This window comes from Pinus tabuliformis, chromosome 1_2 (assembly GCF_031772625.1).
Source record: "Pinus tabuliformis cultivar Carrire ecotype Pingquan chromosome 1_2, CPIR1, whole genome shotgun sequence".
Lineage (NCBI taxonomy): Eukaryota > Viridiplantae > Streptophyta > Pinopsida > Pinales > Pinaceae > Pinus > Pinus tabuliformis.
Genome location: NC_142298.1, coordinates 886,428,103 through 886,500,191, shown reverse-complemented (window position 1 = coordinate 886,500,191; position 72,089 = coordinate 886,428,103).

The window sequence follows — 72,089 nt, the reverse complement described above, 5'->3', positions numbered from 1 at the left end:
ACAAAATTGATTTGACCAAGGAAAGATTGCATGGCTTTTTTATTATGAGGTAGAGATACTTCAATGATTTCTTTGATTCTGTCAGGATCAATGTCAATACTAGATTTTGACACTATGAATCCTAGAAGTTTTCCTTCACTTAATGTGAAAAAATATTTCTTTGGGTTAAGTGAAATCCCATACCTTAAACATCGTTGAAAAATTTGTTTTAAATCTTTGAGATGGTCGCTTCACTTCTTGGAGTACACTATTATATCATCCAAATAAATCACTACAGATTTATTGACTAAACCCTTAAATGTGATGCCCATGGCTCTTTGAAATGTAGCGTCGGCATTAATCAAACCAATTGGCATCTTTCGATATGCGTATGTGCCCCATTTAGTTCTGAATGTGGTTTTCAACTGATCATTGGGATGCACCAGCACTTGATTATATCCTGAAAATCCGTCCAAGAAACACATCAGTTCTGAGCCTGCTACTGCTTGTAATATCTGTTCCATAGGTGGAAGAGGAAAATTGTCTTTTTGACAGGGTTTGTTAAGATTCCAAAAATCGATACAGATTCTAATATCTCCATTTTTCTTTCTAACGGGTACCATATTGGAGACCCATTTGGAATGTCTGACGGGGAAAATTATTCTGGCTTTTAATAACTTATTTAGCTCAGTTTTTATCAGATTTTCTAAATTGGGGTGGGTCTTTCTCAGTTTCTATTGGATAGGTTTTTCGTTGTCAATCATACGAATAGTATGCTGAATGATAGAAGTGTCGTACGTCTTCAGCTCATCGTAATTCCAGGCAAAAACATTTTTATATTGTCTCAAAATACGAATATACGCTATTTTTTCTTCAGGGGCTAGGCCTATGCCTAGATTAACGTTTTATGGTTTATCATCGTTTCCTAGGTTTACCAATTCGTAGTTTAGAGTTGAACTGTAGAGCTTTGAATTGGTAGACCTTTTAAACCAGTTTTTCAAATCGTATAAGTCTTCTAACTTAACCACCAATTTAGGTATAGCATTATCAGTGCTATTTTTTTGTGTTTGTTGATCGTGATGGTCTTCGTCAATTATCTGATGAAGTAGGATCATTGAATACTCTCCAATTTGTAATGTTGTCAGGGATGAACGGTCTAAAGATTAATTCTGCTGAGAATCTATCTGGACTAAAATCTTCAGAGGGAATAAGCCTAGAGGCTACATTAGCCAAAAGGTCTGCGCTTGTGTTTTGGAGTCTCGAGATTGAAGAAATATTAAATGCTATGAAATGCTCAGTCAAATCTTGTACTAAAGATTGATAGTGTTTTAAATGACCTGATAGGCAATGTATATTGTTACGTACCTGTTTGACGATAATCTTAGAGTCTTCGAAGACTTGAAGATACTTGACGTTTAACCCGATTGCTTTGTATAGGCCTTGCACCAAGGCCTCATATTCTGTTGTATTGTTTGTGCAATTGAATTCAATTCTGCACGTAAGCATGGTCTTGTTTCCTTTTGGACTAATCACAACGCATCCTGCTCCTACTCCTTCGTTAGATTTAGAGCCATCGAAATATAATTTCCAAAACAAAGATGTATTTATAGGTTCATCTACAAAATTAACACACTTTGAACTATCAGTTTGGGAAAATTTTTTGACTTGGGACAAAACTGAATTTTCTAAGTAAGGTGATGTGTGAGCATTGAAATTACCGAGAAAAGAATCTACCGAGTAATTGCCTATGATACTGCTGTTATACGATACTGCTTGATTTTCTCCCTCTAATTCCATTACTATGTACTTCTGGTGTAACTCTCGTTCAACCTTTATTTGATTTGGTTTACCATTGTAGGGTAACCACATGTGCGACCAGTCGATTGCAAAGTATCCATGGAGTTTCTCAGACCAATCCCCGCTAAGAATTAAGCCATAGAATTTTGGGATATCAGCCACAAGAATGTCAATAACTTGACATACCTTCGGGTTGGATGACAATCTTATGGTTACTTGATTAATTTCACCAACCACTTCGACTTGAGATCGATCAAGCTGAACTATGCGTACTGCGGATTTTTGTGGTTGAACATTTAACTTAGCACATATTGATCTGGGTAAAATATTCGATGAAGCACCGGAATCTACCAAACAATTGTGCACATTTTTGTTGAAAATCTCGTAAGTGAGAAGAAACAGGGGAGTGTGAGATCTTGATCTTCCTCCAATCAAGGCGATATCATTTGGATCAATATTATTGATCACGTTAGTTGGAGGTCTTCCCATGTTATGGGAAGCTTGAGAGAGTACAGAGGTAGGCAAAGGTACAATAGGCACAACATGTAATTCTTTCATCATTATCTTTTGTTGATGCTTCAATTTGTGCAATTCATAAAGGGTGATATTAGCCCTAGTCTTTTTCATGCCATCAATAATATTGTACTCCATTTCATCCGACACTATCAGTGTTTTTGATGGGGCTGTTTAATCTGCTCGGACTAGGCTAGATTGAGTCGCTTTAGTAGTTGTTTTCTTTGTTGCGACTTTACCTTTTGTTGTAGGGATTTCGCTCTTCTGCTTAGGGGTAGTTTGGGGAGGATCAAGCTGATTTTTGCTTCGTGTGCTAACCGGAAATACTTCTTGATCTTCTTCTTGTGGGAGGATGAAATCCCACATTCCTTGTAATTCCACAACTTCTTCGTCATCGGTCTGCCCTTCAGTGGCACTTTCTTCTTCATCCTCTTCCTTAGTTTCAGCATTGGTGATGGCATTTGGTGGTTTTGCATCCGTTGAAGGACCTCTTTTAAAAGCTCTGTAGGACTTTTTTGAAAAAGTTTCTGCTACTTGTTTTTTTATGTCAACCATCTCATTAGACATGGTCTTTAATACTTTCTGCAATCCTTCCAAATTGAAAGGGTCTTTTATTTGCTTCTTCTTGGAGTCTTCCCTGAAGGTGACTTTTTTAGACTTTCGTTCCTCTATCGCGGATCTCTTTTCCAGGACTATTACGCGTTTCTCTACTACTATCGCCTCTGTCATGTTTTCAACTAAGGTTGTTTTATTTTCTCTATCCACAAAGATTTCTATGTTTGATGGTAAAGCAGTAATATACCATTCACATCGTACTTCTTCACTGGGTTGGGAAGCAGTGGGAATTTTGTTGAGAATTTTATTGAACCGTAAATCGAAATCTTTGATAGGTTCTTTAGCTTGGGCCTTAAGATTGCATAGGTCATTGATTAACGTCACCGTTGATCTGTCATCACCAAACTTGATAAGGAATTGATTCTGGAAGATATCCCAACTTGTGATAGACCCGGAGGGTAATGAAAAATACCATGACCCGGCTGTCCCTTGCAGTGTATAGGGAAAAAGTCGAACAACAGCATCTTCGTTAGTAATTCCGTTGAGATTGATAGAAAGCATGAAATTGTTTATGTGTTCTTCCGCTAGCATGCCTGCCTCTAGATTGAATTTGGGCAGCCATTTCTTAGGATGGGCCGGTATTTGACTCAAGGGCGTAGGCATTAAGACTGCCCCAGGGTTGTTCCATGGAGACTGGGCCATCGTTGAGCTGCTAGTAGAGAAAAGTGCAGGAGATGATCTCTGTGGCTGGGAAGATGAGGATACTACGATCGTGGATGATTGAAGAGGGGTTGTGGTAGACAGATGGATGATGGTTTGGAATGGAAGTGTGGGTGGTTGACTTCACAGTGAGGTAGTTGAAATGGGCGATGTAGATGAAAGAGTCTCACTGTCAGACTCTTGTGGTGATTTCCTCGCTCTCTTCCTAGTGAGAAGAGGCAACTCAGTTGACTGGATGCCAAATTTTTCACTTTTTAACCTGGTTAGGGGATGAGCAGGATTGTACTGCGAAGTCACACTACTTTGAGATTTATCAGACCTTTGAGGAGAAATGAAAAATCCCTGAATTTTGTGAATCAAAGATTCAACTCCAGGAGGTTTAATGGTAGATTGGTCTGAAATATCAGCACGTGTAGCAGTGATTGATAATCGAGCGACTTCCGACTCTAGATTTAAATATACTGGAGAAGTCGGGGGAGATGATGAGGGCGATTTACTCTCAGAATGGTATTTAGATTTTGATTTAAGTGCCATTCATAGTTTAGGCCCTCCTTCTAGCACCAAATATGTTGAAGCCCTGAAAATCGGGTCTACAACAAGGGGGATACCCACCCGATCCGGACCTTGGTTGGCAGCTCCTTATCCATTTGGTATAGCGGGTCCAATTAGGGATAATGGGACTAGTTTCCCAATCTAAGGGTGTGTGTGTGTGCAGAGTTGGATGATGCTGATCTAAGGGTTCTAATCTAAGCTACTTTAATCTAATTCTATGCTATTGTAATCTAATGAAAATAGCACATCTAATCTATGCTAACCCGGGATGTATTTCTTCTATTATGCGATCTAAAGAGATTTCAAATAATAATTGGTAATAAAAATCATTCAACTATCATAAGAATGGAAATCAATTAAGATGAACCACTTTGCATAAAAAGTTAGGCAAAACAGTTGTGAACAGCATATCGTATAATAAGTTTTTCATATATCAAACATAAATAAATGACTCCATCGTACAAAAGTGCCAAATGGTAACTCAAACATTCATGCAATAACATATAAACAACTAAAAACTATATATCACTTTTAAGAATATAAGTAGAAATGGCCAAGAGATAAAAGTACCATTTATGACTGGTCCTACTCATAAGCTTCAAGCAACAATGATTTATCTCCACTTGTTCTAATATCTACCAAGAGTACAGAAGTGCAACATCAGTAGCAGATATCAAATGCAAACATTAATAAACCTTGATCCATTCATTCATCAAAACCTCCTCTGAGGGTGCAGAAGTGCATGTTCTGAGGACAAGTTTTTGACAAATTTTTGGACCCTTCTCTAAATGCCTGAGAAGGGTTTAAATACTTCTAACTAAATAACTTAATTACATAAATTTAGGATACGGTTTAAATGACTGCCCTTTATCTAAGCAAACTTATTTCTAAAAATTGAATCTAATTCCTAACTATTTTTGTATTTGCTCCTTAGTGCTGCGAGCATGCAATATTTGCCTGGAAAGAGTCGGCTAGTTGTCTTCTGCTTTTGCTTGAACTACGAAAATAGAAATGGCAAGTGCTAGCACCACTTTTTAGTAAACTAGAAGATATTTTTGGGAATCATCTTCTGGTTGGGCGAATTTACTACGTGTATACTTGCTAACAACCCAAATTCCTCTTAAATTGCCTCTGCTTTTTCTATCTCGGTTTCCGGACTCATGGATGACTAAGCAAGCTAGGGACTTTGCTTTTTGGACAATTTTCTTAGCGATGCGCGATTAAAAAATTGCCTCCGTTCTTTGATCCGGGCCTTTCTAGTGCATTTTCCGCCTTTAGTGCTTTTTCCTTTACCGGGCATAAGCTTCAGAATTTTGTAAACATGCTGCTTTTGTGAGCTTTTGACCTTGAGTGTCGAATCGCCTATTGATATCAGCATCTGTTCAGTAACACTCTGAAATCTACGTTTCAGTTGTGTGCATTATCTGTTTATGAGGGCATCTCTTCTCTCTTCTCCGAGCATTGACGTTTTCCCTTTTTCCTTAGATGTTTCCTGCACATTGCTTCATTTTGTTTCCTATTTTTTTATTCCTGCAGTTCATGCAAAGGAAAAGAGTAATGATAATAAATTTTGAGATGAAAGCTCTAATCTCTACGAATGTGTAAAATCATGACACCTCATAGTGAACTGACTCTTTGAAAAACACAAAACTGTCCTTCATGAATACCTTGGCGCACATTCATTAATTTTCTTTAAGGCGCGCGCTCAATTTTTGGTTTAGGGACAGCTTTTGTTGAATGCTGAGCCGAGGAAAATTTGAGATGGGTGACTTCTGCGACTCGCATCGCATCATCGCAGATCGCATTATCAAGATGTGTCATCGCAGAGTTTCCTGATCAGTTTAGCTCAGAATTGCACAGATCGCAAGATCGCAGATCGCATTTATCGCAAGATCGCAGATCGCATATCGTTGCAATTTGTTCAGTTATTGGGTGCTGTTTATGCGATGTTGCGATATGCGATGTCGCATATCGGCCATCGGAGATTTCTTTCATTTATGGGCGCTTCTTAATGTATGCAATGCGATGAATTTCGCGTCGCTTCTTCGCAGTTTTTTATTGTGCTCATAAAGAAATGTTTCACTCTTCTCCATGCAATGTATTTCTTTTAGGAGTATAATACAAAAATTTTTATAAATTTTTTTGGATTTTTTACTAAGGGTCCCCACTTCTTTAATGTTATTGCTAATACTAAAGAAGGAGGGGGGTTTTTGGTGGTCACAACACCACCAAGCATGGATACAATTGGCCAAGCTTCAACAGGATTTTGAAAAGATGAAAATAGACTCTAAGTGATCTTCATAAATATGATCCAAAACTTGATCAATTTATCACCGAAGCACTTGCACTGAATTCCCACTTGACACATAAGAAAGAATTACTGTGCCAAAAGATTTCACACCGGAAATCTTATTGTGAAACAAGTGATAACTTAACAAGTCAAGTTGTAGAAATGTGACTTGAATACGATGAGATATTTAAAAAGGTCTCTGATCACATCGCCTGGCAAAATACAGAGGAGGGGAGAAAAGCCAACATGCCCAAACAAGAAGAATCACATAAGTAAATTCTGTTTGCAAGCTAAGATTCTCGGGTAAAAGAAACAGAAAAGGAAATAACAGACGAGGTGGGAGCATCAAACATTATCATATAAAATATAAATGAGAATTTGCATGGTGCCAATCTAATAGCATATTCCATTCAACAGTTTCTTCTAGGTGCAAAACAACTTGATCAACAATGGAAATAGGCAGCAGAAGACAAAGCGGAAGTGATAAGGCAGACGGCCAGGCTAGACTAGTGTTATAGACATTTTTGTGCCTTAGATGAAATGTCCATAAACCAAGGGCTCCTAAGTCCCTAAAAGTGTTGTTCTAACTCCTAAAGGAACAAGGTCAACAAATTACAACTTCTCATAGAAGTTCTCCACCAGAAACTGCTCAGAACTAGTCAAATCAGGATCATTTCAGCTACTCCACTAGCTAGCTGCATTGCAAAGCACCCAAATACACTAGCTAGGTGCGTTGCAACACACCTGAATGCATTACCAGGGTGCGTTGAGTGGGAAATGACAAGTGGCAGAGTCATTCCACGAGGTGGAGAGACAATGGAAGCTTCCGGAATCTTCTCCAATGACACTTGCCTCACTGAATTCGACCAGGGATGGGTAAGAGGCTCTCAGTCTCCAAGTGGAAGTAAGAACTGACAGAGAGAAGCCACTAATCAATTCATGAGCTGAATCATCCTCTTTGCATACATCTATATATGGATCCCTCATCCAAGAGGTCCAGAGGCTGGAATATTGTACATTGCAAAGAATTGCTGTTGGTTTTGAGATAGATATCAGAGTATTGGGTGATTTATTCTTTGTTGGAGGTGAAGAGGGGCTTCTCTGCTGGGAGGTTGATGCTGGATCAGGAATCATCGGTTGTAACTCCTCCTGGATCTTCTTGTTATATCAATAAAACTATTTGAGTTTCTCCTACATGCTTGTGTATCATTGATGTTTGTTACATTTGTATGTTTAGCTTAAATCTGATCCTAAGCTTTTTATGAGTATGAACCCATGTCTTTGTATAGTTTCCTTCTTCTGTGATCTTGCAGGTATTTGGTGAAGCTGGGCAAGTAAGGGAGCAGGTAGCTGGAAGCTGTCAAAGAGGAGAGAGATTGGATCAAAGGACTAGCGCAAGACACCGGTTGGTTCATCCTATTTCTCTTTGTTTATAGTTCATAAATAAGAATACAAAAGTAGTTTTCTCTATTTATTTCTAAGGTCACTGTCACACCTTAGTGGGATAGGGTCGTTCCGAATAGACACTTTTCCCGTTAACAAAATGGCAACTCCACTGGGGAAAAATTGGGAAGAAAACTCAAAGAATCTTTATTGGTAGCAAGTCGCTCTTGAACATGACACTTCCACTCCGTGCCCGAGTCGGGTTGGGTTGTTTCATTCACCGGTCACATCACCATGGTTACGCCATACCATCCACATTTGGGGTAAATTCTACCAATCCATCACATAAGTGTCGCCGACATGTTCAAGAGAAGTCATCCAGAGAAGTCACCTGTGTCCCATCCACTACCATACATTATACTTCATTCCTTCATGACCGCCATCCTGAACCATATATCATCAGATCGTTTTCACCTTCATCAAAATCATTTTCTCCGTTTCGTGTCATTGATGTGGGATTCATTAAGGCCCTCCTTTGACGGATTGCTTCTTGTCGACATCAGCTCATTATCCAAGAAGTTGATCTAGGAACACCCCATTCAGTACTTTGAAGCTTGCATGCCTCAATGGCAAGTTTCTCACTTCCGGCGACAGGTATACATCAATGACCTTCGACCGAAAGATTTTGCGTGGTGTTCGACGCCAAGTCCTTTATTCACACCACGTGAATTGTACTGAAGTACCTTGAGGGTCATTATCATTATCAGTGATTCCTCTCACGCTTGTTAACAATTTACATCATTGACTGGTAATCAAGCGATGTCTTTCCATGTTCGACTTCAAAACATTTCTCACATGGATCGACTTGTACTTCGAGTGAAGATCGGACGAGATTGAAGACCTCGGATCTAGTTTCATCCATCCGGGTTGCGATATATATTCAGAAAGATAAAGACATTGAAATGTACAGCATTGCAGCACAGATAATCATCCTACCAAAAGGATGATGACTCTATTAGAATCATCAGTCCACCATCAGACGATTGTCTGTCCTATGTACATGAAAATTAATTTATAAAGCTGAGCATGGGAATGCCCGCCTCAGCTAGATCATGAAAATCATATGAAGATAATGTATTGTATTGTATCTTATTACAGGTCTCCTCCCAGCATTGAAAGAACTTCAGATCCTCCTAATAAAGCATTTCACCCGATAAACGGCCTCATACTTTAGGGGGCAAGTGTTATAAACATTTTTGTGCCTTACATGAAATGTCCATGGACCAAGGGCTCCTAAGTCCCTAAAAGTGTTGTTCTAACTCCTAAAGGAACAAGGTCAACAAATTACAGCTTCTCCCAGAAGTTCTCCACCAGAAACTGCTCAGAACTAGTCAAATTAGGATCATTTCAGCTGCTCCACTAGCTAGCTGCGTTGCAAAGCACCCAAATACAGTAGCTAGGTGTGTTGCAACACACCTAAATGCACTACCAGGGTGCGTTGAGCGGGAAATGACAAGTGGCAGAGTCATTCCACGAGGTGGAGAGACAATGGAAGCTTCCAGAATCTTCTCCAATGACACTTGCCTCACTGAATTCGACCAGGGATGAGTAAGAGGCTCTCAATCTCCAAGTGGAAGCAAGAACTGACAGAGAGAAGCCACTAATCAATTCATGAGCTGACTCATCCTCTTTGCATACATCTATATATGGATCCCTCATCCAATAGATCCAGAGGCTGGAATATTGTACATTGCAAAGAATTGCTGTTGGTTTTGAGATAGATATCAGAGTATTGGGTGATTTATGCTTTGTTGGAGGTGAAGAGGGGCTTCTCTGCTGGGAGGTTGATGCTGGATCAGGAATCATCGGTTGTAACTCCTCCTGGATCTTCTTGTTATATCAATAAAACTATTTGAGTTTCTCCTACATGCTTGTGTATCATTGATGTTTGTTACATTTGTATGTTTAGCTTAAATCTGATCCTAAGCTTTTTATGAGTATGAACCCATGTTTTTGTATAGTTTCCTTCTTCTGTGATCTTGCAGGTATTTGGTGAAGCTGGGTAAGTAAGGGAGCAGATAGCTGGAAGCTGTCAAAGAGGAGAGAGATTGGATCAAAGGACTAGCGCAAGACACCGGTTGGTTCATCCTATTTCTCTTTGTTTATAGTTCATAAAGAAGAATACAAAAGTAGTTTTCTCTGTTTGTTTCTAAGGTCACTGTCACACCTTAGTGGGATAGGGTCGTTCTGAATAGACACTTTTCCCGTTAACAACTAGGAGGCATATTGGGAACATTTGGTCAAGCCTCACAGTGAATGGATGACACTACGATGCCTAACCACCTCTGCTGAGAAAATGGCACCAACTCTAATTGATGTCGTATTCTATGGAGAGTTGAAAGTTGAAGTCGGCCGACCTACACAGCTAAAGCATATGGTGGATATCTGTGACCTGAAGGATCGAATGGGGCATAGCTTGTCACCCTGTTTTCTTTAATTTTGCATAAATTGAGGTAGGTCGTTTAAATCTCCTCAACTATTTTTGTAATAATATATTTTTAGCATTATAGTTTTAGTATTTAGACCCCTCTCATGAATTTAGAGAGGGGTCTAGAAATTTTATCAGAAAGATTCTTCAGAACATACACTTATGCCCCTTTGAGGAATTTCTAGTGGAATTAATGGAATATGATTTATTTTCTACTTGATTTAATATCTTATACTGAAATTGCACTTCTGTACTCTTAGATGATGTTGGGTGACTTGAAAGTAGATCAATATTGATGGAGCATATGAGTAGGACGTATTATTAATGGTACCTTTATCTCTTAATTCCTTTTACTTATAGGTCAAGCAATAACTTATCTTCAAGTTGTTTATGTATGAAAATTTGAATTGTTGATTTCCATTATTTCACTTTTGTATGATGATGATCTATAGTTTATGCTGAGTACATGAATAATTTTTATGCGATATATCTCCCACAATCGTTTCAGCTAACTTTTTATATGAAACAATTATTATTAAACGGATTCACTTCCCATTGCAATTGAGTAATATTTATTATCAATTGCTTTCAAACATTATTGTAGATCGCATATGTCACTTTACTCTCGGGATAGTTATATTTTAGATAATGATTTAGATTAGAATAAAGTGCACATGATTGTTAATCTAAATTAGATTAGTTTTAGGATAAGAATTATTCCAAATCTCAAACATCACCCCATTTTCACAATCATACAAATAGATTGGGAAACTAGTTCCATCATCCCCAGTCAGAGCCACTACTCCAAATGAAAAAGAAACTTCCAACCAAGGTCCGGACCGGGTGGTTATCCCCCATTGTTGAGGCAATGATTTTCGGGCCTTCAACAAAATGTTATATAGAAGTTACATTTCATGTAGCTATAGAAGTTACATTTACATGTTTCTACCCTGATGTAACTATAATATTCCAACTCCATTTTCTATATATAAGTTACATTTGATATAACTATAGACGTTACATTTACATGTTTCTACCCTGGCGTAATTTTAATATTCCAACTGCAATTTTTTATATAGAAGCTCTGTTTCATGAGCTATAGAAGTTATATTTACGTGTTTTAGGTAGAAGTTATATTCTACATAGCTATATCTACCATGACATAACTATAATATTCCAGTTCCATTTTTTCACACTTTTCAATAGTTTAAAGATTTCTCTATTTTACTGTGATTATGCAATTAAATAGTTGATATTTTTTTAAAACATCTCCTATTTGGAACATTTTTAATTCTTAAGTGGGATCTTGGGTAGTTTTTTGTTACTACGATAAATCATGTTTTAAGTAGATGGTGTTTTATAATTCACCCAAGAGACTTTAGGAGAAACATTGAATTGCACGCTTATTTCCATTATACATCTAATATTTGCAACCTTTTCCACGTGAAGAACCCAATAGCCCATGTTGAACATAAAGCAAGTACCTCAAAGATTAGGGAATATCAGTTGTTCTATTTCCCGAGGGCGATAGATCTAGAGAAGGCAAGGAAGCCTGTCATAAATGGCTTTTGTGGGGTTGTATTTAATGAAATCCCGCTAGAATTTGCTACAAAAGTAAATCAATTGATAAATTTGAAGCTTGAAGATAGTGTTGAATAGGTGTTCCAAGGTATCTCTATCACACTATCTATCTACATGATTCTAATGCCATGCGACGATGTCTCAATAATACTATTGTCCAATGATGGGTTCTAGAGGTAGATAGCTTTCTCATCTCCTACAGATAAATCATGTCATTATATTTTTATGAAATCTTAGAATGTGTTCAAAGTTTATCTCAGATAAGGAAATATTTATGTACTCTTGAATTTATCTATGTTGTAATAAGATCAAGGATAAAGTTGTCATTGCAAATAATTGGGATCTACCATGTAAGTTTACTTTACTACAAGACATTCTCGATTTGTTAGATCCCAACTAGTTAGGGTTGAATTTATTTTTGTTGTAATGAGATTAAGAATAAAGTCGTAATTTTAATCACTGAAATCTATGATGTAAGATTTATTCACTACATGAAATTTTTTAACTGTTAGAGAAAAACTTATTAGGATTATGAATATTCCTCTTTCATGACAATATTTATGAATGTTATATTCTTTCCCAAAGAATTACATATTACAAAAAGGTGAAAAATAAATTAGATGTAGTTGAATGGTTTCTGTTTTAAAATGTGCTTATGGAGTATAAAATGGTTTTCAATTGCGTTCAAATATTTTGGATCACCCACTAAAGTGCTTCGTTTTCCTATTAGTTAATTCCATTTCTACTATCCAAATGGTTCTAGAAGTCCTTCTCCAAAGTGATCTCTTAACTATCTTGGAGGGAAATTTATTAATTGATTAGAAGCCACAGATTACAATTTTATTAGGAGCAAGGGATGAGAAAGCTTCATATTCTTCAATATATTCTGCAAATTAAAAGCATATTCGATGATTTATTTCCTGTTTAATTGATACGACAATCACTCAGGCATTTGTTAGGATTTTGAGACCTTTTTCAATTATTTTTTTCTTTTTTTTTGAAAGTTATGTTCTCAATTAAATAAATTAAAGAAAAGGTGAAAATGATGGAATGGAAGAATTTTCTATTTTACTACCAACGCCTTGCTTATGTGAAGGGATTCATATTTTTTTGACTCGAGATTAGTCACATTTCACTTGCTAACATTTATTTTAATTTCATTTTTGTCGTGTTTATATTGTTATCCTTGGAGTTGGTGATCTAATGTGTGTGTAATAGGAAGTATTAACTACTAAGCACTCTCAAAGGTGATATTGATGGATGACTAACTTTAAATTTCCCTACTTGACACCATAGTATTACATGATCATGCAAACAAATTATTAGTCAATATTAAAGGGAAGACGAATAAAGTGAAATTTTTCTTGGCTTGCCATATAATTACTGTATTTTCGCCCCCAATAATATATTTGAGGTTAATTTTTGGTTATTACTTGTGGAGCTCCCCTTTGGCTGAGAATAATATTGAGGATAAATGTCCATTTCATTGGCATTGGGCAGAATCAAAGAGGAATTCAGCAAAATCAGTAGATTACATGGGGGAAATTAGTACAATAAGCGGATAACCTCTAGAGAAACACCGAGGCACCATAATTTCTTGTATATTTAGATTCACTCGAAATTAACTAGTCACAAAAAGTATATTTATTTATTTATTTATTTTTTTCTCCTTTTGAATATTTTCATGTATACACAAATAATAAAAACATAATTTCAAACTAATTATTCAAACTAATAATTATATGAAAGTCATAATTTATAATTAAATAGTATAATATGATTAATATTATAGGAAACAACCATAGGGTTTGACCATGAGGGGCATTGTGACAATATATGTACACTTCTCATTGTGTTAGACAATCATTTCTCAGAGTGTGATATCTATCCAACGAAATGTACTCCCAAAGGCCTTTGTGGGATTGAAATTTTTTCTTTCAGTGGACAAGTGGTGATATATTTTCTTAGGTTTTAGTGTTTTGCTTCCCTAAGGTTTTGACGCTACTCACAACTAGCACCTTCATTCAACCAAGCGAGGTACTCATCTTGGAAAGTTGAATCATCTTGTCTCCAAAACCCAATATGATCTTGGATCAATCTCATGATCCTAAAAACATAGGTCGTAATAGCGAGGAACTTTTACTATGGGCAAAAGAATATCCAAATTTAAGGAACATGACTCTTTTAAAACAAGCAATAAGGATATTTTTTACACTCTTTTTTGTTTTTCCAATTGTTTTCATAAGCTATCTATTGCCTGATATTTTTAACATGTAACTTAGTTGATATTATTGTGCCTAAGATTTTGTTGAAGGTTGAATGCTAAGTTCCTAAGGTGTTATTTTCTATGGTGACACTTTATTTTCTTTGTTTATACAAGTCATATCGCCGCATAGTGGCCACTATCGAATGTTGAGGTATATGTTGTATAAATATTTTATAGTCTACTTTATTTTATATTCAAGTATTCATCATCTTTCATGTCTTATACTCTACATTTTACCTTCTTCCATTTTGAGGAGAGGGGCTCAATATTGATGGTAAGAAGCATCAATTGAAGAAAGAGGAGAACAATAGCATTGGAGCGACAAATGCAAAATGAGAGAGAGAAGATAATATGTCTAGTGATACCCTTAGAGCCAATATCTTTCGTAAGGCACACTCATAGACACTGATGGTCAAGCCTTCAAAGTTGGCGAATTCACTTGCAATGCTTTGGCAACACAGTGATAATATTTTTAAATGATGAAACAATATTTGATGTGTAAATTGTAGTCCAACCGATATTATGTTGGAAATTCATATTGCAATACTTGATATTTTATATAATAAAATTTATATGGTTGAAATTATTTTTATTTTCACTTGATATTATTTAGTCTTGTAATTAACATATGTAACTTTGTGTTATCATATTAGATAAACATGCACATTGTATGGAATTTTTTTAAAATTTAGTCACAAAATCATACTAATTAATTTATGTTGATTAATAATGAACAAATAAATCAATCTAAAACTACTAAATTAGTAGTTTATATTAATTAATGATTAAAACTAATAAAATGAATATATTATTAAATTAGTCGTTTATAGTTATTATGAATGAAATTAAATGAAATCAATAAAAACCATTAAATCAGTCATTTATATAATGAATATGAAAATACCAAAAAAAGATAAATGACTATTGCAAATGATAATTTTTTTATTAAAATGATGACTAAATTTTGCATATATACGACTATTAGTAGCTAATTTACAGTATCTTATAACACGACTAAAATTTAGTCATATTTATTTGGTCATTAATTGGTTTCAAATGATGACTAAAATTTTCATATATATGACTATTAGTAGCTAATTTACAGTATCTTATAACACGACCAACATTTTGGTCATATTTCTTTTGTCATTGATTAGTTTTCTCAAGGATTCATATAGTAATATATTTTGTTGTATATTTGGTCATTAATTGCAACAAGTAATGACTAAACCAATGAAAAATTGATGACCAAATTTATGACTAAATATACTACTAGATGGTGAAATTGAGGAAACCAATTAATGACTAAGCTAAAAATGACTAAAATTTGGCTGTGTTATAAGTACTGTAAATTAGTTACTATTGGTCACCGACTAAAAAATGGTTGTTTATATGCAAATTTTAGTTATTTTTTTAGTAATTAATTAGTCATTTTGTACTAGTGAACTGAGATTGTCTTGTATCATTTACTATGGCATTGAAGGAGTGGCACAGATTCAGGAGGTGCTTTGCATAGGCTTCCATCATTTCATTATTGACATTATGGCTCTAAAACTAATTTATTGGATGTTGTTGATGATGCCTATGTGAATTTTTGACTCTTATACGAGTGCGTTCATCTATGATGGCTTATCATTATTGTTGTTGATTAGTGTTCTTTCATTACTTATTGTTGATAGAAACTTTCTCTGATAAGAAGGATACATATAATCTATTGTCTCTATGTAATGATACTGCTTTAGATATTTGATTGATGGTGTTTGATGGTATTTGCTATATTATATTGTTGAGAACCTCATATATGTTTTTGCTATGGGGAGTAATCATCTGATATTGTATGCCATGGATGCCATGTATTAATTATACACATGTATCTTTATGTATTGGTCATGAAGAGACCCACATTGCAAACATTGTAAAATTTATCCATGTATGGGTGATTGTATTATTAATGTAAACATGGTCCATGGAGCCACTATTTATCAGACAGGTCATATATACTTATGGATACCCATGTATTTTATTCATAACACCTTGTACTTACACTACATATCTCTAGAAGGTCCAGTATATGCTAAGGGGGAGCATGGTCAGAATGCAAATTTTAAGGTTTCAATCACCAAAACAAATTTACAGTGTTGAGCACAATGGGGGAGTACTCCTCTCGCTTTATTGCTCCCTTTTTCCATTATTTCAAAGGGGGGAGAGGACTTGGTGTTTTGTAAGATTTTGACATAAAGTCCATAGGGGGAGACTGTTGGCATTATGGGTAATATGTTGTCCTTGATGTGAGCCTAAATATAATATGATGTAAACATGTGTTGTCATTGATTATTACAGAGAATTGTTTAGCTATGGCATATCACATAAATATTTGTACAGGTATTTGAGAGGATAAGGAAGAGTATCAACAACTTAGTCATAGGATGCCTAAAAGTGTGACTTTTAAAAAGCATATGCTACTTATGTGTAGGAAAGTGTCATACATACACATGTTTTATGAACAAGAGTCACATATGTGACCATGAACATAGAAAACAAAATCCCATGAGAATTTCCCATGGTAATCTCCCATAATTTTGTGCAGCAACATCTACTTGACCCCATCAACAATTACTGACAACAAACCCAATGGATTTTCTTGTGGTATTGAAAATTAAATAAACTATAAAAGGAAAAGGATATAGAGTAGTTGGGGTGTGCATTTTTTATAACATTTTCAGTGTCAATTAGTTTGGAACAGATGCACACCAAAACACAAGGATTGAATATTAGGCGGGTTTGTAGTTTTGATGCAGATCAAGGGGAAAATATGAGGTAGAGCTAGTTTTATTGTTTGAAGAGACTAACAAAAGTCGATACATGAGTTTCAGGCCTAATGGAAGTTATTTTAGTATAATGATGTGTTTTGAATATTAAAGGAGTGTTTGCAGTTCTAATAAGATATTATTTGCAGGGGTATCAGTGATTCAATGAGTATGAATAATAAAGTTATAAACTTATTTTGTTGATTGTCATAAATAAGCTCATCCTATTTTTGGTTTTATAATGATGCTACTATGTCTTGTGTTTTCTGTTCTGAAGATTACACATTATTTTGATGGTTCAATTAATGAGGGATTAGATGGTACATTTAGAGATTATTTTTTGGGCTTGGATTTCTAATATCAATATGTGGATTGTACTATGGAATGTTTTGTATAGACGTAGAGCTACCTATAAACAATCTCATATATTATTTGAGGATATTGCAAAGATTGTAATGCGTTATTTTGATGTCATGTCAATGTATTTTTCTTCATGACATTGTTGTATTTAGAGACTTTGTTTGTTGCACATAAGGTTTGACATAGAGTACGATTTGGCTAATCATGATTTGAAACCTATATGAAAGTGTTATACATGAGAAGAGAATGTATATGCAGTTGTCCATAATGAAATTCACATATATATTGTGACTTGAATATAGACATAATGGTACTACTTGTTTATGATAGTGAATGAATTGTTTGTTTCTAATTATCAAGGATTCTTTATCAGTATGTTTCATGAGACTTGATGAGAAGATTGGCTATTAATTGTTTGTTTTTTTGAATTTTTGAATAATTTATTGATATTGTAATTTACAGTTGTCATATTGATGAGAAAAGAGTTTGATTTCGCATAGAATATCAATAAATTGGTTGCGAAAAGATTGGTATCTTGGTATTTAGTATTCAATGTTTGGTTTCAAAGTCGTTGAGCATATTGTTGTGTGTAGTTTGAGTTTGAAAATTTGATGAAAGGTGGCATATAGATTTTGATGCTTGATTGAGACACATGGATCTAGTATGAAAATATTGAAATATAGCCTAGACATTTGTTGAGCGTTAAATACTTTAGTGACTAAGTGAGAGCTTCCCTCCAATGATGGTAAACTTGTTAATGGAGTAGGAACTTCCTTATGGTAGGAGTTGGTAAACTTAGTCAGGGAGTAGTAGCTTCCCTCCATTTGAAGCTGGAGAAAGTTGATGTGATAAGATCACATAGATAGGAGCCTATATAATGGTAAGATTTTTTTCTAGTACAAGATGTAAAATATTTTATCTACTATAAGAAGGAAGACAAATATGACAACAACAATGGTTTCCTCCCAAAATAGGTTTCCAACTAAAGTCTCAATGTCCCTATGTGTTGATGTGTTAATTATGTGTTTCATGCTTTATCTATTCTTATGTTAAATACTTCTCATGGTTACTGAATATGCATATATTCACAACATAATGAACTTTTGATGAGATACTCGTTTAGATAAATTTGACAAAAAAAATTGAAAAATAAGTCATTTTCATATACACGGTTTATATTTATTAAAAGTGAGTACACACACAAGTTGCAGTAACATAAGTGGTGTATAATTTTCTGAATAATCATTTATAAATTAATTGAAATTAAATATTGATTCACCCCCCACCCCCCCTTTCATATTACTAGCAATTCATATTAGAGCAAGTATCTCCATTAAAGATTACCCGCTTGAGATTAGATTAGGGACAATGCGAAGGAAGAAGTGTAAGGAAAGGGAATATAAATGTGAAATATTGGTCGCTAATATAAGCATATTAAAAGAAAAAATATTAGAAAAAGGACAAAAATTTAAAATTTCAAGATATTACCAAGATTTTGGATAACCTTCTTAACAGTCAAAGGTCTCCATTCATGAAATTCCGTCTTGGCTTTCATGAAATTGTAAAGGGAGAATATATCTCACAAGCTTGTGTGGATAATTTTTAGGTTAACAAAGAAAACTTTGAAGACCCTGGTAAATAATTAATAAGTCAACCAAAACAACAACCAAGAAAAGTGAAATTTCAAAGGAAATTATTTTCTCCCAACAATAGAAATAACAATCCATTCTCTACTTTGATTAATGAAATTGAATATTTTATCTATCATAAATTTGGACACATTGTAGCCAATTATAGAAGCATACTATTCAGACCTTAAGCAAATAGCCTCTCCACGGGAATATAATCAGTTCTTAGGTACTCAAGTTTCTTCAAAGGGTATTGTTTTATGTGCAATGTATTTGGTCACAAAGATATTGATTTCATAAGAGAAATATGAAGTAGGAATATTATGATTCTCTTGATCGTTCTATGGTCACATAAGGTGTTATAAATGTAATACGTTTCGTCTTGTAGCAAAAGAATGGAGGACTAACTCAATGAATTCATACAGACATCAAGTAGATTTGATCCAAAGCAAGCAACCAAAAAAAAATATTTTTATCAAAAGATCTAAAAAAGATGGATCCACCAAAATTCCTCATATTAAGCAAAAAGAAGAGGAGAAAGTGAACTATGGCCTTTCTCTATCTGGATTTGAAGATAAAAATAAATGGTACATAGGTAGAAAATGCTCTCATCTCATGTGTGGAAATAAGAGAAAAATTATCTCCCTCAAGAAAAACAAGAGTATAAGGTTATTATTGGAAATAATGCACATGCGGACTTGCTAGGAAAGGGTAATGTTGATATTCATGTTAAGAATAGAGAAGAAACCATTGTATTATTGGTTGAAGGGATAAAGAAGAAATTTAAAAGTGTAGGCCAAATAACTGATAAAGGGCATGTAATTTTTATTTACATCAATTGGATGCAAAATTATAGAAGAATAGAATGAAAAATTTATATAAAAAGGATTCAGAAATGCATACAAATTATATGTTCTAAAGAAAAATACAAGGAGAAATAAGAATTAAAGTTCCTCCTCTTCATTTTCAAAGTAGGGGATGATAGTTCCGACTGCATTCTATTATATCTTATGCATATTTCTAATAGGGACTATAGAGGTAAATGTGAGGTTCATAGCCTCATGAAGAGTAGATGATAGTAGCAAAAGAATGTAATGACTATCCATTCTACAAGATCATTTTTCTTAAATATGTGAATGAAATCAAGGGAAGCTATGCATATGTTCTATTTCACTAATTCAACCTTGAAGATGATTTCATTTGTTTCTAGATTAATTTTTTTAGTTATAGTTTATGCTACAATTGTTGCATCTGTTAAAGTTGTTGTGCTTAGGAAACCATATGGCATGTTCATGGGGAGATGTGATTGTTAACGGGAAAAGTGTCTATTCAGAACGACCCTATCCCACTGAGATGTGACAGTGACCTCAGAAACAAATAGGGAAAACTACTTTCGTATTCTTCTTTATGAACTATAAACGAAGAGGAATAGGATGAACCAACCTGTGTCTTGCGCTAGTCCTTTGATCCAATCTCTCTCCTCTTTGACAGCTCCCAGCTCCCTGCTCCCTTACTTGCCCAGCATCACCAAGTTCCTGCAAGATCACAGAAGAAGGAAACTACCCAAAGACATGGATTTATATTCATAAATAGCTTAGGATCAGATTTAAGCTAAACATACAAATGTAACAAACATCAATGATACACAAGCATGTAGGAGAAACTCAAATAGTTTTATTGATAAAACAAGAAGATCCAGGAGGAGTTACAACCGATGATTCCTGATCCAGCATCAACCTCCCAGCATAGAATCCCCTCTTCACCTCCAACAAAGCATAAATCACCCAATACTCTGATATCTATCTCAAAACCAACAGCAATTCTCTGCAATGTACAAAATTCCAGCCTCTGGATCTCTTGGTCAGGGATCCATATATAGATGTATTCAAAGAGGATGAGTCAGCTCATGAATTGGTTAGTGGCTTCTCTCTGTCAGTTCCTTCCACTTGGAGACTGAGAGCCTCTTACTCATCACTGGTCGAATTCAGTGAGGCAAGTGTCATTGGGAAAGATGCTAGAAGCTTCCATTGTCTCTCCACCTCGTGGAATGACTCTGCCACTTGTCATTTCCCGCTCAATGCACCTTGGTAGTGCATTTAGGTGCATTGCAACGCACCTAGCTAGTGTATTTGGGTGCTTTGCAACGCAGCTAGCTAGTGGAGCAGCTGAAATGATCCTGATTTGACTAGTTCTGAGCAGTTTCTGGTGGAGAACTTCTGGGAGAAGCTGTAATTTGTTGACCTTGTTTCTTTAGGAGTTGGAACAACACTTTTAGGTACTTAGGATCCCTTGGTTTATGGACATTTCATGCTTAGAGTTGTAAGGCACAAAAATGTTTATAACAGTTGCCCCCTAAAGTATGAGGCCGTTTATCGGGTGAAATGCTTTATTAGGAGGATCTGAAGTTCTTTCAATGCTGGGAGGAGACCTGTAATAAGATACAATACAATACATTATCTTCATACTGTTTTCATGATCTAGCTGAGGCAGGCATTCCAATGCTCAGCTTTATAAATTCATTTTCATGTACATAGGACAGACAATCGTCTGATGGTAGACTGATGATTCTGATGGAGTCATCATCCTTTTGGTAGGATGATTATCTGTGCTTCAATGCTGTACATTTCAATGCCTTTATTTTTCCTGAATATATATCGCAGCCCGGATGGATGAAACTAGATCCGGGGTCTTCAATCTCGTCCACTTTTCACTCAAAGTACAAGTCGATCCATGTGAGAAATGTTTTGAAGTCGAACATGGAAAGACATCGCTTGATTACCAGTCAATGATGTAAACTGTTAACAAGCACGAGAGGAATCACCGATAATGATAATGACCCTCAAGGTACTGCAGTACAATTCACGTGGTGTGAATAAAGGACTTGGCATCGAACACCACGCAAAATCTTTCGGTCGAAGGTCATTGATGTATAACTGTCGCCGGAAGTGAGAAACTTGCCATTGAGGCATGCAAGCTTCAAAGTACTGAATGGGGTGTTCCTAGATCAACTTCTTGGATAATGAGATGATGTCGACAAGAAGCGATCCGTCAAAGGAGGGCCTTAATGAATCCCACATCAATGACATGGAACGGAGCAAATGATTTTGATGGAGGTGAAAACGATCTGATGATATATGGTTCAGGGTGGCGGTCATGAAAGAATGAAGTATAATGTATGGTAGTGGATGGGACACAGGTGACTTCTCTGGATGACTTCTCTTGAACATGTCGGCGACACTTATGTGATGGATTGGTAGCATTTACCCCAAATATGGATGGTGTGGCGTGACCATGGTGATGTGACCGGTGAATGAAACAACCCAACCCGACTCAGGCATGGAGTGGAAGTGTCATGTTCAAGAGCGACTTGGTACCAATAAAGTTTCTTTGAGTTTTCTTCCCAATTTTTCCCCAGTCATTGCTGACCAGTACCTCTTTATTTTTTTCAAGCTTGAGGAGGATAACATATGCTTGTTCTATAATTTTCCCTTCGGGCAAACACATCGCTATGTTTTAACGAGCCTAGCGATAGTGAAACTCGTTCTCGCCTAAAGACAAGTTTGTCGCTATTAATCTTTTTAACGGGTCTAACGACAAAGATAACTCGGTCCTTTTCATTTTTAGAGAGTCTAAAAAGGTACGTAAAGGTAACTCTGAAGTTCCCTTTTCGTCATCTAATCCCTTAAGTCCGAAAAAGTATAAAACAATACAGAAGGGATGAATTTTCGATAGTTTTAACGAGCCGAACAAAACAAGCGCTCGATCTTTTTGTGCAATAATCCCTCAAGTCCAAAAAGATTAAAATCTAGAGGAGGGATAGCACTTCCTGTCACTTTAATGAGCTGGAAGGCCAAAACTCGGCAATCTTTTCATATTTTACGAGTCAGTTGAAAAGAGCTTAAAGAAGAGTCGTCTTTTGAGGAACGAGTGATAAAAAAGGTAGCAGCTGATTCCAGGTAAGGTTTGGAATTTTCCAATCACGGCAGTGTCACAAGGATGGCTAGTGAAATCACTCTTCGCAGCTGTTCCTCAAAATGGGTAAACAATCAAATGGAGGTGAATGATCGGCCAATGGAAAAATGGAGGTGACGGTGCAAACACGACCAAGGCTTTAATGGCTGAAAATGCTTCATTCGCGGTGGTTATTTACCGGGGGATAGTTCATTTTTTAACGAGCTTAAACGCGGGTGGAAACATTTGCTCGGTCTTATGTTTATTTTTTAACGAGCTTGAACTATGCATTAAAATTTCTCGATTAGGTGGTCTTGTTTTGATTTTTACCATAGATAGCTTTGTCCTTCCAAAGATAGTACTGTTTTTTTTTTTAACTGCTTCATCAAACTAGTTAGAAATGAACAATATTTGCTTTGAATACAAGATTAAAACGCTAATATCTTACTTCGAACTACGTAAAAGTAATTAAAAAGTGTTTTTTACCTCTCATTTTACCATTTCATTTGAACTTGGTTTGTTGGAGCTTTGGAGGTGTTTTCTCCCTCGATTTTCATCAGCTGATTTCGGGAGATTCTGTGGACGATTCTCGGCGCCGTCTGGACCAGGTAGGAGCTAAACCTGAGCTCTTTCATTTCATGGTTTCCTTTTTGCATTCTGTGATTTATTCCCTACTTTTCTGAGCCCCTTGGGTTTGATGGATTCGTTCTGCCATCAACGCACCCTCAGCACATCGAAACCTGTGTTGAATGCTAGCCTGTATGAAGGCATTTTGACATTCAACGCACCTGCAACACTGCTGCAGGTGCGTTGGGCGCAGAAAGGGAATTTGTTGCACAGTTTTTGATGGGATTTTTGCCTGTTTCTCATCAAAATGAGGATATAACTCCTCTCTTGTTTGTTTTTTCAGAGATCTTGGAGCAAAATGACCCTTACATGGCGAGAATGAGAACATGAAGAAGAGGACATGATTTCCCTACATGATCCTGTTACAGTGAACGCGTTGTGGAATTGTGGCTTGCTGAAGTTCTTCCGCATCTCTAGCATGAGACAACAGATTAACTTACTGAAGTATTTGCTTGACTCTTGGGATCCTATCAACCAGGTTTTCCAGATTAGGGGCAAATCTATCCCCTTGACTGCAGTAGAAATCTATTTCTTGACTGGCTTGTCGAGGCGGGGTGCCCCCATCTCATTGTCAGGTTCGGCCCGAGGAGGCGACTCTGTGAGAGATTATGTCCGCTAGTATTGCAGGGAAGGATCTCAGCCGAGTAAAGATGACAAGATCATCATCCGTGATGTCACTGATAGGTCCCTTAGGACTATCCTATTTACTTTGGTAGGATGGCCGGTAGCGTGTCTCTTCATGTAGCCAACAGATCCTATATGCAGCATGCCTTGGAATGCCTCCAACCGAAGGTGTTCAACTGGTGTGACGCAGTACTTCTTGTAATAAAAGAACAGTTGACCAAGATAAAGAACGGGAGGTTGAAGAACTTTGGGTTCGGTTCTATTTTGACTGCCTTTGCCTTGGAGAAAATACCACTGATGCAGCCGCAGTATATTGCACTCGATTTACCTTCTCCTACTGAACCGCGTATGCAGAGATGGGTTGACCATATGTCTAGGCATGCTGGCCAGTCTCAGATTTCATTTTCTGATACCTTCTTCAGGTGGTTTGATCATCAGGAGATGGTTTATTCCGAGTATCCATATGCTGGCATGGACTTCCGGGGTGATCCAGATTTGGTACTGCCGGATGGCGAGCAGTGGGGTGCTATTGGTAAAATCTCTGACCATATTGTTGTTTACTGTTTTTGTTTATAATGTTCTTGTGCTTTGTTCTATTAATACTCTAATCAAACTCATGTGTACATGCAGATGTTGGTCCTGTTTGTCCAGTAGTTCACCTGAGAGTACCAGCTGTTGCCCCAGCAGGAGAGGCCGCTGGAAGGGTTATTCTTTGCGACCTTGATGTGGCTGAGACTCTTACAGCTGTGCAGGAGCAGGTTGAGAGCCTTACTCTCGGTATTCCAGATGTGAGGATCGACGAGCTACCTTTGCAGTTACAGCGGCACACTACCAATGTGCCCAGACGATGGACTCGTTTTTTACGCATGATCGCACAGGCTGTGACTTGCTATCACGAGCATCATTAGACTAGGGTGCCCCCTAGCATTTTGAGTTTTTGGGTCGCGTGACCGATTTTGTCTTGGTTACAGAACATTATATGTAAACCATAAACAACTATATATATATTTTTGATTTTCGGAGTTTTATTCTGGTTGAGTTATATGATCCACATGTAAAACATTGATGATGTGTTTCTTTTTATAAATGTTGCAAATGTCTATCTAACACATAGTTTGCTAATGAGTCAGTTAATGTGTTTAAGTTTCTGGAAATATGTTGGTATTGAATAAGATCAAACTGTCTTTCCAAAATCTTAACCCTTAGGAACATAGCTGGGTTTCGGACGGAATATATACCATTGAGTTGTAGTATTATGAGCTGTGAGTCTAGCCTGACGATTAGTCGGCGTATACCATGAGTGATGGCATCAGAGAGAAGTTCTATCAACGCGCTATATTCAGCAATGTTATTCGTTGATTGACCAATACGTACACCTCTGAAACTTACTAACTCGCCGCTTGGATAAAAAATGGCCCAGGCTGCGGAGGACAGGTTCCGTGAACTACGACTCGCTCCGTCGGCATATCCAACACATGGCTCCAATAGGTTTGACATCTGAAATAAATGTAAAAAGTGGATTACTTGACCGAAACAAACACTCTAGCGAAAACAAAAATATAACAAAAGCATATTGGTTACTACTAGGCGTAGTAACGCTTGAGGTACAACCCATTACGAGGTTGTGCCAGTGGAATTCTGTCGTAATCCATCAACTCGTAGGCTCCTTTTGCTAACACTCGTTTAACAATATAGGGGCCCATCCATAAAGACTTAAATTTACCTGCTCCAAACTTATCGGATTCTTGGTCATAAAGCAGGACCAAGCCACCTTCCGAGAAGACACAGGGTTTGACATTTTTGTCGAACTGCGCCTTGACTCGTTTCTTATGGGCTTCGTTAGCCAACGCGGCGTCACGACGGGTTTCATCCAATTGGATTAATTCCAAGAAACGAGCTTCTTCTTCTGAAGTTCCGGGGAGGAGATAGATTGCGAGTTTGAGAGACGAGATTTCACACTGGACTGGTAAGACTGCTTCCAGGCCATATACCAGTTGGAAGGGTGTGAACCCGGTTGCATTCCTTACCAATGTTCGGTAAGCCCACAAAGCTGAGTATAGGATTAGATGCCATCTTCTTTTGTCAACTCCAATCATCCTTTGCAGCATGCGCTTCAGGACCTTGTTGATCTCTTCAACTTGTCTGTTGCCTTGCGGATAATATGGAGTAGAGCTGTCGTGGGATAGCCCTAGTTTGGCAGCTAATTCAACCATCATGTGATTGCGAAAATGCGATCCGTTATCTGTGACTATAGCCTATGGTACGCCGAATCTGGCGACTACATGATTGAAAAAGAAAAGGGCAGTTGTTCCACCAGTATTATCTAATGTAGGCATCGCCTCGGCCCATTTGGTAAAACAGTCAACTGCGACTATGATATACCCATGCCCCTTGGTCGAGGTGGGGTTACATGTCATGAAATCGATGCCCCATTTGGCGAATGGCCCAACAGCAACTATTGGCTGTAGAGGTGCGGGTGGTCTTCTGGTTTTGCTATCAAAAATTTGACAAGCATGGCAACTTCTGACTGCGGTTATGCAATCTTTGTATATTGTTGGCCAGAAGTATCCTGCTCGTAAGATTTTTTGTGCTGTAGCATATCCAGATTGATGCCCCCCACACGCACCTAAATGACACTCATTCAGGACTTTTTCATCCTCCTCATGGGTGAGGCACCTTCTCAGAACTGTATCAATACCACGACGGTAAAGTTTATCACTGACGATCATGTAGTCTTTTGGTTGGTATCGAATACGTTTTTGTTCAGAGTGAGAGGTGTTTGGCCTGAATTTCTGGGTTTGGAGATAAATGATTATATCCCCATACCACTCATTGCTTGTAGATATCAGAAACAAACTTTCATCTACGATTGATTCTTCCGATGTTTCATCGTTGGATGACGATGGGAGATCGCATAATAATTCTGCGAAAACTAGAGCTTTCTTTGACTTGGATTTCACAAATTCCAGATCAAACTCTTGAAGGATTGCTATCCATTTTGAATATTTGCCCCCCAGCAACTGTTGCGACAATATATAAGTCATGGGGTTGCAATCTGACATAATGGTAGTTTTCCGAAAGAGGACATAGTGTCGAAATATTTGTATCGCTTGAACAGCCGCAAGCGCTAGTTTTTCAACATAAGAATATTTGCTTTCTGTATCATTTAAGTTCTTACTTAAATAATATATAGGATGTTCAATTCCATCGACTTCTTGAACTAAAACCATTGCGATGGTCGTATCTGCTACAGCCAGATACAAGTTAAAATCTCTTTGGTAATCGGGGGCGTACATTAATGATGCTTTCATTAGGGAATCTTTTAAAGCATCAAAGGAAGCTTGCACAACCTGATCCCAGACAAAGGGTATCCCCTTTTTCAAAAGACGTGTATAACCTTTAGCAAGTTCAGCGTAATTTGGAATGAACCTCCTCAGAAAGTTTGCTTTCCCTTGGAGTTTCTGAATCTGAAGCAAATTTGAAGGTGGAGGCAAATTTATGATTGCCTGGACCTTACACGGGTCGAGACGAATCCCATCCTTGGAGACTACAAAGCCAAGTAAACGACTAGAACTAACACAAAATACACATTTGTGCGGATTGAGTCGTATCTTGTAGTGTCGGCAACGTAGAAATATCGCTCTTAAATGCTGTGGATGATCAGTCCACTTTCGCGAATGAGCCGGGAGGTCATCGAGGTAAGGTTGAACGATGTTTTTGATGTCGTGGAAGGCATAATTCATTGCCCTCTGAAACGTCGCCCCTGCGTTCTTTAAACCAAAGGGTAATTTTCGGTATGCGAATGTGCCCCACGGACAAATGAATGCAGTCTTTGACTAGTCCTGTGGGCGGATATTTATTTTATTATACCCGAAGAATCCATCCATGAATGAAAAGATTTCGCATCCGGCGCATTCATCAATTATCTGGTCAATGAAGGGTGTAGGGTAGTTATCTTTTGGACAAGCTTGATTTACATCCCTATAATCGACGCACACTCTAATTGTCCCTTGTTTTTTCATAACCAGGACAATATTCAATACCCAATCGGTTAGCAGAACCGGGTAGATGAAACCAACATGGAGGAGTTTTTCAACTTCTGCCTTAATGGTAGTGGCTTTCTTGGGGTGCACCTGCCTTAGCCGTTGTCGTACTGGTTTGACATCTGGATACATCTTAATTTCGTGTTCAACGATGCTCGAGTCGATGCCTGGCATTTCACTGTATGACCAAGCAAAGACATCTCTGAATTCGCGAAATAGAGCGTTATATATTTCCAGTTCTGAAGGAGAACAACATTTGCCAACATAAATATTCTCTACAACATCTGTTTTAGTCGAGATATTTATGGCTATAGTCTCTTCTACGTTGGACAAGTTTCGCTCGGAATCCACCGTATTTACAGTATTTGATAGAAAATCAACTACTAAAGGATGGTAAAGTTCATTTTGAGTATCTTCTTCATCATTCGGAAGAAGAGAACGATGGTGGGAATCATTCCATGGAGCTCCTTCAACTACCATAGCTTGGAGAATTCCTTCGTCGGTGCCATGCACTTGCCACCAAGGATCTAAAGGAGTACCATATTCTCTAGACCTATCTATCCAAATGCTTGATGAGCGTTGATTTGGGTTTGCCTCCCATGCCAGAAACATTGATTGCTATAATATTTCTATTGGGCTCGGGGGAAAAACCATTGCATGATCCATGTTGATATCGCTTTCTGAGATCTTTGTGGAAGATATCATGTTGCAAGTTCCTATCGATGCTACTTCCGCCAGATTGATTGGAGGTGGAAGAGTGAAAGTTCCCATTAGTATAGGATTTTTTAGTAGGCCTACTCCGATATTTTGAAGTGAATGGGGGCTTCCATGGATCATGGAAATGCTTCTTGTAACTTGAGAACCATTGGGGAGGAATTTTTGTTGGTCGACGATTGTAATCCCTCCCTGAAAGGGAAATGCAATCTTTCTAAAATAGGTTGACACAATAGCTGCCATGGCATATATCCATGGTCGTCCTAGTAGGATGTTTTAATCAAGATTCCCATCGATGACTTCAACATCTATTTCTACTGTTTTCCCTCCTAGTTCAACTTTCAAGTTATTTAGGATACCGTATGGGATATATGTCCTTCCGTCGAACGCTTTTAATGTTGTCGCAGATCGCGACAAGGTTGGAGATCCTAAAGTTTTCCAGCAACTCATCGACATAATACATGTAGATGCCCCCTCATCAATAATCGTTCGGTGAACAATTTTGTTGAGGGCTTTCACTTGAACAAGGAAAGCTAATTGAGCTGGTAACTGAGGATTGTACCCTTTGTGGTCGAAGGATACGAGATTGGAATCCTTTGGATCAATCCCACCAATGGCCGATAACAAAGCCTGCCTTTGGGATGGGCAATTTTGCAGTACTTCAAGAGTCGACATAGCGGATGGCGATTGGGCCAAATCTTCCACTATGTGATAATGCTGCGCTGCTCTAGCGCAGGGATTAAATGTCGACTTGTGTACTACTCCCTTCGGTGGTTTTATTGTCAATTCAGGGATGGTGGGTGGTACAACTTCTGTCGAAGTTGTTGTCGAACTACTCGGTTGATCTTTATCCTTGTTGTTCGACAGGTTCAGATTCCTGTAATCTTTGTTCCTTGTCGAAATCAAAGCATCATTCTGCTGTCTTGAAATCGACAACATTAGCACTTGAGACGGGGAAGCATTTCCACTTTCAACCAGATTTGTTCCTGGATTTGGAAACAGATCAGTTAACACTGCTGAGGTTTTCGAACTTTTAAAGAATCTCTTAAGCTCAGCTTTGTATGGACATTCTTTCGTCCAATGATCCTCATCGCATATATGACACCCTGCAGGGGGTTTCCTATTTCCAAGAGGGTTTGAATAAGATTTTTCAGGTGATGACTCATCTTGTTTCTTCTTCTTCCCTTTGCCTTTCTTCTTGCTTACTGGTTGTTTGGTTTCTTTGCCCTTATCCATCGATACGGCATTTACTTCCGAAGCAAGAAGTTCGTCTTTTGCATTTTGACCTGAAATCTTACGGGCCTTCTTGGACGTAGCCTTTGTCGATTTCATGTCTGTCGTGCCAATCACGCCATCGCCGACGTGAGAGTCATTGTTAGATTTAGGAGGAGGAGGAATTGAGAATTCCGGTCTAGGGGTGTCAGGTATTTTATCGTAGAGCGTGTCAGACTGAGTGTAAATCAAATCCAGATATTGTGCATGAGCGATCACTTGCTCTTCTGTTACGACTCCCCCCTTTGCCACATCTTCTGTGATGGAAGGCAGTAATGACTTGATAAACCATTCAGCCAATAGCTGATCGGGAACGTATGTTTTTACCATCCTACGACGACGTCGCCACTCATGTATATGATCAGATATGTGAGTGGCGGTTGTCTGTTTAAAGTTGGTAAGCAGTTCCGTTCCCGTTTCATACCTTATCGGTAATTGAAAATGGGTTAAAAAGGTTGTGGCTAAGGTGCTGAAGTTGTCGAACAAAGCTCTAGGCAATTCAATGTACCATTTTGTCGCTGGACCCGTTAACGTCCTCTGAAAAAGGCGAAGCCTTATCGAATCATCATTTAAAGTGTTTGATGAACACCATAGATGAAATGTCATCACGTGATTCGATGGATCTTCACCCGGATTTCCATTAAATTTAGGAATATCTGATGGAAGTTTATGCGGAATCGCTGGCCACCAAGGGGCGTAAGCAATTGGATCGTTTGTTAACCGGTTTAAATTAGGTAACTCTAAAGTTGCCACTAATGGTAACTGTTGATTCAGGTTAGGTGAAGCATACCCAGGATACGATGGAATTGCCTCAGCAGTTGGTCTTTGCATGCAGGCATAATGCATTTGATGATGGTATGTTTGGTAAGGTTGGTGGACTTGACCATTATAAAATGGTTGATTTTGACCGTTTTGAATGTACGGCTGTCCACTGTTCGCAAACATTTGCTGCTCAGCACCCTGGTATACTTGTTGGAATTGTGGTTGTTGGTATTGCACCAGCCACGGTTGTGAAGCCATGTGCTATTGCTCGATACTAACCATTTGACAAAGGTGAGGGGTAATTGTACCCGTCTGGGCCTTTGTCACCCCACTAGTCGGCGATTGTGGTTGAGTTGCAGGGTCAAGGGGCTGTTGCATTATAACCTGAGAAACTTGAGGTTGACATACAACAGGCAGCGCTTGAACTTGCGACACCGTCACAATAGCTGGCGTAGTCGGTATGTTCGACACAGGTACGCATCCTTGCATTGAATATACAACTCTTGGTTGTTGAGGTAGTATAGGTACCCAACCACTTGAGGTAATTCTAGTATAACCTGAATGCTGTTGTGAACTCCCGTATGGATATCCTCCCGGAGGAGATAATGAAAGGGCATACTGCCCCCCATACGGTTGTAATCTAGAACTCAAGGGAATTTTTTGCCCTTGGGGACCGGACTGCCCAAATTGACCTCCAAATGGATCAATTTGTTGAGACTCAACATAAGAGTTTCCGGATATAATTCCATATGAACAAGCAGGAACGGACCAGACAGTCGAAATAGCCCCTGGATGGGCTCCTTCTAGCGGTTGTGAGCTAGTCGGGACAGATGGTATGCCGGCGAACATTATCGAAGTGACAGCAGGGAGTTCTGCCGTCGCTGTGTCAGAAGACACAGTCCTAGATGTTGACGGTTGTTCAAACATTTGTAGTCTATCCAAAAGATTACCTAGCGATTCTATAGGAACTTCCACTGGTGGTAGACTAACTTCTGATGTCGAAGGAAATAGAGTGATCCCGTCTCCAAAGTGCGTTGGAGTACTTGCTTGAGGATCTTCTACAATTTCTTCTATCACAATCAGACCAGGTGGAAGGGGAAGACCGTCAGGTCCCTAAAATATTTCTGGTGCCGAAGAGGTAGCGACAGATGTTTGAAGAGTAAGACTCTCTGAACCGGTTATAGATGGAACTGGTTCAGTAAAACAAGTGTTTATTCTCAAACTAGGATCAGTACCACTGTCCTTCTGTGGCTGTTGAACTTCTTCTGTTGAGGCAGGGATTCCAGAAATGTTTGGAGTAACCGGAGTCTCTGATGTCGTTGGAACACTTTTTCTAACTTTGATAGGAGACTTGGATCCGGTTAAATGAGTTCGCTTTGTCCGTACTAGTTTCGCTTCCAGAGACAAAGACGGTTGACTCGTAAGCCTCCGCGAACGACGGGGTTTCAATTGACTTTCTTCCATGATTGCGGATTACTCGATCAACTAAAATAAAAGGGAAAGTATGTTTCCGTATTAAATGAATTTTAGACGCTTTTGACACAACTTGTTTTTTTAGTTTTCAAGAGTCGAGAAAAAACAAAAGATGACTCTAGTCTCCTTCGATTTTTAATGAGCCTGGAGTGACAAGTGCTCAAATGGACCTTTTCCGTTAAGGAGTCTGAAAAGGAACGAAAGGGACTACTCTGGAGGTCTAGGCAGAGGGAGTACCAAACCACTCGCAAAACTGCAGAATACTTTTTACGGTACGGCAGTCGATCTTCCCGAATGCTGTGTTCGGTGCATTGCGATCAGTAGGGCGGCCGACACGGCTTCCTATGGATAAAGGTTTTATGCCTATAGGGGTCTCCCAATATATACTCGATGGTACGTGGGAGCACAAGTCGGTACTGGCACTTATCGTCTCAAAGTGGAGGAATCACCCAACCATCAGTGAGGACAACAGTTACCAGGCTTTACGACGCCGGAATACGTCTCTAGCCTAGACCTCTAAATGTTGTGCGTTAAGTTCCAAAGCGTTGTTAAGTTCATTGAATTTATTTTAAGTTGATATTTCTTATGAAGTTTTCCTTTTGGGTTCACCACGAGATGTAGATATAATTCCTAAAATGCAATCTAAAGATGATAAGCAAGCTTTTATCTCTTTTCAGCAATGAAAATCCTAGCTACAAGGGGAAAAGAAAGACACAATCTTTTCTCAAAGAGCAAAGAGCACACTGTAAATGCACTTTTCCTAAATCAAGCCAAACAGACTGTCAATATGCAAATGCACATGTGCATGTATTTTTTTTTCACTTTCTTAATATTGATGCCTAAAAAGAAAGTTGTTGTACAAATTTTGAATTCATTTTCAAGTGAAAAACACAAACAAGCTTCTTTTCGAAATCAAAAGGTAGAGACGATTACGACACTTTATGATTTTGAAATAAACACTTGTTTCGACACTAGAAATTCACAAATTCAAGCCAAAGGCAAAAGTAAAAGCATAATCAACTGTCAATAGTAAATAAACTTTCTCCTAAGACCAAAATCGACACTTACGACAGATCTAAATCAAAGGATGACAGTATGACTATTCTACTTTTACAATGGGAAACTGTAAATGACGTAACAAACACATAAAAACATATACAGTTTCTTTTATACAACTGAGGGGGAATTAAGGCAAAGAAAAGGGGCTTTTAAACAGACACACACACTGATCACAGGCTGCAAAAATCAGAGACAAAACTGAAAAAATTGAGCAAAGAACCTCAGCTGCACAAGGCTAGGCTGATCAACGCACCTGCTACACAGAGAAACTGGATTGCAACGTAGGTAGCCCTCTCGGGAACTACATTGAAATGCAAAATCTCCTCACAGAGCCTGTGCTGGGGCAGAAACGAGAATTCTATCTGGGTTCTGGGTCACGGTTTACAGTTTAATCTATGGTTTTTGGTCGACTAAAAGCAATCAATAATGCACAATCAGAGGGTAGATTTAAAAGAGGTTTTGAGAGCTATCACAAAGGGTAATCAGATCATTTGTGAATCAGCTGTTCAAATCATAAATAGATCTAGTGAAAGGATTGAAGTAGCAGATGTCTACTTTGCATTTGTTAATGGCAAATGCAGTTCGATTCACTACTTCTAAGTTTATGAAACAAACGACAAGAGAAACACAAACAAACTAACTAGACACGATCCCCAGTGGAGTCGCCATTTTGTTAATGGGAAAAGTGTCTATTCAGAACGACCCTATCCCACTGAGATGTGACAGTGACCTCAGAAACAAACAGGGAAAACTACTTTCGTATTCTTCTTTATGAACTATAAACGAAGAGTAATAGGATGAACCAACCTGTGTCTTGCGCTAGTCCTTTGATCCAATCTCTCTCCTCTTTGACAGCTTCCAGCTACCTGCTCCCTTACTTGCCCAGCATCACCAAGTTCCTGCAAGATCACAGAAGAAGGAAACTACCCAAAGACATGGATTTATATTCATAAATAGCTTAGGATCAGATTTAAGCTAAACATACAAATGTAACAAACATCAATGATACATAAGCATGTAGGAGAAACTAAAATAGTTTTATTGATAAAAAAAGAAGATCCAAGAGGAGTTACAACTGATGATTCCTGATCCAGCATCAACCTCCCAGCATAGAATCCCCTCTTCACCTCCAACAAAGCATAAATCACCCAATACTCTGATATCTATCTCAAAACCAACAATAATTCTCTGCAATGTACAAAATTCCAGCCTCTGGATCCCTTGTTGAGGGATCCATATATAGATGTATGCAAAGAGGATGAGTTAGCTCATGAATTGGTTAGTGGCTTCTCTTTGTCAGTTCTTGCTTCCACTTGGAGACTGAGAGCCTCTTACTCATCACTGGTTGAATTCAGTGAGGCAAGTGTCATTGGGAAAGATTCTGGAAGCTTCCATTGTCTCTCCACCTCGTGGAATGACTCTGCCACTTGTCATTTCCTGCTCAACGCACCTTGGTATTACATTTAGGTGCGTTGCAACGCACCTAGCTAGTGTATTTGGGTGCTTTGCAACGCAGCTAGCTAGTGGAGTAGCTGAAATGATCCTGATTTGACTAAATCTGAGCAGTTTCTGGTGGAGAACTTCTGGGAGAAGCTGTAATTTGTTGACCTTGTTTCTTTAGGAGCTGGAACAACACTTTTAGGGACTTAGGATCCCTTGGTTTATGGAAATTTCATGCTTAGAGCTATAAGGCACAAAAATGTCTATAACAGTGATGGAGCAAAAGATAACATTTTATAGGTTTACAAACTATATATGAAGTACAATCACATATGTACATGGTACTTAACTAATAGAGTTGTGTATCATTTTCTATAGTGCTGAACAAGTATCACAAATTAAGGGGTTTCTCGTCAGAAGCTTTCATCAGTTCATCGTTGGAATTATGGTTCTAGTGCTGGTTTATTGTAGATTGTTGATGATGACTATGTCTTTTTTCGATATCATGTGAGTGTGTAGATCTATGATATGTTATTATTATTGTTTTTGGTTAGTCATCTTGCATTACTTTTTGTTTATTGGCACTTTATTTGATAAGAAGGATACATATAAATTGTTGTCACTATGTAATGTTACTGCTATAGAGAGTTGATTGATGTTGTTGGTTGGAATCTTATATATTATATTGTTCAAAACCTCATATATGTTACTACTAGTAATCATGTAATATTATATTCCATGGATACCATCTATTAAGCATATGCATGTATCTTGATGTATTGGTCATGAAGAGACTGGTGTTATAAACCTTGTAAAATTCAACCATGTATGGCCTAATGGATGATCAATTTAAACTAGGGTCCGTAGATCCATTATTTATGGGAGATGTCATATGTAATTATGAATATCCATGTCGTTTATTCATAACATTTTGTACTTACATTGCACATTTCTAGAATGTCTAATATATGCATAGAAGGAGCATGGTCAGTATGAAAATTCCATGGTTTCAATTAGCAAAACATATTTATAGTGCTAAGCACGATAGGGGGATTACTTTTCTCGCTTGTTTTTGCCCTTTTCCCTTGTAGTGTGCATTTTGATAAGATATTCCAAGGGATTTGGTTTGGATCAGGTGCACACCAGAATGCAAGGATTAAAGACTAGATGGGTTTGTATATATGATGTAGATCAAGGAGACAATATGAGGTAGAGCTAGTTTTATTGGTTATAGAGAGTAAAAATATTTTATAAATGAGTTGTAGGTCTAATGTAATTTCTTCTAGTATACTGATGTGTTTTTTTGTAGGAATATTAAAGGAGTGTTTGCATATCTGATAAGCATTGCTTTCCAGGGTTATCAATGATTCAATGAGTATGACTACTAAGGTTATAAACCTATGTTGTTGATTGTCACAAAAAATATGAGTCTACTTATGGATTTATAATAATGTTTCTATGTCTTGTGTTTTTTATTACCAATATTACACATTATTGTGATAGTTGAAATGATGAGGGATCTGATGGCACATTATAATATTATTTTTTGGGAATTGATTTCTGAGACCTCTACGTGGATTGTACTATGAAATGTTTCATATACACACAAATCTACTTCTAAACAATCACATATATATTCTGAGGATATTCTATAGATTATAATGAGTTATTTTGATATCATGTTACTGAGTATTTCTTGATGATAGTGTTATGTTCAGAGACTATGTTTTTGTAGAGAAGGTTTGACATAATGTATTATTCAAATCATGATTTGATATTTGTACATTAACGTTATACATTTCAAGTGCATATATACGTTGATCCCATTAATTACAGACTCATATATACTCTAACTTGAGTATAGATAGAAAGTTATCGCTTGGTTATGACAGTGAATGGATTATTTGCAACTAATTCTGAAGGATGTCTTTATCAATATGTTTGGTGAGACTTTATGATGAGATTTTCTACTAGGTTTTTATATTGATATTGATTATGAATTGTTGCTTCAGTTGACATGTTGAATGATTTATTGATGTGGTATTTGAGAGTTGTGGTATTGATGAGAAAATAGTTTGAATTGGCATGGTATATCAGTGAATTGGTTACAAAAGGATTGGAATCTTTCTATTTAGTATTCAATGTTTGTTTTTAGAGTGGTTGAGCATATTATTGGCTGTGGTTCTAGTTTGAAAATTTGGTGAAAGGTGGCCTACAAGTTTTGATGGTTAATTGAGAGAGGTGGATCGACTATGAAAACTTTGAAACATGGTCCACAAACATGTTGAGGGTTGGAGACTTTAATGATGAACTAGGAGCTTCCTTCTAGTGATAGAAAGTAAACTTATTGAGGGAGTAGGAAATTTGTTCCATTAGGAGACATTAAAATTGATTGAGTGGAAACTTCCTTCCAACCGAAGCTAGAGAAACCAGAGGTCTTAGTCTCCTATGGGTAGGATCATGCGTATTGGTAAGAGTCTATGACAATAGAGGATGTAAACTATTTTCTTTATAATAAGAAAGAAGACATAGATGACGACAATGGTGGCTTCCTCCCAAATTGGGTTTCCATCTAAAATCCAAATGATGCTTTGTGTTGATGTGTTGATTATGTGTTTCATGGTTTATCTACTTGTGGTTTCAAAATATGCATAGAATTACAACATAATGTGTTGCTAATGATATATTGGTTTAGATAACTTTTATGAAAATTGTGAAAAATAAGTAATCTCCATATACATGATTTATATTCATTAAAAGTGAATACACATGTGAGTTACAGTAAGAGAAGTAACATATAATTTTTTGAGTAAGAATTTGGAAATTAATTGAAATTAATTATTCATTTACCCCCCTCCGCCCCACTCTCAGTACTTCTAACACATGATCAACTTACAATATGATTTTAAAGAAAAATAGTTATTAACTAGAATGGTCGAAAATAAAGATGTGATATATGTAACAAAAATAATACCCATTGACTGAGGGCTTCAAACTACTCTCATTCAAAAATAATACAAATAAGGAACGTTTTCCTTTAACACTAAATTACCTAGTAGGGTAATGCTCTACATAGCTTCCATGGTAACTAATTTAAAGTAGAACCATGGTGTCTCTATCATCGGTGAGAGAACCCACCACATTCATAAGAAGTGGGTAGGGATTTCAAGAGCATCCAACATATAAAGGAGGAAGCATAAAGTGTTAGAGGATTCGCAGGGCTCCACAATGAGTATAAATAAAAATAATTCCAAATATGCCAAAGAATGAGTGTAGCTATAAATTTCCAGAAGCACCAACATATAATTTTTGGTTCATCAATAGAAAAATTAACAATTAAGATACAAGAAAAGAAATGGTACCCATTATACTTGAGCAAAAAACCCATATTCAAGACACATGTTATTACATGCAACATAATACAAATTTTGTAAAAAATGTCTACAAATGAACACATAATTAACAAGTTTCGATAAGGTTAAAAACTTTGTGAACGCATAAAATTTCAATATAAAGAAAAATAAACTGAACAGAGTATTTACAACTGCATCCATAGTAAGAAGATTCATGCCAATGTTTACTAGTGGATAATAAATACCATGGTATGCTATTGTTTCAGTTCTTAAACTATAATTCTAAAAAATGGCCAACCAATAAATAAATAATGTAAAGAAAATACCAAAGGTTTTTACTTTTGAAACTAATAATATTAAATTTAACTTTTGTAAGAAAACCCCACTGAGAGGAGGTTATAAATGAATCCACGTTTACACTTTAAACCTGCATACAAAAAAGAAATAGGGTTAGCTCAAAACCCTTGTTTGTATAGTAGACCAAATTATGTTGTATACAAAGAAAATGAAGAAAGCGCAATATATTTCTTTGAGTAAGAAGGAGAAACAAAGATAATTCCCTACAATAATTTTAATTTAAGATACAAGCTAGTTAAGGAGCCTCCCTTCCTACAATAAAGACTGAGCAGAGTCTGAACATACTTAAGGAAATACTCCCTACCAATCTTGCAAACTCCAAGATGAACAAGCAATTAGTTACTTAATGATATATGTCAATAACAGAAGAAAATTAGAGAACTTCGAAAATCAACCTCTTACTCTATTGCTAACCAAATACATATGGATTTGTAATGTATCTCCACTAAAGGTGAAGGAATTAATCTCGGAGAAGGATGAGATTAGAAGTATTTTTAATCTAACAATGAATGTCAGATAAAAAAAAATGGTTGTACTGAATTATATGAGAGAGCCACAGGTAAATGAACAAGTAAACCAGTGAAGTGAAGGTCATTTAGTCCAAAAAGGAAACCCTAAGATTTTATGTCATTCATCTCTCATTACAAAAATATTCTCTATTGATTCAAATTTCATGTTCATTTGATGAGCCTTAGTATTGCAACAGGAATGTTGCAACTCCCAAGGCTACCAACTTAATTATCAACTCGTCGTATGTACAAACTTAAGAGGTGTCAACACTATATCTGTAGCATGAAATGTGTCCTTACTTCATTGATTAGATGCAATCAAGTGAATATCAGGAATCAATCATAAAATAATGGCATAAATGGAAATGATTATCTATTTGTAGGAATGGAAATGTTACTCTAATTTGCATAAATTTAAAGGTTAACCTACTTGCATGAATGTAAATTCTATTCTATTTCCAAAATGTAACTGTCGCATCAAAAGGAAACCTAGTCTATGAAATAGAAATAAAAATGTTGGAAATGGAAACCCTAGCTTAAGATATGTTAGGCGGATAAATCCTTCTTGCTAAAAAGAGTGATCTCCCTAGATCCTAGACAGAAACTAGAAGCAAACAAGCAATCAAGCTAATTCCTTCCCTAAATCTATTGTTTATTCAATAATAGAATAACAAGGTGAGAAATGGAAATTCATACCTTATTACAATGTCCTTGATGAATATCCCCCTTTGTGCTTCAGTGTAGCACCTCCATGCTTGAATCTAGACCTGCACACATGGAAACAACAAAGGATCAAAGGCATATGCAACATAAATGATTCAATAATTCAAACTAGTGATCGAGGAGACTAGTAACAAACATCATTCTAATGGAAAAATATAAATAACATAAACCATCCATGAAATTGATCAATTAATCCATTAAACAATGAAGTGAAAAGAAATGCTTGTTTTTATTAATTTCAGAAACATAAACAAGCTACAAAACCTGTGCCTTGATGTTTTGAAGCTCCTCCCATTGATCTCAATCCTCTCTAAGAATGATAATCTCTCTAACTTGATTACCCCAACAAAAACTTACTGTTAGCAGCCCCCCTCAACTCCCCAACCCATGAATTGATTAATACACCAAAACAATGTAGTTTGAGATCCTCAGTCCAAGGATGAGATCCACTAAAAGAGGGATTAGGGCTTCTTGAAGAATGGGAATTAGTTTCATAAAAATTTAAGTTAGGATTGAATAAACAAGAGCTTGAGCATTTCTGTTGGGAATTATTTTCCCAACAATGATTCTAGATCTCACTTTTTATTGATTTACCTCTACAACTTTTGTTCAGAAAGAGAGCACAATTCTACACAGTTTATAGTGGAAGAAACTAAACATGTGCGACTTTTGTTCATAAAAACTACATAAATTCTCAAAAGCAGGGTTTGGTACCATGAGATCTATAAGTTCTACTTTCTTCAATCTATATAAGTTGTTGACTTGCAAGGGAGTGTTTCTTGACACTTGGATGGATGGTGAGAGATCCAATTTTGATGATTATTTGTCAAGGTGACAAAATGAAGTGTAACAAGGTATATGAAACAAAAAATGATCATTAAATAATTCTTCAATCACTAAATTAAAAATAGTTTTTTTAAATAGAGTTCATAAAGTACTTCATGAAATAATCATGAATATCATCATTATGCTCTTCAAGTCATGAATCTGTCCACTAACCATAACTACAGAGGTGAATAGCAATGGAGAAGAGGAAAGAATTAATAGGTCTTTTGGTATTACTCAATCATGGTTCAAATCGTATAGGTCATTATTGAACCCTAATGGACAAAATCCAATCTTTTGGACCAAATCTAGTCAAGTTTACATGTGCTATAGGAGGTGCTACAAGAGGCCAAGTTTTGCTACATGAGTGAGATAACTTGTTGAATTCCCACTTAAATCAAATTAAAATGAGATGGGATTTTTTTTATTAATTTGGATTTCCTAGGACTCCATTCCAATTTGAATCACTCTAAAATACCCCTGTTAACATGTGCTAAAAAATAACGAGAAATTACTATTGTAAAAATAGAAAATTCAAGAACTAGTGAGCTAGTTAAACTACCAAATGACTAACCTAATCACATGACAATTATATGGGGTAAATTTTGTTATTAACTTAAATTTTCCTATGACCCAATACAATTGGAGGAAACTCAAATGCATCTCATTAACACATTCTATAAAAATAGTGGAAAATTACAACGTTTTTGCTACAAAGGACTTCCAAAAATTCTAGATTTGTGAACTAGCACACAAATCCAAGTAGCTCAATGATGAATATGAATTTTCAAAGATTTTATAAGGATGCATCATGCTTGTCATTCTGTAAAAAAACTGCAAAGAAACTCACTTCAATCATTTAACCAATATGACTTACAACAAAAGAAGCATGAATAGTAAAATTTGTATAAATAAGGGATGCATGTGGAAAACACATTCAAAACAAATAAAAAAAGTTGTCCAAGAGGTCTCCGAGGCTCTTAGGATGTCCAATTAGAAGGAAACTCATATTCTTATGAAGGAAACCAAGCTTTAGAAGCTAAAAATGGCACCAAACTTCATTATTTGAATCAATCAAAGTACATCCCTACTAGAAATGAAAGTGGAGCTGCTAAATAAAAAAAAATCTCCACAAGAAGAGTAAGAAATACATGCATACAGATGAAAACTCATATTTGTACTTATAAAAAGTGGTCAGGAAAAGTTATCCTTGAAAGTAGGCAACATTCTCCTCCAAAATCCCTCAAAAAGTGGATCTGGTTCCTAACCCGAGGAATCTTCATTAAATGACATGGAACACATTCCTAGAGTTTCTCAACCAATGGAGCTCCAGAATTTGTCAATAATTTAATGATATTTAATTAATTTACCATACAATATTGGTCCATTCATTAGTATTTAGCAAGTCCCTATATTATCTCATTCAAAATTTACACTATATTTGCTCAATATTCTACAGAAATAAATAATATTAGGAAAATAATATGAAATTATCTCTAAACCTTCCTAAGAACATATTAAATCTAAAAATACATTATTAAGTGTAGAAATAGAGATCTAATATTTCCTTCATGTTACTAGGAAAGGTTATATGGGCCTTAATTTGTGTCTAATTTGGAGTCCCATCACCCTTCCATGTAGATCCATGTGAGGCCAGGTGGGAAGCCATGTCATGGACGAGTAGAAATAACCAATGTAATCATTTCTAGTCCATGTGTTAACATTCCCATGTTAATACAAGTGTGGGGTAACCTTCACAATAATATATAGTTTTCAAAGATTGAATGTATGAACCATATGTTAAATATAAACAATGACGAGTCTAATGGGTGGTCGTAGGACTTAGATATGAATTTTTTCATAGTGTATGATCCCATAGATATGGATATTTATTTGTTGGGATTTGATAGTAATTATTATGCTAAGGACAAAAATCCTAGTAAGATAGAGGTAAAAAATTTTAATAATCAAATGTTGATGTTGTAGTTAAAATCTTGGAAGATAATGTTGAGGTAGGACTAATTATAGAAGAATGAAGAGAGAAGGGTAAAAACTTAAGGTATGAATTACATATCATAGCTATAAAGATAACTTTCTATTAAATGTATCACTAATAAGAGACAAAAATAACATTTATACCTATTTGTATATGTATAATATTGAAATTCAACTTGAGAGATATGCTGGTCAAAATACTCCATAGTGAAATTCTGGGTAATTATTTTAATTCTCCACAAGCACAAATAATAAACCAAAGAGTGCGTGGGAAAAGTGAAGAGAAAACTACAATATATGAGTTACATGATGAGCAAGTTTTATGCTAAAACTAAAGTAGTACAAAACAAAAGTTGATCAATGATCAAACAAATATCATGGCGTGAAGTCATAGACTTGTGGGTTAGTATCTGCGTACTTGAATTTAGTCAACAATGATTTTCTTTTTTATGGTGTGTTTTGGGGTCCATTACACTATATTTGGTTCATTGTGAAATTGACAAAGGAGTCTCAATTCTCCTTTTAATTTCAATACCTATTTTTCACATGCCTTTGATTGCAGACATTTTTCTATCAGTGATTGGAAAGAGTTTCAAATTAATCATCTTCTCACCATTTATGTCTTCTTTAAGACTTCTAATTTTGGGAGGTTTATTTTTATGACTTTCATTTAAGATTTTCCACATTATACTTTGTTGGCATGTTGGTGGTTCTGTTGATGTCACCTAATGGATATCATGAACCATATATGTGTATTGATGCATTCCTCATGTATGTCATGTTGTCATTTTATTAAGAAGGTTGCAGAAGTTTATCATGTTCACTCCCGAAGCTGACCTACTAAATGGAGGTGACATGATATTTGCACTGGGAGATTGCATATGTTTGGATATCTTGTCATGTTCATCAGTGACCTGGTATGGGATACAAAGGTGTTATAAGTGGTAGAGAAGTTATTTAAATAGTTTGGCAGAATTTTGGTGGCTAGAGGATATTATTTATACTATGCCCTACCATAGACATTGGGAAAAAATGTCCTTAATGTAATTGTAGGTCTCTAGTCGTTGGAACGCAATGTTATGGGTGTGAATATAGTTGATATATGCTATTGTTCCCCTACAATTGTGGCCTAAACTAGAAATTATGCACATTCCTCGTGCATCTTAGATATTTTATTGGTTTTTTAATTGTCTTGTTTGGGTATTTTCATGAGAACATCAGAAAACGGTTCTCACTCATAGAAGATAGATAAAGTGAATAATTTGTCTCATTTAGTGAAGTTACCAGAAATATCAATTTGAGTAGATAAATCTAAATCAAATGAAGTGCACAAATAGAATTGGAGATTTCTCCATCACCTATAGCATCTATTGTTTTAATCATCCTCAAAAATTATAAATAAGAGAATTCTATGAGGTTATTTGGTTGGTTCTTTTAAGTGAGAAAGGTATAATAGTGTTTTGGAGAGATAATGTTGAAAGGAGTGAATTTATTAGAGCATATGTTGGTATTGTTATAGTAGAGTGTGCGTGGAGTAGTAGAAGTATCATAAATAAATCTTGTGTTATCTATAGTACTCATGGCAGAAGATTGATTGTATGCAAATACAAGTAACAAAAATTTTATGGAGTTTTCTAATGTGTTTGTGATTGCAAGGAAACATTTTATTTGAGTTTATATATATATATATATATATATATATATATATATATATATATATATATATATATATATATATATATATATATATATATATATATATATATATATATATATATATATATGTTTGTGATTAGATTGGTTGTTGTAGTGTGATTTTTTTGGAGGGCATGGCTTAGTGGTTGATTTATTGATTGAGTTTGTGTTGTAGATAATGTTGTATTATTTTGGGAGTTTTAATTTTTTGTTTTGAAGAGATTATTATTGTGATGTTAATTTTCAGTATTTATATCATTCTAGTTTGAAAATGAATGAAATTGAGATCCACATGGAGGAGTAGAGTTGGTGGACTCCGACAAAATCAGTCTAGGAAGCAGTTTTCTCCATAACTCTAGTAATAGCTAGGAGAGGCTTGTTGTTTGTGGAGGCTTCCAACAGATGATTGCATGTAAAGTTATCAGTTGAGGAAGATACTTCCTTAATTATAGTAGGTCTCTAAATATTCTATGTAATGTAATTTCTTAATAGATTATCAAATATTTTGAGTAGCGTGTTAGAATTGTAGCAAGAAAAGTCTTGATTTGACTAGTGCCTTAGTAAAATGGAAAATTTGATTTTCCACATCAGTAGGATGACTTGGATTGTAGTTAACTAGAGTGACATGGCCTTTTCTACTAGTTAAGTCAGTAAATTCTAGTTTGTAGGCTAGAATTAGAGTTGTGCAAGAGTTGATTGCTAAGATCTAGTAATATAGTTGAGTTATTGTTAGTTGAACTCAATTTATAACCGAGCTCTAGTCATTAGTTGAGTCAGTTGAAGGGAACTTGAGTAGTTATGACTGATGTTAACTCACTGAGCTCTCAGTTAACTAGCCAATAAGCTAAATATAGACCTATTCATGCATGGAATTTGAATTTCCTAGTTGAGTGGATGGAAAAGGCACATTTGTATTTATAATTTTACATTGTTGAGTGTACAATACTTTTTCACTAAGCAGGGGATCAATTCCCCTCATAATTGTGCAAGGAAATAGGGAATTTTCATATTCTTTTGGAGCTTAACTCCTCTAGGATTATGCAAGGAAATAGGAGCTTGGTTGAGGCTTAAATTTTCTAAGTGTTGGCCAGAGAAAGTTAGGAAGCCAAAGAATACTTTTACAGTGTAGGGTTTTCTTCAGAGTTGAAGCAATACATTGTAACTATTTATATTTCTCATATGAATCAATACAAAGCAGTGGATCGGTTTTTCCCTATTGGGTTCCCTTGCAAAAAAATTTGTTCCTTGTGTTTTTATGGTTGCATGTTATTGTATGTGTTTCTATCGTGTGTTTTCCTTTCAGTAGAATAGTAGAAGAAATTTTTGTCTCTTGAACTTAGTTTAATTTCATTATCAGTAAAAAATTTCTTACAATTTCTACATGGTATTGTAGCCTTAGAAGACTACAAGTAAAACATGTTCTAGATATTTTCTCAGAGAAACTATGGTTTGCACAGGATTTTGGTGCAAATTCTCTTCAGTGAAGGAATAATTTCCTTCAAAGGATTGAGGTTGGAGTATGCATTAGAGGGCACCACGATTTTTTGTGCTTGGAAAGACAATATGTATGTTTTCCTGACTAACAATGGAGTATGGGAATATACTCAAATTAATATTCTAAAACTCGCAACAATAGATGCATTGTTTTGTCCAACCCTAACCCTTTTATTTATGTAACAATCCTAATGGGTCTAGTGATAGTCATAGTTAGTTAGTTGAGTTAATGAAGCCCATAAGCAGTTATCCTCATTAATAATAATTGTAAGTGGTTCTCCTGTAGAATTCATGTAGAAACTCCAATAAATATAGAACTCTAGCTAAATTAAACAAAAGTAATTTGTTGACATTCGAGGGAGGAGAGAAGGAATTTGCTCCATAAAATCAATGTAATAAATTAATTAAAAATAGTAATACATGAGCAACCAAACCTCTAATCCCAAAGGGAGGTGGTTATAGAAATTTCCGAATCTAGAAAACTAGGAAAAAACTAGTAAAATTTCTAGAAAAAGCAAAGAAAATCTAAAGGGGGGCCTAAAATAGCAACAATGACTCAAGAAAACATATGCCAACTATCAGCCATGAGGAAAGCATGAGGATGGGCACATTTCCCAAGGAGTTCAACTTTAAACATGCTAAAATGGTCTGGGGGACCAAATCCCTTGATTTAAGGGGGAATCTTCATGTGGGGTGTCAATCCTCAAATAACTCAAGTAGATGGGGTGTGGTTAGGTGTGGACATGCACTTAGATGTATAAATGTTTTAGGAAAGTGATTGGACTAATATTTCCATAATATTAAGCCTTTAAGGGCAAAAAACAAGGGAAAGTTGGTCCACCGAGCTAGTTTACCAAAAACTAGGTGTGAACATGATTTTTAGTGCATGCGGCTAAGTCAAGGATACTTAGGTTAAAAAATAATGTAGATCTTAGGATTATATTACAACACCCCCCCTTCATCCTAAAACACTTATCTAAACTGAGTCCCAGCCAACATGCCATGTTAGGTACTCAGGTACAATAAATAAAAGATCCTCATAAAATGAAGAAAGAGGGAAAACCTCATGGGAACCCCCCCCCCCCCCCCCCCCCCACCCCAAAGAAGAGGAAAAAAGGGCTAAGTGGCCAGAAGGGCCTACTTAGCTGTCTCCACCACTCCAAGCATAGCTCTCAGTTCTGAAAATTTATTTTCAGTGAGAGACTTGGTGAAGATGTCTGCAACCTGTTTCTTAGTGGGGTAGTGCTGTAGTGATATGACTCGGCCACAGATCAGCTCGCAGATGTAATGCATGTGAATATCGATGTGCTTTGTCCTCTGATTTTGAATTGGATCAATCGATTTCTGAATGGACCCCTGATTGTTACAAAATATATGACAATCAGAAGTGGATACTGAATACCAAACTCAAAGAGAAGCCTCTGCAACCAAACATCATTTGTAGTGACATTCATTACACCTCTATACTCTGCTTCTATTTTAGATAAAGAAACCGCGATTGCTTCTTGTTAGACCAGAAAAAATGCCCTAAACCAAATCTAAGAACATAACCAGAGGTGGACTTATGGTTTGTACCATCGCTAACCCAATCAGAATTTGTGTACCCAATCAGTGAATGTGGGTAATCTGCAGCATAAAAGAAATCAAAACTGGAAGTACCTTTTACATATCTAAGGATTCTCTTTGCAACTTTCCAATGAAGCTCATGGGGCTCCTACATATATCTGGAACAAACTCCAACTACAAAATATATATCAGGTCGGGTGTGAGTAAGATACAACAAACTCCCAACCAGCTATCGATACAGGGTACTATCCACCAAAGGTGTAGTACCCGCATCCTCAAATCTAATCCTTGAAAGAAATGGAGATGATGTTGGCTTGCATTCTATCATATGAAAGTGGAAAAGTAGATCTAATGCATACTTAGATTGTTCCATATTGATCCCTGAAGTAGATTGAGAAACTTCAAGGCCAAGAAAGTAGTGCAACGGTCCCAAATCTGTCATCGAAAATCGATCATGCAACGCTGATTTTGCCGAATCAATAGCTGAGGTAAGGTTCCCTGTCATCAGTATATCATCTACATAAAGTACTATTAGCAGAAGGGAATCATCATGTTACAATAAGTAAACATTCAGATCAGATTTGCATTGAATGAATCCAATGGAAATCAGGAAAGAATCCATCTTTGCATACCAAGCTCTGGGAGCCTATATTAGGCCACACAAAGATTTCTTTAATCTGCAAACGAGGGAAGAGTTTTGAATGCATCCCTATGGCTTCTCCATATATATCTCCTCCTTAAGATCTCCATGAAGAAATGAACTCTTCACATCCATGTGATGAACTACCCATCTACGAGAAGCAACAATGGCTAAAAATAGTTGAATGGAGTCCATTTTTGCAACAGGTGCAAACGTCTTTGTGTAGTCTATGCCATGTACCTATGAGTATCCTTTTGCAACAAGCTTAGAATTGTACTTGTTGATATCACCATCTAAAGCAATATTTGTTTGATAGATCCATCGGCATCGAACAAGCTTTTTTCGTTTCGGAAGTGGAACCAAGTCCCATGTGCTATTTTCCATGAGAGCAGAGTACTCTTCATCCATGGCAGCCTCCCAAAGCAGGTTTCCAGTAGCCTCAGAGTGTGATTGTGGATATGAATCAAGTGTCATATAGAAATGTATGGGAAGTAATTTTTCAGTGGCAGCCAGGGCTTAAGGCGCCCTAAACAACTGTGATCTAGTCCTTCTCGCATCCGCAGGATGACTGACTAGTTCACCCGCATCTTACAGGGTTTTCCTTGCCCAAGTTGGTAGTGAAGTTGAAGCAGCCAAGTCCTATTCATCATCCTATGAATCAGACTCAAGAGGATTCTCTGATGGCTTCTCTTAAGTGCTCGAATATTTTTTTCACTCCTCCTCATCATTAGCAATAATCGGTTCCTCGACAGGGTCTATTGAAAAATCATGCAGTGATTCTTCTTCAAACTTCACACTTTGAGCTACAAGGAAATTTTCACTGTGAGAGTCCACTAATCTATATCCTTTGACACTGTTAGGATATCCAATAAAGATAAATTCAACACTTTGAGGCTCTAAAGCCTTCCTCTTATCTATTGGAATGTGAGCCCATGTTCGTGAACCAAAAATGCGAAAGTGTGACACTTTCAGTTTCTTACCTTGTCCAACATTCAAATGGAGTGGTGCATTTGAGTGCTTTGTGAGAATTCAGTTCGAAATATATGCTGCACAATTAATAGCTTCGACCCATAGCTTAGGAGCTAATGATTTTCACTCTAGCATACAATTGCTCATCTCTTTTAATGACCAGTTTTTCCTCTCCGTGACACAATTCTGTTGTGGTGTGTATGGCATTGTGTGTTGTAGTTGTATACCTGCATCAATATAAAGTTGCAGCACATCTATGTTAAAATTTTCCCCCAATTATCAGTATGGAGTATCTTAATCTTACACCTAGTCTCATTCTCAGCAAGTGCTTTAAATTTTATAAGGCATTCAAATACTTTCGATTTTAATTTCAGAAAAAATACCCAAGTGAAGCAAGAGAAATCATCTATGAAGGTGAGTACATATCGAGACTTACTAATTAAAGGCTACAGGAATGGGCCTGTGATGTCATTGTGAAATAGCTCGAGAGGTGAAGAAGCTCTCTATGCCTTCCCTTTATCAAACTTTTGCTCCAGATGCTTACCAAGAACGCATCCTTGACATACACTACTAGTGAATTTAATAAAGGGCAATCCTTCTACCATGTTTTCCTTGCTGAGTTGATGCAAGTACGTATAGTTTAGATGACCAAATATTTCATGCCATAACCTTATGATATCAATATATTGTGATAGAAATACAGTGTAATAGATTTAGCAACAAAGTGGGAGAAGAAATACAAATGAGAACTGTAATCTGCAATTCCATGTGTAAGGTATGAGCCCGTGGAAATGTCGGTAATCAATGCGGAGTCCAGAGTGAAATCCACCTTCCTTCTAGAGCCGGAATGAGTGATCTGATATATCGAGAGAAGATTTGTGGACATCATGGCAACATGAAGCACATTTGTGAAGCAGCTCCCTTCAAGGTCTACAATTCCTTATCTGCACACCTTTGTGGGTGTGGCATTTCCTAAGTAAATTGGGGATCTGCTACTTTCTTCGATGGAGGAAAATTCATCTTTTGATGTAGACATATGGTTCGATGCACCTGAATCAAGGATCCAAGCAGATGAAGTGGTTGTCACAACCATTAAAGCATGACCATCTCGTGCTCTTCCTCTCCATCTCTCGTTCTATTATCATCCTTCTTCTTTGCATTCTCGGTGACAGTGAGATTGTGATGCTGCAGTTGCTTAGCCATCTCATTGATTGTTTTCCTCATGAAATTTTATTCGGGATGAAAATCTTTGGAACAGTAGTTGAAAATTGTTCTTTCCTTCTTCTTCTTACCCTTAGGCAAAGAAGAGCTCTCTAAAGATTGTACTAGGTCTCTCCTTCTTCGATTCATTAAATTTACCCTTCCCTTTTTGTTTATCTCTTCCACTTCTCTTTGGAGCATTAGTAGCCACAAGTGCTTGGTTATTTGAATGCTTGATGGCACCCATTTGGACTAACTTAGCTTGCTCTTGAGTCAATGCTACAATGAGTTAATTCAATGGAGGCATTTTCCATTTTTCCTGAGTCAATTTATATGCTTGAAAAGATGATACAAATACGGAATATTTAGGGCCTAATTTCAAGAGAATAGAAAGGATGAGTTGATCTTCCTCTTTCTTGAATCCACATGCAAAACGTTCAATGAGGAGGGATTTAAACTTGGTGATGTATTCTTGCAGTTTGCTGAAATGAGTTGGACTGAGGGATATGAGTTCATTCTCCAGTTGATGCACTCTCATTTCATCGTCCTTTCTGAATAGTCTTTCCAATGTGGTCCATACCGCATCGCAAGTAGTGGCTCCACTGACATGAAAGAGTTATTTGGGAATTGATAGGAATATCAGCCCAATTGATTCATCTAATTTGTTGAAATACTTGATCTTCTCTGCTGCAGAAGTCTATTCAATCTCCATTCCCATTGTTACCCTGTAAAGCCCTTTGCTTCGGACTAGCAGAGTGATCTTTGTCTTCCTTTCCAATTAATTGAAAGGATTTAGAACGAGTTTTTTGGGATGAGAGAGATGATCCATTGCTTATTTTTGTGCCTCCTGATGATCTATACCTACAAATAAAACCGTGTACAATCCACTAGATTCAAACTAGCTTTGATACCATGTAGAATTCCTACAGAAGCTCTGGTAGATCTAGAATTCTGGTTAAATTAAACATAAGTAATTTGTTGATCCTCAAGAGAGGAGAGAAAGAATTTTCTCCATAAAATAAATGTATTAAATTAATGAACAATATTAATACATGAGTGACCAAACCTCTAATCCCAAAGGGAGGTGGTTATATAGAAATTGCCGAATCTAGAAAACTAGGAAAAAACTAGTAGAAAACTAGAAAAGGCTAAGAAAAGCTAAAGGGAGGCATAAAATAGCAAAAATGACTCAAGACAACATATTCCAACTATCATCCATGAGGAAAGTATGAGGTGGGGTGCATTTCCCAAGGAAGGCAACTTTAAACATGCTAAAATGGTCTAGGGGACCAAATCCCTTGATTTAAGGGGGAATCTTCATGTGGGGCACCAATCCTCAAATAACTCAAGTGGATGAGGAGTGGTTAGGTTTGAACACGTACTTAGATGTCTAAATGGTTTATGAAAGTGGTTGGACCAATATTTCCATAATATTAAGCCTTTAAAGGAAAAAAATAAGGGAAAGTTGGTCCACTGAGCCAGTTTACCAAAAACCATGTGTGAACATGATTTCTAGTGCATGTGGCTAAGTCAAGGAAACTTAGGCTAAAAAATAAATGTAGATGTCAGGATTATATTCCAACATCTCCCTCATTATAGTAAAGGAACCAAAATTAGTTATAAACATGCCATAGTTAATAAATAAACTGGTTAACCCATGTTATTCAAGGGACCATTGGTAGTTTGGGTTTTCAATGTCATTAAGCTATAAATAGTCTTAGATGGTAAGGGGAATAGTCATCGAGTCTTATTGTAATCAAGGTATTCTCTGTTGGAGATTTCCGCCTCGAAGAGGGAAGTGAACATTGTAATATCCTTCTGAATAATAAAATAGCTTTGTAGTTTGTCTCAATTCATGTGATATTTCTATGTTTCTAGCATTTTGTTATTCTCATAGGTCGAGTGCATAACAAGTTGTATTAGAGAAATTTTCGGGGCCAGTTGTACCTTCAATTTTCATAGTTTTTTTCTTAGGCTAGAGATCTGTTCTAATGTCTTTAAACCAGAAGATTTGTTATTGAGTGCATAAACCTATGGATTTGAGGAGGCATGCATGTAGGAACTACAAGAGGTGGTCACACTTGTTCGACTCCCTTATAACAATTGTGAGTACCCCTTCTAGTAGTATCACATTACAGATAACCGCACATGCATTGTACTTCCACGTACCCTTGGGTGCATTAGAATCCCCCCTAGGGTAATCTAAAACCTCTCCTTAGATAAGTCATTGGTCATCTTGCTACTACAAAACACTGATAATAACACTCAAGGAGACTACTTGCACGTACAATAGGGTAATCGGGTAGTATGACTAAGGGTATAGTCAATCCTCCTTAGTTAGCACTCTAGAAGGTTGGGTCAAGTACTATTGTTGGACCCATACATATATTGTGATCTGTAGCACCTGATACTCTGTTGTTACCATAATTCCCGCCAGACCAACCCCTATCTTATTGTCTGGATCAAATTCAACTGTTGGGGTGCATTCACCATTGTACAAATTAGATCCTACTATTCGGGTTTTGTTATCATAGTACAAATCAGATTCAACAGTTGGTGTTTTCACAACATAGATCAGACTCTTTGTGCACTGAAGGTTTTGGTCGCCATAGCCCATATCAGATTGTCGTAACAACTTTTACGATGAAAAAAAATTGGGGTTTCAATTACTATAGTTCAGGCCAAGTTTTCGCAAGATATTTGGTAGTGTCAAGCATTCTAGATTTTGGCCGTGACAGTATTGATCAATTAGTAGTAAAGCTCATTTTGTAGGGAAGAAAGGTTTGGGGCCATCACGGGATGCTCATAAAAGAGCTAACCCATAACATTTAGGATGAAAAGATGATAATAGTGGTACAATTCACCTGTAAGCCACCAATTTTTGTGTAGTCCCAAATTTTTCCCCACGTTCATTTAAGTGACCCACATCACTATATTCCTATTCTTTCCCTATTTCAAAGCATACTAGTCTTAAGTAAGCTCAAAATTTGACCGAAGCTCATGTATGTATGATACCAGGTCTCAAGTTATAGCTGTAGAAAAGAAAGTGGACAGAATCGAAGCTTTTGAGATAAAATTTGATGGCTTCTAGGAATCAGTTGACAAATTCACAGACACATTGAATGTCTTGCAGCTACCTTGTGAATCAATAAGGGAAGAACATATTGTCGATGCACATGTAGAAGGAGAATCCAACAATAAAATTAATTTCCATGGAGTTCATCAATACACGAGCCATTGCAAAACCTAACATGGTCATGTACAAATTTGATGGATCTAACTTGACAATATGGGTGGCACAAATGGAGTAATATTTCTTCCTTAACAATATCTAGCAAGAGGAAGCCAAACTACATGTGGGAGTGCTTAACTTGGATGAAGATCGATGATAGTCATGGTAGTGGCATCGTAAATTCTATCCAAGGATGTAATGTCCCCTAATAACAATAATAAATAATAGTAACAAATAAAACAATATAACATTAAAATATAAGAAAATAAATATTAAACAATAAAGAAAATATAACAATGGTAAATAAATAGTAGAAAATAAGGAAAAGGTAATAATAGTAAATAAATAATAAATAATAACGAAAATATAATAATAGTAAATAGATAATAAATAATGAACAGAATATAATAATAATAAATAAATACAATAGTAAATAACATAGTGGAGTTTAAAATAAATATGTATAAAAGTAAACTATTGAAATAGTAAAAGCAAGATAAGTTGACAAAAAGTAAAAAAGAATAATATAAGAAAGAGTTAAATTAAGAGAACTATAAAAATAGTAAAGATAAGTCAAATTAACAAAAGGTAGAAGGGAATAAAATAATAAAGTTAGATTAAGAGAAATATTATATGAAGTAAAACTTAAAATAAAGAAATAAAAGTTGCATGTTGACACATGAAATGTGTGCATGCAAACCCCTTTCCACTTTCTTGTCTATTTAATGGACGATGAAGAAGATGAGATTCATCCATTCCTTCATCCATTATCTTGGGAGTAAAGCATTGTAATACAAATGATTCCTTGTCATTAGTACGTTAATTGAGGGCTTGGGGATGGTTAATTGTAGAAGGATTATGTGCAGCTAAGCCTACAGTTGGGTAGAGAGTCATTCCCAAAACGTTTCTTATAGTTAACATTATTCAAAGATCATTCAACTCTGAAACGGCAAGTATGGAATATCGTCGCTCCATGTAAGATGTATTTTCTCATGTCTTTTGAAATTCTATGCTAATTAGTTAAATAGTTGTATGTTGATTATAACTCGCATAATTGATATAATTAGTTGTATATTTAAATTTGTGGGTTGTTACAAAGGAGTCGAACTTGGAACATGTTCTTAGAACTCATCTATGACCAATTTGATTGGGAATGTTATTTTATTGTTCATCTCACTAATATTAGGGATATGGGTACAGTAAGGGACTACATTGTAGCCTTTGAAAAATTTGTCATCCGGGTTGAATGACTAGTAGATTCCTTTTACTTGGAATGTTTCATCAGTGGCTTAAATGAAGATATCCAAGCCCATGTTAGAATGCATCACCCATCTACTTGGTTGGAAGCATGTAACAACTCATAGAGGTATAATTCTCTTTAAATTCCCAATCTAATCATCCAGATTTCATTGCACAGGCATGTCCCACACTAGCTACAGGCCCCACCCAAAAACTTGAGGTCCAAAATGTGTCACCAATAGAAATGGCTAAAAGAAGGAAATAAGGACTCTGCTACTATTGTGATTAAATATTCTCTCTGAGACATAACCGCAAGGAACAAAAATTATTTCTAATTGACACTTCTAAAAATAAATCCAGCAATGAAACTCCAGCCAGTGAACTGAGTGAGGAGGAAGAGGGTGAACCCTTAACAACCTTCGACATTGATAGTCTAGCTATACTTGATAATCTAGTTATCTCACTCCATGTCTTCGCTAACATTTCTTCTCCCTGGGCTCTCAAAATTTGAGGTTGCATTAAACATCGAGCAGTAGTGTTGTTGATTGATAGTGGAAACACACATAATTTTGTCCATAAGAAAGCAGTAGAAGTAGTTCATTACTTTGTCAGGGAAATATCTAATTTCCATGTCCTTGTTGTTGATGGGGGAACCATGAAATTTGAGGCCACTATGAAAATATTAAGCTTCAAATGGGGGATTATCACCTCAAAATGCATATGTTTGCAATTGAAATAGCTGGTTGTGACATTGTCCTTAGTGCTGAATGGCTTTGGACACTAGGCCTTCTCATAATGGCCTTCCAGGAGTTAAATATGATCTTTAATCAGAATGGCCACACTCATACACTAAGAGGACTCTATGTAGCTACTCCTACTATCATAAACTCTCATTCAATTGAGAAGCTTTAAAAAACGGGCCAGCATGGGATAATCGCACAATTTAATGCCATTCCTACCATTGAATCCACTCTTCATCCAATTCATACCTAGATGAAACAAGTATTAGATCTCCACCAACGGGTCTTCAAAAAACTTAAGGAGATCCCACCCTCTAGAGGTGAACATGATCATAACATCCCTTTTCTACTAGATACCTAGCCACCAAATGTCTGCCCCTATCAATTTATTTTTTCCAAAAGAATGAAATTGAAAAAATCATTAGAGAACTCCTAGAATAAAATGTTATTCATCCCAACACCATCCCTTATTCATCTCTGGTGGTCATAGTTTTAAGGAAAGATTGTGAATGGCACATGTGTCTAGACTTTAGGGCCCTTAACATGCTCACTAACAAGGACTTATTTCCTATCCCAATAGTTGATGATTTTCTTGATGAACTGCATGGTGCCAAAGTTTTTTCCAAGTTGGGCCTCCTCTCACGGTATCACCAAATATGGATCAAGGAATTTGACATTCCAAAGACATAATTTCAAACTTATGAAGGCCATTAAGAAATTTTGGTCATGTTATTTGGTCTCTGTAATGTGCCATCCACTTTTCAAAGATTCATGAATCACCATCTGAAACCGTATCTCATAAAAAAATTCCTGGACATTTTTCATGATATTCCCATCTACATCTTAAGATGGGACACTCACCTTTAGCATGTTGACTAGGTATTTCAATTTATCCAACATCATAAACTATTTTTCAAATTATCCAAGTTTTCCTTTGGCATGGAATAAGTAGAGTATTTGGGACATTTTGTGGGCCTTCAAGGAGTGAGGGTTGATCAAAAAAATATTGGGGAAATGCAAGATTGGCCCCAACCAAAAACTTTAAAGGCTTAGAGGAGATTCTTTAGTGTCACAAGCCATTATCACCAATTTGTCCTTAATTATAGACATATTACCTGACCCCTCACTAATATTCTCAAGAAAAAATCATTTATTTCGACCGGCGTAGCTCAACATGTCGTTTTGGCTTTCAAACAGGCCATGTGCATCACTCCATTATTGGCCCTACCAAAATTTACAAAACCTTTTGTGATTGAATGTGATGCTTCATGTACAAGCATTGGCACCATATTAGTGGAGGAAGGTAGAAATTTATCTTTCACGAGTCAAAAGCTCAGTGGCGAGCATCTACATCACTCTACATACAAGAAATAAATGATGTATATCTTACATGTAATAGACATTTGGTGACCATACTTATTGGGGTGTCATTTCCAAATCTACACTCACTATCATAACCTAAAATATTTCCTCGAGCATTAGTTGTCAGCACTACAACAAAATAAATGGCTCGTAAAATTGTTGGGATGATATTATGAGATAATTTATAAGAATGGGTGTGAAAATGTAGTGGTTGATTCCTTGACACGCCAATTTGAGGATGAGGGCACCCTTTTATCCCTGTCTCTACCCATACTAGATTGGATTGAATAGGCTTGCCATCAATGGTTCTCCCACCTGTCTTTATCCCAGCTCATTAATGACTTATAAGGAGATCTTAATTCCTTAGAGGACTACTATTGGAAGGATGAATTTTTTCGCTACAAGTATTAGGTAGCATTAGCCCTAGCGTCCACCCTTGAAACCCACACCTTGGCAGAGTTTCACTCCTCTATGATTGTATGACGTTCATGCTTTCAGAAGAATTACGCATCAGCATGCCACTCTTTCTTTTGACCGGCATGAATAAAAAAGCTATTAGTTTTCTAGCTGAATGCAATGTATGACAACATAAAAAATGGCAAATGATTAAGAAACCAGGAACATTACAACCATTTCCACTTCCTTCTTATGTCTGGATGGATCATGGATTTCATTACATGTATCCCAAATTTAGGAAACAAATCAATCATCATGGTGGTTGTTGACATACTTCCCAGATATGCTCAATTTTTTTTTCTCTACCACAACCATTTTCCCCAGCATTGGTGGCTCAAGTTTCTATGGACCAAATCTTTAAACTGCAACACATGGTGACTTCCATTGTCTCTGATCGAGAACCCACTTTTACTAACAAATTTTGGCAAGAAATTTTCAAGCTACAGGGAACATAAATCCAACTGAGTACAACTTATCATCCCCAAATAGATGATCACGCAAAAGTAGTCAACATCAGACAAGAAACATCAATTGGAGACCTATCTATGGTGTTTCACATCTGACAAGCAACATCAGTGGGTACAGTTGTTGGCTCTAGCTGAATGGTGGTGTTATCACTCAAAAGTTTTCCCTAGAAGTTATCAAAAGAAGGAATCATCTGAGGTAACACAAATCAATCTTTAAGGCTCAGGTTCTGGCCAACCTAAATCCAGAGAGGGCTCTCTCTTTATGATTTAGCTTTTTTTTTATTAGATTCTAGGCTATTTCTTAGTGGTCATGAGGATTTTGATTTTAGATTTGAAGGTTGGGTGGGAGCATTCTTGGAACAGATGGATAGAGCTAGGTCTTCAAGCCATTAGGCTATGGAGTCAATCAATGGATAACATAACTGGACCAGATCAAAAAAGGGAATGTCCATAGCGTAGGCTAGCAAAGCAAAAGGAAAATCTTCAGGTCTACTGGATGATATGGTTCTAACCAGGGTGAAAGGGTAGCTAAGAATCCTTGGGCCGGGATCGGAATGAAGAAAAGAGGGTGATCATGAAAAAAGGGCAATTAATGATTCTTTTCTATATACCAAGGGATAAACTACAGATGTTAAGGAGCAACTAAGAATTCCCTAACTAAGGTAGTTTAGTAGAAAACATTCAGAATGTAAAATAGTTAAGATAGAGTGCATTCAAGAAATTTCTGAAATATCATTCCATGTTATACATTTAGATTTTAGATAAAAAAACAATATTATGAAGAAACATAAGAGAAACAACAGTAAATATGAGAGAATACTTATTTGTATTTTGCTTTACACAAGAATCTATAAAATATCTTATCTTTATTCCTAGATCCAGCAAGCCAATCCAGTCATTAATACAATAGAACTTTGAATTAAGAGAAAAAGTCTATAGAAATGTGTTCGAATCCACCCTACATACTTTGAAATGTGATGTATTTATACAAAAAATAATTACAAAATATCTCATAACAGTTTGAGATTTAATCTAGGAAATAAAATATCTTCATGCATGAAGATAGAGACAGATGTGAAACTGCTTCTTGTTTTCCCTTTTATTGTGGTGTTGTTGGTTGTTTCTGTTGAGTTTTAAGCCCTTTAAGCTGGCTGATGGTTTTGGTATTTCCACGCTAGAGTCTTCTTTACTTTGATCTTTCACTAATACTCTTTGACTCTATTACTCTTTGACCCTGCTTATCTGTCTTTCACCTGTTTCACCTAACTACCTTCAGATTTACTGTGGTAACTTTCTAATGTAAAACTTTTTCAAAGTAAATCTGTCATTTTTCCCACCATTCTGCTTCAGGCAATCTCACCTTTAACATTCTCCTATAAATTTCATCTGCCTCTGTGTATTTTTCAAAATTGGGCTTGGTGAGAAATAGATGTTTCACCTCATGTTCTAAGAAAAAGAGGTTCTCTAATGTATCATACAATACTTTTCCAGTAGGCAAAGCTTTAATGCCTAAGGAGATGGCTTGTTCTTTTGCCAACCTCCTTAGTCTATCACTATACTCCAATTGGGTCATGAGTTTATCATTAATGACCATAGGACTGGGAATGCCTTTGTCCCTCAAAATTTGAAATTTTGCCATAAACCTGTTAATGGCCACATGCATGTTGTGGCACTTTTCTTCTAAGTTGAGCATAAGGTTACTTTTGGAAAGAACCTTTTTAATCTCTGGGATGGCTTTAGCCCTATCCTCTACACAAAGCTCATGGAACTCATACTTGTTCTTACTATTTAGGAGGTGGATGAGTCTATTTTCATCCTCAGGTTGGTCTCCTAACTCTTCCCTTACTTTCGAGATAGCCTCAGTGGCTACCTTCAGCAATTTAGTTTGCTCAAATATAACTTGAACTGATGGCCAAATATCATTGACAGAGTCAATGATATTGGCCTAGCGCAGTTCTTTAGTCTATCCTAATGGCTTTTACAATGTTAAATATTTCTCTAACACTTTGATTTTCTCACCCATCCTTAGGGCTTTCTGTATTTCTTCTCTCTCCTGAATTTGTGCAAGTTTACAGTCAGTTTCTAAAATTGCCACTTTCTCCTTTAATCTTTTGGGCTTTGTAGGTTGGATGGACATTTCCTCCATAGCCTTTATGAGTTCTATTGTTTTTCAGTTGAAGTGGCTATTGTTGTAGTGGATTCAGTTGTAATTAGTAGTGTTGTGGCAAGTTGAGGTGTTGGTGTCAATGGTGCTACCAATGTGGAAGGAACTGTTGTTGTCACTGTGGGAATGGCAGTTGTGGAAGTTGTTGCTAGGTCACTTTTCTTGGACTGAATCAAAATGTCCAACTCCTTCTTTGTTTCTTTAAGCTGATCACTTAGCTTTAGGACTAGGTCCATAAGCTCTTCATGTCCTTTTTGTGCTTCTAGGTCTTCCATTGTTTGAGGGTGATGCAGCTAAGGAATTTTGAGCTGCTTCTTCAGGGCAAGAATGTCATCATTCTTATTTTTTATCAGCTGCTGTGTTGCTTTTACATCCTTGGGATCATGTCCCAATTCTATCACTAAGTCCTCTCAGGACTTGATTCTTGTATCTTTGGCCTGCGAAGAGGCCTTCTCCAACTGAAACTGAGTTGATATATTATTTAAATAATTCTACAATTGGTGGGCTACTATGGCTTTTGTTGTCAATGTAGAATAAATTATCTCACCTATTTGTTTATGCAGCTCAATTTGGTCAATGGGATGAATATCCCTTTCCAGTACTTCAAATTCCACTCTTTTGAAATCTGTTGTTGTCCTTGGTTGCTAACTGGTTGGCTTAATGAAGGCCATTTGCATCTTCCCCTCTTTGACATCATAGGTTGACATAAGCCTTTCCTGATTGGTAGAGGTCATCTTCAAATACTGTGCATATGTTTTGGCTTTTAGCCTCTCATTCCTAGCTTTTATCTCTTATTTATGGGTCAACAATTCATCGATACTTATGAAAGACATATCTACAACTGCATGAACAAGGAATTCCTCATCAAGTAGAAAGACACCTATGAAAGATATGCTACATGGGAACCAACAACTATTCTTCATCAATTTCCACAATTTCAGCCTTGAGGACAAGGCTACTTTTGATGGTGGAGGGCATGTTAATGTCCAAACCTAAACCCTTTATTTATGTAATAAGCCAAAGGTGCCTATTCAGAGTCATAGATAGTCAGTTCGGTCAATAAAGCCCATAAGTGGTTATCTACATTAATAATAATTGTAAGTGTTTGACCCACATTATAGAAAAGGGACCACAATTAGTTATAAATGGGAAATAGTTAATAGCTAAAGTGGTTAACCCATGTTATGCAAGGGACCACTAGTAGTTAGAATTTTAGATGTGATTAACCTATAAATAATCCTAGATAGTAAGGGAAGAATCATCAAGTCTTATTGTAATCTAGCTCTGCTTTGTTGGAGGTTTCCCCCTTGAAGAGTTAAGTGAACATTGTCATCTGCTTCTGAATAATAAAATATCTTGGTATTTTGTCTCAATTCCTGTCATATTTGTGTGCTTTTGGAAATATTATTTCATATTTCTCACATTATGTTATTCTTGCATGTTAAATGAATAACATGCATAAGAACTTGCTCAATGGAAGAAAGACACAACAAGAGCAGCGAGGATTATTCTGGAGGGTGTTAGAGATCATGTGGTTTTGACATGCATGGAAAGGAGACTCCTTTTACAATGTTGAAAACTCTCACATATCTCTTCCAAAGTAGTAGTGATGCCAAGAAATTGGCATTGAGAGATAAACTCAGAAACATTTGCATGCAGAAAAATGAAACCATTCCTTAGCACCTATCTATATTCACTTAGGTTTGAGATGAAGGAGTAGGAGAAAATGTGCCATCATTTGGAATTGTGATCTTGGCCTCCTTGGCCTTCTGAAATCTTGGAAGAACTATTAGGATTCAGTTAATGGAAGAGATAAGCTATCGAATTAGGAGAGACTTTGGTTTTATTTGGTATAGGAGGAGATCAAAAGAAACAAAAAACATGGTGTCACATCCACTACAGATGAGGAAGAAGAGTGTTCTCTAATTGGAAAAGGAAATAATTGCAGGGGCAATAAGTTATAGTGTGAGGTAGATTCTACCGAGAAAAATGGAAATAATAAGAACCTTAGCAAATTAATTTCTTTTCACTGCCATGAATGCGGGCACTATGCAACCAATTGTCTACACAAGAAATCCAGCAAGGAGCTTTCAATAAGAGGATCATGATATGTTATGGAATCTCAATTCAAGTTAGATTTCACCCTCTTTTATTGAATGGAAATCATATTAAGAGGGAGTGAGCAGTACCTAGATTCTCATGCCTCATATCATATGGCAAGAAACAAGGAATTCCCTAGTAGCCTAGAGGAGAAGGATCTCAAATTGCACATACAATTTTGAGATGATAGGGGGTATAGTACCAAAGGAATTGGTACTGTAACCTTCAAGAGGGATTCAAGCTCCCATATTTAGTTGAAAATTGTGATGTATGTTCCTAGGCTGAAGAAAAAATTCATTATTGTAGTTGTATTGGAGGACAAACGTTATGAAGTGTTGTTTATTACGGGAAAATATTTTTTGAAGCATGTTACTACTCGACAAGTGAAACAGATTTGATTTAGAGTGAAAAATATATACAAGCCAAAGGTATATTTCACCATTCATGCAGCTATACCTCCAGGAGTGAGGTGGGGTGATGTAGAGCATTAGTCTGAGAGTTGCAAATATTTGGGCAAGGTCCTTAGGTGAGCAGTAGCAATTCCAGTATACTCTTCTCATGGATCATTACCCTTTCTACAGGGGCTCACAATATTCAATAGCAGAAGTATCATTTCTAGATGATGCCATCAAAACTTGAGTGACAATTATAGATTAGTTGAAATCAAATGCTGAGGATCACATAGTAGTGTTGATAACAGTGCAGGAGACATAGTGAAAAACCAAAAACAATGCATTTTTTCGAGTAGAAAGTGGGGAGACTAGTAGCTATCATATGCTCAAGGGACAGTTGCAACTCAGATACATAATTGATTCACCATTTTCGTGCTTCTCTGTTGCAATTGTTCTAGTAGCAACAACAATAATGAGAGGTAGTGTCATTTTTGCTATAGTACATTCCATTAGAGCAACAACGAGATTGTACAAAATCATTTTCTTGCTAAGAGGGAGTTTTGGAATTGTAGCAATAAAGTGTTTCATTGTACTAGTACCTTACTCAAATGTAGAAAATTTGATTCTCTGCATCAACAGGATGACTTGGATTGAAATTAACTAGAGTGACATCGCCTTGTCTACTAGTTATGTTAGTAAATTAGAGTTCGTAGGGTAGAAGTAGAGTTGTGCATGAGTTTATTTCTAAGATCTATAAATATAGTTGACTTATTTTTAGTCGAACTTAGTTAACTAACCTATTGTCATTAGTTGAGTCAATTGAAGGTCAATTGAGTAGTTCGAATTGTTGTTAACTCATTGATATCTCAGTTATCTAGTGAATCAGCTAAAAATACACCCAATCATGCATGTAATTCAAATTTCATAATTGAGTGGATGGAAAAGGCACATTTTTATTGTTGAGTGTACAATGATTTTTCATTGACTAGGTGATAAATTACACTCAAATTTGCACAAGGAAATAGGGAATTTCCCTTTAGGAGCTTAAGTCCTCCAAGATTGAGGAAGGAAATATAAGGTTGGATAAAGCTTCAATTGGTTAAGTGTTAGCCAGAGCAGGTCAAGGAGTAGGAGAGAAATGTTAAAGTGCACGGTGTGCTTTAGAGTTGAAGAAAGGCACTGTAATTTCTTTTCTTTCTCATCTAAATTAATGCAAAGTAGTGGAGGGGTTTCTCCCTGTTGGGTTCCTCCGTAAAATAATAATTTTCCTTGTGTTTTAGTGATTACATGTTGTTTCATGTGTTTCTATCGTGTGTTTTCCTTTCCGCTGAATAGTAGAATAATTTTTTGCCTCTTGATTTCAATTCAATTTCATTAGTAGTAACATTTTTTTTCAATTTCTACATAGCACAACAACAACAAGGGTGGTTTTTGACTCGGAGGGGGATTTCCACCAAAAATATTTTGTCTCCTTGTGCATGTTTATCTTGTTATTTTATTTTTCTCATGTGATGATCATGGTGTAGCTACATATTCTGATATGTTATTTACCATTTTGTTTAATACATTATATGATATGATCTATTGATGGGTTAATGCATGTTTTGATTCAATAACTGGTAGAAAGTTTTCAAATATTATATAAACTTTATCAGTATTGTTTCACCCCCCCACCCTCTTAGTAGTGATCTAATTTACAACAAGTGGTATCAGAGTTACTTCGCTCAATCAACTTAATTTTTTGATGGTAGATTATGGACCATGGGTATGAACAAGAGAAGGATATCTCAAAGACAAAATCTGAAGAAGGAATAAAATCAATCCATGGAAAAAAGAGCATAAAAATGTGAAATCTTGGCCAAAATAGTTGTGTGACAAGAGGGAAAATTTGAAGGTAATATTTTGAAATAATTTTTCTATTATGATTCTGATTGCTCTATTAAGTTACATAATGAATATGAGAATGGTATTTCTCTTGTTAAAACTAAATATGAATAAAAAATGATAGTAATTGAAAAGTTATCTGCTAAAGTGAAAATACTAACCACTACATGTAAGGATCAAAATAGGTTTTTCCACATTTTTTATGAGAAGGAGAATGGACTAATAGAAGAGATCATCGGATTAAAAACTCAGCTAGAGGAGGCAAAGAAAATTGAAGAATGAATGAGGAAACAATATGAAGAAAATGAGCTTCATTATGAGAAATTACAAGTTGAAGTGATCTTGATGAGAAAGCAGTTACAGATGGAGGAGACCAACGTAACCTCGGACAATATGCTTGGAAACCGAATATCAACATTGGATTGATCTGGTCTTCATTTTCAAAAGGGAGAATCAAGTATGCATGCATGCAAGAAAAAAAATAAAAAACCAAAAAGCATAGTAGTAAACGATAATAGCAATAAAAGTAGTAGTAACCAAGGAAATAAGAAACAAATTCAATAGTAGGAGAAAGAAACACCTCAAGGGGAACCAATATTTAGGAATCATTTGCACCAAGAGAGGACCATGGTAGATCTATAAAATTTGAAAGGAATCAAAGGCTCTTTATTCCTTTGATGGACAAGGTAATGTGTTATATATATCACAAGTTCGGACATGTTGCAAAAATTGTAGAAGAATGGAATAAAATAAGTAGTTTTATAGAAGGCCCTATTAAGACAACAACCAAAGATGACTCCCCCTTGCACTAAGTTCATCCAAATTTAGGTATAATGGTAGTTTTTATAGTTATTGCTACACATGCAATGGTTTTGGCGACAAGGCTATTCAATGCAGGTTTCATGCTAAGAGGAGTAAACCGAAAATCAAGAGATTCAAGTCCTTTCCTTCATTCCATAGTGTTGATGGCCAAAATGACCTCATCAACATTTAGGGAGACCACCTGATCAAAGTTATAAATTATACTCTTTTATGTTTGTATTGGTGGCTCTAACTAGTTGTATTAGGTTAGGTTACCCTCTCACCCTTCCTTTTTCCTTATGCTATCTCTAATTACATATTAACAAGAAGAGGGAATCCACAGGGGGCTTCACTGGGGCAGAGATACCATACTAGGTGCATTCATATTGGGGGTTTTATGTCGAGGAAGAAATGGCATAATATATTGAGCATTTATTAGGGGGTAAAGGGATTTTATGTTGGCAAGTATGGAAAATGGATCTCAAAGTTAATGAAAAAATATAAACGGGTATAAAAATTGTTAATGAAAAATAGACACCTACAATATCTAGTGAAACTAGGGGTTTTTTAAATTGGGAAGATGCATTGGGTTCATCTTGGTAGGGGGTTGAATAATGTGATTTATAAAGGCATTTTCCAATATGTAGTCAAATTAGGGGTATTGTTTAATATGCCACGAATGCACGTGATATGTCATAGATTCACTAAGTGAAGCCCCCATGAGGCAATCATACATACCCTCTTTCTATGCACTTGCAAGAAAGAAATCCTCAAGTTGAAGCAAGGTCCTAGCCAGACCACACTAAAGTTTTCTCCCAAGGAGACTTCTAAGAATGCAGTGAATAAATCCAAATAAAAATCTACTCTATAATGCAAGAAACATAAAATAAATCATAAATATATCTCGATTTAAAGAAGGATTAATCCCCATCTCAATCAAGAGCAAGGTAAAGGAGATATGGACCATCTTGAATTTAGACTAAAAGAGAAATGAGTAAGCCAAAGAAATAGTTCTAGAACGTTCTACTTATTCAAACAAATATGTACACAACCATCTGATAAATAATTATCATATTTATGTTTTACACATATCCAAATTCAAATGAAATGAATTCATTAAGGAAATAGTTCTCATAAAACAATCATGATTTAAAAAAAAAGACTCACTTCCTATGAATATACTAAATAGTTAACAATGACCACATGCCCATTTATTTGAATTCATTGATTAACATTGATATAAATATGATACATCATGCAAATATAGTTTTCCAATGATTTAAACAAGCATACAGTTGACTAAATTCACAATAATCCAAAACCCAAGAAACATATACTAATCTATATCAAGAATTACCTCAAAATTGAGTTAAATTGAAACTAATAATGAGTCTTTAAATTTGAGAATAGTGTACAAGAATTGCATATATGTTCAAAACTTTCTAAGCACATAATTTTTCAAAAAGTTTCATGATAGCATGAAATTTTTGGATCTATAATACATCTCTTGGTATCTGGTCCAAACTAGTTTATTCCATACAAAATTTAGCTTCCTACAGTAATGGAAAAAGCACTTCTTTACAAATAATTTCCTCAAGTTTCAAATATGGAACCCTTTCTTCCTTCTCCAAATTCTTATCTATAATTTAAAAAAATGAAATTACAAAATGGAGAGATGTTGAAAGCAATTTAGGTCCATCAATTTTGGAGTTGTAAATCCTTTGTGTTCTCGTTTATTGCTCTCATTCTATTTCTCCAAATCCCTTAGCCTTGATCCTCTTCCATTACCTCTGCAAAAAAATTATCTAAAATATCATTAAAAACCAGTTAAAGATGCACATCAAATTTTGAAAATACAAAGTTGAGAAAAAAAATCTAACACTAAAATCTCATTAAATAAATTAAATGAAAAGAAATTAGTTCTTCCCAATGATTTCTGTCAAGATTTCTTTGGCAGAAGAAGGAAATCTTCAAAAGAATTTGCAACAACAAAAAATTTGGCCAATAAACTTTCAACTTCTACTAAATTTTAGGCACAGTAAATATTCATCTTTACTTGATTTAATTCCTCGAGGTTATTTTCTATGAAATTATCTTTCTAACCAGCCATAATGAGTGTCATTTGGTTGAATAAAGCTCAAGATAACGCCTTCCAATGATTGAGTTCCAAAATAAGCATGGTGCTAGAAAATACACAGTTGGGCAAGTCTGCAACGTCTAGCTTTAATAAAGTTTTCTTTTTAAATAAAATTTAAAATATTAAAATAAATAAAGGAAACATAATATAACAATTAAATTAATTAAAATAAAATAAATTTAAATTAAATAAAACAAGTGTGAAAACACATAATATAACAATTAAATTAATTAAAATAAAATAAATTTAAATTGAATAAAACATAAATAAAACAAATGTGAGTTCAAATAAGATATACATGCTCTATGAGTTAATAGGAGGCATAAGTGGTAATATATGACAATTGAAGACACATGAAGGAGCAAGAGGGGAGAGGTCCACGTGGCGGTCTGGTCCCCACCATATGTCATATAATATAACGAGCTCCTCTCTAAGGGCTCCTTTAAGCCCTTCCCACTAAACCTTCGACGCTTCCCACTTAGGACATCTCGGTAATGGGACCTTGGGAGGCATGAAATGTTGAAAAATTGAATCTTTGGGCTTGGATAACGGGATAATGTAATAAATATATTTTTGATTTTAATATTTTAATTATATTTGTATTAGGTTAAATAATCTAGTTTATATATGTATATATATGATGATGATGATGATGGTTAACGTCTACTGAGACCAAATAATGGTCTATCGGACCTAAAGAAACAAATTATCTATTTTGATTTAAGATTTTATTCCTATGCTCAAAAAGCTTGGAGAGAAGCCTCCCGAGCTCACTATAATTTTGACATTGTAAAAGGCTAGGAAGGTCAGTATTGTAACAAAGATTGTGAAACTGAGATCTAATGTGGTTATACACGGGGCACTCTAAGAGGAAGTGGTTTTCATCCTCGATGTTCCTATTCTCACATATATGGCAGATCTTTTCCGTCCATGGCATTTTAGGAATTGCCCAATGACCTGTTTCACTATGGAGCTCATGAGAATTCGTTCTAATCTTTGCTATATTAATTTTCTTCTTTGAGCTAGTTAAAATAGAGAGATACTTTTGATCTTCTAGGGTGGGGTTGATGACCTTCTTATAATAACTTAATTTTCTTTTAGCCGCTAAGTCTTTCTCACACCACATTTTTTTTTTGAACTTAGAAGTAACAATATCTTTAATATTATTTATGTTTTGCAATGCATCATTTTCATTGATCTCCCAATAGTTTAAGCAGGCCCTTGTGTCTTTATGCCACTCTCGATTGAGCCTTAGGTGGTTTTGGCTAGAATTTAAAGCTAGCTTAAGAAGTCTATGATCGTCTATGTTACTGATTTTGTGCTTGTACAACAGAAACCTAAGCATAGCTAGGCTCTCAATATATAAAAAGGTGATTTTGTAAAATAATTAATAAAATAATATTATTTCTAAATTAATTATAATTAATCTAATTAATATAAATTAAGAAAGACATTAATTAAATAATTATATTTATAAAATAGACGTAAAATACATTTTTTATATATTTAAGTCAAAACAGTGAAAATCAATCAATCGTGGAACTAGCACCATTTTCAAATTGTATGTTCAAATTTAGCGAAATTGGAGTCATTGGAAGATGGCAAGAAACCAAACACAATGAATCAATCAAAGCAGAGAACCGAAAAAAATGAAAATCTTGTACAATAAATAAAATTGAAGCATTTAAGGGGTGATTTGTCCAAAATTTACATGGAGGTACCCATATCCTTTGTAAAACTTTATGGGGGGGTGGTTGTGACCACAAAAATGGTGACACACACGGAAGAAGCATTTATGTTTGGTTAAAAATAATAGAAAAGAAATTACCTAGAGATTGAAAATAAAACTTTCCACAATTTCCTCACATAGAGCACCATTGTCAAGGGTCCCACACATGGTAGAAGTAAAGCAAAATAAGCTTCTAAAGATGCAAGTACTTGAATGTACAATCCCAAGATAGTGAATCCAAATATAGGGAATATTTATGCTTTTAATTGCATCTCTAATATTGAATAGTGAAAATAGCTATAATGTGTTAAACATTATCATGCGTCTATGAAATTACCTCTTTTCTCCCGACATAGCTTCATTTCCAGCAAGCATGTTCAGTACCCTGACGAAGAATTGGTGGTACCATGTACGCATGGAACTATTTCCATCAAGCATGTTCAATTCTCTAATGGGTTTGCAAACATTTCCCACACAAATGTGCTTTCAAATCTCATCTTCCACGATTTTCATTAACATATTTGGAAAATTTATTTTAGTAATTGGGTGAAGAGAGCAGGGTCATACAATAGGTTTTTTACTTAAGGCAATATATGTGATACTAGTTAATTTTGACACCACTAGTCTTATTTTCAACTACCCAAACTAAAGGGCTTTATATGTGGAGGGATATGGGAAGGATTCAAACCAAAGAATATAAACAACTCATTGCTTTATAAATATGATCTTCTACCACATGAGTGAAATCTCAATGCTCCCAATGGTGGATGGTTAACACAAAAGAAAATTGAAAACTTAATATAGATGACCTTTGCGTAAATAAAATCCTATTGAAAAGAGGGTGTCATGATTTCTCTATCCATGTCAACTAATGTTTCACATTAAAAATTTCCCCATTTAGATTTTGGAAATATCAGTACTTTAATTCAAATAAAAAGGAAAACCACACTTTAAAATTGGAAAATAAAAATCCAAAAGATAAGGTAAATTAAAAGCCATGGTTCAAAGAAAACTCCAGCAAGGCCAATTTTGAAAATGTCTCAACTAAAGAATAATAATAAAGAAAGGATGCATGTTTTTATTACATTGAGATCTTGTTATATTGTGTCTCACAAAGTTGTTCTTGATTAGGATTTTTATTGGAAATAAATTTTTAAAATTAGGAAGCAATTGTGGATAAATGATGAAATTGCATCAAATATCTCTTATTTATGAAATGTCTTGTTTCAAAAATAGGTCTTGAAGAGTAAAAAGAATATACTTGAACAAGATACTAAATGAAAAAAAGATAAAGGAAAGAGACTCCTTAATGTCACATGTTTCCCTGTTAAACTTCTTCACAGTTGCTTCTCTGAGCCAAGAGAGATGCAAAATAAATTGAAGGGGTTTTAAGAAACTTTTCCAATAACATAAAACCTTCAACATAACTAGTAAGGACTTGTAAAAACAAAGCTAAGATCAGTAAATACTAAGAAAACAAAGCTAAAATAAAAGCCCTAAAGAAAATGTTAAACAATCAAAATAAGCACATGAGACTTACCATGAACAATCTCATAACGCTTTACCTTCGAGATGTAGATTTTCTTCAAATTAAAGAAGTAATCCTCTTATGATCAAAGTTAAAAGAATGATGAAGTATATCTTTAATCAAGTACACATATGCCCAAGATAATCAATTTTAGATTTAAATCTAAACTAGAGCGAGCATTAAACCATAAAAGAATAACTCATGTTAAAAGAATAGTTCATGTTCAAAAAATCAACAATAAAAATCATCCGAGATAAGAATCATGCTAGATGTACTTTGCTTTGTATTGCAGTTGCAATTATTTTCTTTGCTTCTTCTAATTTTATATTAGCCTTAAATTTTTCATAAAATAATATGAATGCAAGAAAAATTCCCAACCTACGTCATGGTGTTTATATATATAGAAAAAGAGAGGACTCAAGCCTTTTATAGTGAGCCTTCGAATGGAGTGGTATACGTATACAAATACCATCAAAAACACCAAAGTTTTGAAACATGGTGTGTTGTATGAAAATGAAGAAGACCTGCATAAAAGAAATTTAACATGAAATATGATAGTTACTCGGGCTTAAGATATGGTGTGATTTCATTTGAAAGAGAAGCATGGTGGAAGTCTTCGTGGGTGATTACATCATCCTGAGAGCTAGATCTCAAACTGATAATAGAATGCATGCCAAGAAAATAGCCGGTATGGTTAGAGCAAGTAGACGTGGAAATGGACGATGCTTTCCCGAAAGAAAAGTGATGCAAGGTTATGCAAATGTCGAGTGTGAGTTGAGTCATCCAAATAGCAGGATCCCGGATGAAACAAGGAGAACGTACATTAAGAATTCCACGGAAGGATAACCGCAGTTACATGGAAAGTGGGGCCTATGAGCGCCCAATAAGGCACTAGAGCATAAGCATGATAGGCACCTACAAGAAAATGTATAATAAATGGTTATCATGGCGAAGTCATCCTGATAGTTTTGAATGGATGAGAAATGGTATCTGGCAAGTAAGGAGGTTGAGCTCATATGGAAAGTGCTGAGAAATGGCAATAAGAAATTCGAGTTAAATTTGTCTTTGAATTAAACTGAGAATAAAAATTGAATTATATTCTCATAGCAACTTGTAAATAGTTAATAAAGTTCAATTAACTTAATTAGCTTAGTAATTTCAAGTTGGAAGTCTCTCTGTAGTCATTATATGTTCTCCATAAGTTCTAGGGATCCAGTATGATTTTAAATTGAGTTGGAAATTAAATCACTCAGTGTACTAAGATAAGTTCAGTTAAATTAGTTATAAATTGTTTTTGTAACTAATAGAGGACTAACAATCAGTTGGTGCACTAATTCATCAACTAGTGATACTCTAGTTAACTGAAGATTCCCTCTTGAGAAACTCATGCAAGTCAGTTCAGAGAAAGACCCAGCTGAGACTAGAGTTCAGCAGCAGTGTACTATCAGTGGTATTATTTATTGGAGTGTATATATCATGAATGCATCACATATTGATCCTATGTTTGGATTGCGCAGTTTTGGAAGCATGAATTCCATTTAAATACGGGTTATTCATCCTAGGAATTACACAAGAGATTAGGAGCTTCAAGACTTGCAGAATTGGCCAACTATTGGCCAAGAGCTAGCTTGTGAGATAAGAGTTGACC